Raw genomic sequence first — 72,089 nt, 5'->3', positions numbered from 1 at the left:
TGTAAATATTTATCTTATTATTAACATATATTGATTCCTAAATAAACTGTTTGACAAATAATGGAGGACCCTCATAAAGTTTATTTCACAATTTATTTCTGTTGGTTTTAGTGGTACCACCATAGAGATTTAGTATATTATATTTAGTAGAAAGTAAAGATATTTTAAATTAATAGATAACCACATTTTGGCGGCCATGAAGTTGTAGACGAATCCATATGCCATTTAGTTTTGCAGGAATCAAATGAATGTTGATTTATTTTAAATTTAACTGCAGTAAATGTAGATTTGGTGTTTTATAGCAAAGTTTTGTATGTAGAACTTTATTTAAAAAAGCGCAAATAGTGGTTGGTTTCAAAGGCCTGTTGTATGTTTCTCAAGAAAAGCATGGCTTTAAAAAAAACCTGTATTTCTGGTCTGTATAAATTTGCATTTGCATAGGGGAAGGCCTGTTTTGTAGCCTGCTAAATCTTAAATAATCTCCACAGTGTCTCTTTGTGTTGAAAAGAGATTTTTAAAAAAAGCATGTGATAAGAGGCAACCCTAAAAGGCTTAGAAATCAGCATATGAGCCTACCTATGTTTGGCTTCAACTTAGAATACCAAGAGAAAAAAAAGCAAGTTTGATGATGGAAGTAAATTGTGAAGTTGATTATACTAGACTGTCCCTTTAACTCTTGTATTTTTCTTGTTTTTGGAAACTGGATACTTTTATTGTTGAGCCAGTTTTCTATCAGTTTTCTAATGAATTTTAGAGACATGTGTTGTGTTGGTCCCATCTAAGTGTTTTTACAAACAAAAGCTTTACAGTACTATTTAATATCTGACACAGTAAGGTTAAAGTGATTGAATATAATGTCTATTTTTATAAAGATTGTAATATTCTTGCACATTTTTATTTATTTCTTTTTACAAAGGATTCCTTTCTGTGAATGTGTTACACCCAGAGCTGTAGCTTGCCCTATACATAAATTTAATTCTGAATTGTATGGGAAATTGTGTAGAATTTAAAGTTAAGAAAATTAAGCTTTGTTTTGGGTAACAACGTTAAAAAATTTGCATTTCCTGTGTTTGGAGCAGATCCTGGAACCAAAACTACAGTTGAAATTAGCATTTAGAAGTTCTATAGAATCTTCCTGTACTTAAAATATTTTTATAATTTTTCCTTAATTTGGGAAAATATCAGTAAAAAGGATTCTTTGCTTTGTTCATTTATTTTATTTAGGTTAGTATTATTATTGATGGTTCACACCTTTTAAAAGAGAACAATATTTAATTTTTTAATTTTGTTCTGCTTAATTTCTGTTTAGTGTGTTTCATTGCCCTATAGAGATGATAATTCCTTGCATTTGGGGCAGTTAAAATAGTCTGGCAAACTATGCTGTGAGAGACACACAATAGTCTGTTCCCCAGATTTAAAATAAAGAATAATCAGCAGTGGTTAGAAAACCTAAATTTAACTATATTACCACCTCTGCTGGAATGCATTTCTACATGGCTTAACTGCTATGTCCTTTGTTGTGTAAAATTAGCATCTCAATGGTATCTTGTACATCCTGTGTTAACATTTAAAAAAAAAACAAAAAAAAACTACTATGCTGTGAGAGACACACTATTCTAGTATATATATATATATATATATATATATATATATATATATATATATATATATATATATATATATATAAATATTTTTTTTTATTATTTTAGTTCTAACGGCTATCTGTTAAAAATGTCTGGAAAAAACTATATTTCACAGGAAATCTGTGATTACTTTAACAATTACATTCATAAATATAATGGTCCATTCCTCATCCCAGAAGCTAAAAACAACAAGTGTGAAAGTGTTTTAGATATACTAACACAGGTATTAAGTCTTAAAAAGATGAATAATAATAAAAGAAAATGTATGATAGCGCAGGCAGTGATTTCAACTATAAAGAGATTAACGGACATTATTGGAGAATTTACAGAGCAAAATAAAGACCTTAAATTAAAGTTAGATAACACACAGACTGGCAGAGATTGTATTAAGCTTTCTGCTTTAACTAACACCATACAGATCAGTAAATTACAACGTAAATTAAAATTAACAGAACACATCAGTAACGAATACTCAAACAAAATTACTGAGTTACAGATGAAAATTGAACAAAAAGAAAAAATAATTAGTGATATTTCTGGGAACAATGCAGATAGTGATAACTTACTGCCACAAAGGAAAGAGCCAAAACAAATAGTAAAACAAGATAAAATGCAAATGGGCCCCACTAAAAACCCAAGTTCTGTTCCAATTGCCCCTGTCATAATTTCTGAGAATTTTAACAACCTGAAAGTTCCTACAGGTTTTTCAAATCAGACTAGGCCAATGACTGTAGCAGATAAAGACATTTTTAAGAAATGGTGGGGCACAATCCCCACAAACAGCTTTAATAACTTTTCACATTGGTTTCACAAGGGAACTGAAAAAGCCATAAAATTAGGTATGAGCATGCCGGAATGGACCAAATTGCTTCAAGATGCCATGGGCCCCTATGCCAACAGGTTATTAGGATTTAATTCAAATATATGTGATCAGGCTGGCAGGATAGCTAAAACCTTTTTCAATTTTACTAGTCTAGAGAAAGAGATTAGTGAAATTACCATGAGACCACTAGATGGGCCATTTGAAGTTGCAAAAAGAGTTTTATTTTGGTGTGTGCTGCGCCAGCCACAGACCCAAATGGTCTGGGGGTCACCAGCTCACATACAGATTGTACTTGAAGCTCTCCCCAGAAAATGTCAGGAGTTTGTAAAGCTGTATGATCCAAACTCCACAAACCTACATATGGTGCTCACTAGAGCTGAGAAGTGGTGGAATTATCACCCATACACCATTAAGGCAAATTCTGCAGTGAAGCAGTCAATGGAGAATAATCTGAATATTCACAGGCAGGAATCAGAGAGGGGTAATAGAAGGAATGTTTGTGGATATCAGAATAGTAGAGCATCAAATACAGAAAACTGGAGAGACAGGAATTTAAATGGCGATATTAACAGAGGAGAAAATTGGAGGCTGAGGTCAAATTAAATAAACAATAAGGCCAACTTAAGTTATTGGGAACTCAAACAAAAAAACAGGAGAATGAGAGATCAAATTGGGTTTCTAAAGAAGCAACTGACAGAGCTGGAGGGCTCAAATTAAATCATTCATTTTTTTTATAAGCATATTTGTTTGCAGTACATTTGTATTGTGTAATGTGTACTTTAGTTTTAAGTTCAATTAATAATTTTAAGTGTTTTTCATTATTAAGTTTTAAACGCCAATATTAAGAATGTATAGTTAATTGATGCATTCTCTTTCTAAAAAAAACAATAACAGATACCTCCATTGTGATTAGTTTTGGGAGGCCACATGTAATACCATTTCTATGTAAACTGTCTGAAGTCTTATCTTGCAGGAAGAAAACCAATGAAGATAGAAGGCTTCTCACCTTTCCTTCCAGTTTTTCCCCAATAACACATATTATAGATTGTTGTTTTTCAGGTGTCTTCAGGACTGATCTTACCATGAAGCTATGATGGTGGCGTTGGACAAATTAAATAAGTATAATGTATCACAATGGAGATGTAAAATGGTGCATTAGGCCAAAATAATTTTATATATATATATATATATATATATATATATATATAGCATAAAGGGGTAAATAATCATATAAATCAAGCAACATAAGTTAAGTAAGGGTGCGAGTGGGATGATGCAATAACAGAGGCACTTTCCAACTTGAAGTTAATAACTGTGAATGTGGTTTCTACTGCAGATGGAGTGTTGTAGTGTGAAGTAAATATATGCCTGGTTTTAATTTTTTTTTCATTCCTTTGAGGGTCTTGGAAAAAACAAAATGGTTCAAAGAGAGAGATTTGGTAAAGCAAAAGCAAGGACCAGATGCCAAAAGCAAGGACCAGATGCCAAAAGATGACAACAAAGAACTTCAGTGAACCATTATAACTTTTGTTTTACAGGCACAATTCACACTTTCTTAATAAAGATTTTACTACACACATACCCATCTAGTGTACCCACACTCACACACTCATACATGAACTTTTCCCAATATTTAAGACCATTGTATAAATGTTGCTAATGGGGTTTAGCATAGGATTTTGTGTTTCTATGTATAATTTTAAATTAATTTTTCTAATGAATTGTATAAAGTTAGATTAGGAATTGACAGTCCTAGGAAAGTACAGAAGAGCTCATATCGCCGAGGGAATTATTCCGAAGGGATGGTGGGAGAATTTCTCCTGTAAGGTTTTCGCTCCCACTGTGTTCTTCTGTACTAGTGGGTATAACTAGAAAACGGGGCAACATAGGAGAAGAAAAAGTGAGGGAATGTGGTGACATTTTATCACTGGAATATTCACTTAGCTGTTATTGGGATCCCTTCCCCCAGGTACACCTTTCTCTCTGAACTATAGACACTCCCATTGGTCTTTTTGAGTGACATTTGATAAGCCACTCCCTTTTGAATTGGGTTATAAAATACTGTAACACCAGAGCCTCTGTCTCTTCTATTGTATCCTGCTCCTGCTAAAAGATGGATGATGTTGGACACAGAGAATCTGGCTAAGTATTTCTGGGATAATATTCTGTGTAGCACAATTGGGGTTAGTTTAGAAAAGTTGCCCTGTATCTTAAAATGTGGACTGTATCTGTAAAATAGATTGATATATATATACCTGTAAATATTTATCTTATTATTAACATATATTGATTCCTAAATAAACTGTTTGACAAATAATGGAGGACCCTCATAAAGTTTATTTCACAATTTATTTGTGTTGGTTTTAGTGGTACCACCATAGAGATTTAGTATATTATATTTAGTAGAAAGTAAAGATATTTTAAATTAATAGATAACCACAGGCGGTAGAGTAGAGAACCCCTCCGGGCAAATACTTAGCCTCTGTTGTTTATGCGGCAGATGTACCTCGACAGGGGCCGTGAGGAGACTCAGTTCCCGTGAGTCGGCTGATCTGAGATGGCGCCGCCTCACGGGTAAGCAGAGGTAGCCCGGCGGTGTCCCTTGGCTCCCGACAACAGGAGAGAGGCACTTTTGGGGCAGTAGTCCTGTCCTTAGCTGTTTGTGGGGGAGTTGTAGAGTGGTAGGAGCCACAGGAAGGATGTGATAAGCGGCTCAGTAGGGCAGCTATGGCGCCGTTTCTGTATGTGTCCAACAAGTCGGGCTGCTTCCTCAGGTCACTCGCAGCAAATCGAGGCAGCAGTGTTGGTAGCCTGTTAGTGGATCATTCTCCAGAGCTAATCCTGGCTATCTGAGCTTATGTCCTGATCGGATATTAAGAGCTAATAGTGTAAGCTGATATGGAGCTCTTTTACTGTGCGGCCATGTCCCTGCACGGCTTGGCTCTGCCCCAGAAAACTTTTTTTAACATTGTATTTGTAAAGCTACTTCAAATTCACTCTGTACTTAATGTGTTTATTTTTTATATTGCAATTGCACTGTACCAAACTGTGGAGATAGAACATGCTTAGTAGTGCACTTGCAATATTAAAATTAAACACATTTAGTACAGTATAAACAGTGATTTCATACCTTTAGAACATTTCAGCTGCAATTGTGATGTGGATAGTTTTATAACATTGCTCTATTGTGACGATTCATTTAGCTTCAGGCCCATAATTAGCTTGTGGTTATGTCTTGGCTTTCTGTCCTTGTTTATTTCTCAAGAGTCTGATGACTGCTATCTCTGTAGATGTTATTAAAATCAAGTAGTCCTCTACAAGGGTAAGTTATTACGCAGTATGCAAAACTAAGGGGCCTATTTATCAAGGGCCAAATAGCCCTTGATGCCCCTGTTTCCGCGCAAGCCTTCAGGCTCGCCGGAAACAACAGTTATGAAGCAGCGGTCTTAAGACCGCAGCTCCTTAACTGGTCCGCTGCCTCTGAGGCTGCGGACATCAATTCGTCAGATCCTATACGATCGGGTTGATTGACACCACCTGCTATCTGCAGGGGGCGGCATTGCACAAGCGTATGCTGTCGGCATTCAGCGATGTTTAGCAGACAGGATACACTACAGCGTATCATGTACGCCAGACTCGGACAGACTCGCCAGAAACAGCAGTTATGAAGCAGCGGTCACAAAGACCGCTGCTCCATAACCTGTCCACCTGCTCTGAGCAGGCGGACAGACATCGCCGGAAATCAACCCGATCGAGTACGATCGGGTTGATTGACACCCCCCTGCTGGCGGCGTTGCACCAGCAGCTCTTGTGATCTGCTGGTGCAATGCTGAATACGGCGAGCATATTGCTTGCCGTATTCAGCGAGGTCTGTCGGACCTGATCCACACTGTCGGATCAAGTCCGACAGACCTTGATAAATATGGGCCAAAGTCTTGTTGTGGGATTCATATTATGAAGGTAGACCGTCCTATAGTTCTTCACTTCTCCTCAGTCAAGGCTGTACTTCAAGGGGGGGGGGGTCTAATTTAATTTTTCTCCATATACAGGGAGTGCAGAATTATTAGGCAAATGAGTATTTTGACCACATCATCCTCTTTATGCATGTTGTCTTACTCCAAGCTGTATAGGCTCGAAAGCCTACTACCAATTAAGCATATTAGGTGATGTGCATCTCTGTAATGAGAAGGGGTGTGGTCTAATGACATCAACACCCTATATCAGGTGTGCATAATTATTAGGCAACTTCCTTTCCTTTGGCAAAATGGGTCAAAAGAAGGACTTGACAGGCTCAGAAAAGTCAAAAATAGTGAGATATCTTGCAGAGGGATGCAGCACTCTTAAAATTGCAAAGCTTCTGAAGCGTGATCATCGAACAATCAAGCGTTTCATTCAAAATAGTCAACAGGGTCGCAAGAAGCGTGTGGAAAAAACAAGGCGCAAAATAACTGCCCATGAACTGAGAAAAGTCAAGCGTGCAGCTGCCAAGATGCCATATTTCAGAGCTGCAACATCACTGGAGTACCCAAAAGCACAAGGTGTGCAATACTCAGAGACATGGCCAAGGTAAGAAAGGCTGAAAGACGACCACCACTGAACAAGACACACAAGCTGAAACGTCAAGACTGGGCCAAGAAATATCTCAAGACTGATTTTTCTAAGGTTTTATGGACTGATGAAATGAGAGTGAGTCTTGATGGGCCAGATGGATGGGCCCGTGGCTGGATTGGTAAAGGGCAGAGAGCTCCAGTCTGACTCAGACGCCAGCAAGGTGGAGGTGGAGTACTGGTTTGGGCTGGTATCATCAAAGATGAGCTTGTGGGGCCTTTTCGGGTTGAGGATGGAGTCAAGCTCAACTCCCAGTCCTACTGCCAGTTTCTGGAAGACACCTTCTTCAAGCAGTGGTACAGGAAGAAGTCTGCATCCTTCAAGAAAAACATGATTTTCATGCAGGACAATGCTCCATCACACGCGTCCAAGTACTCCACAGCGTGGCTGGCAAGAAAGGGTATAAAAGAAGAAAATCTAATGACATGGCCTCCTTGTTCACCTGATCTGAACCCCATTGAGAACCTGTGGTCCATCATCAAATGTGAGATTTACAAGGAGGGAAAACAGTACACCTCTCTGAACAGTGTCTGGGAGGCTGTGGTTGCTGCTGCACGCAATGTTGATGGTGAACAGATCAAAACACTGACAGAATCCATGGATGGCAGGCTTTTGAGTGTCCTTGCAAAGAAAGGTGGCTATATTGGTCACTGATTTGTTTTTGTTTTGTTTTTGAATGTCAGAAATGTATATTTGTGAATGTTGAGATGTTATATTGGTTTCACTGGTAAAAATAAATAATTGAAATGGGTATATATATTTGTTTTTTGTTAAGTTGCCTAATAATTATGCACAGTAATAGTCACCTGCACACACAGATATCCCCCTAAAATAGCTATAACTAAAAACAAACTAAAAACTACTTCCAAAACTATTCAGCTTTGATATTAATTTGTTTTTTGGGTTAATTGAGAACATGGTTGTTGTTCAATAATAAAATTAATCCTCAAAAATACAACTTGCCTAATAATTCTGCACTCCCTGTATATGAACATATGATGCCTTGAATTGAGTCACTCTTTTAATATCATTGACCAACAATTTTTTTAAAAGATTTACAGCTCACATGTACAACAAACAACCTTCTCCTGCTGCTCATATTTCTACTGACATCATTATGCTCAGAGGATTTTAAAACACCACTAAATACAGTAGAATTTCATAATTAAAAGTGCATCATAAAAAGACAATGCAAGGGCACTTACTCTTTTTCTGGCAAATGTATTTTTTTCTCCCATTTTCCAGCCCTCTGTATCATGTGACAGACATCAGCCAAGCAAAGACTAGTGTACGTATACCCTGTGAACTTGTGCAATTGCTCAGTTGGAACTAGTGCTTCAGAAAGTGCTTCAGAAAGTGTGAATATAAAAAGATTGAACATTTTTAAAATGGGAGTAATTTTTAAAGTGTCTGAAAACTGCATGTTCTTTCGATATCATAAAAGTGTATTTTGACTGTAGTGTCCCTTTAAAGCTATGTTTTTAACACCCATGCTCTGAGCACTCTTGTCCCTATAAGATTAGACTGAAGAACTGTAATGCCTTTTTGCCTGTTTCTAACAAAATGGCACCTCTTTTAGGCTTTTCAAGTTAAAGTTGGAATTAAGTTAGGTAAGGTAGTTTTATTATAAGAAAATGGTATATGTTTTTCATCCTTTGTTTGTAAAATATTTTTAATTTTTTTCAGGTATCTGTAAGTTTATAACAGCTATATGGATATACAAGAACAGATGCAGACTGGGCAAGATAGACAGTTTTATAATTTGGAAGGAGACTGTTCAGACATGTGGAAGCATAACTGGACTTGATAATCTTATAGTACAGAACAGGTTGGCAATGTGGAAGCAGATCTGGACTTGACAGTCTTACAGTCTGAAACAGACTGGATAAGCAATTTCTTGTCAGAACAGAACAGGCTATAATACCTTGTAAAGTAGGAGCCAGGTACAGGTAGATAACCTAGGAATAGTTACATGTGGCAGGTACTAATACAGGTGAATTGGGTTTGATGACACTCCTCCCTCTTTGGCACATCTATATGTTAAAATCTACCACTGAAATCTAGTGTGAGCTGCACATAAACAAGGAAGAGCAGCTTGGGGACAAGTGGGCAGTGTGGTTTTCCGCTAAAACCCTGTTAAGATTAATTGCTACACAACCATATCAATTATCCTAGAAAGGTAATGTCAGGATTATGTGTTCATGAAATAAATGTGTAAGAGCAGAGGCTGGAATCCATTCTATTTTCTTAGGCCCTCATCCACACCTGTCAAACAGATAAGAGAACTCTAGGGGGGCCGCTTTATCAAGGGCCAAATGGCCCCTGATGCCCCTGTTTCCGTGCGAGCCTTCAGGCTCGCTGGAAACAGCAGTTAAGAAGCAGCAGTCTTAAGAGCGCTGCTCCTTAACTGGTCCGCCTCCTCTGAGATCGGCGGACATCAATCCGCCCAATCGTATACGATTGGGTTGATTGACACCCCATGCTAGCGGCCAGTTTGGGCAAATCTACAGGGGGCAGCATTGAACAAGCAGTTCACCAGAACTGCTTGTGCAATGTTAAATGCTGACAGTGTATGCTGTCGGCATTCAGTGATGTCTGTCAGACATAATCCGCTGAGCGGGTCATGTCGGACAGACATTTTATAAATCGGCCCCATGGTATCCACTGACAGTCCATAATCATAAGTATATAAGTATTGGATATATAAATTAAAATGTAGATATTCTTGCTTGATACATTTATTATTGTAAATATAAATATATTTTTAATATAGATATTTATGTTATAAAAGACAGTTGCATTATTCTTATAGCATTACATAACTGCATGCTTGTTATGTAATAAAACAAATGTAATACTAATGCATTTTGTAACATGAATATACATTTTAAAATATATATCTTTAAAACACAAGAAATAATAAATACATATTAATTTATATACAATAGTTAAAAGAATATACATCATACATAAATATGCATAATATTTTCAAAATTGTAGATAAATGCACAATTAACCCCTAAGCTGATAATAGTGGTAGGTATAATCACCTAATCAACCCCCATACAGGAATGGGAGGTGGTTAATTGATTGAGGCCTAATAAATGGTAACCATCAATAGTCACCTAATTAACCCCAATACCTGTATCCCCATACCTATGGGGGTGGTTAGTTGATTAAGGCCTACAAAATACTAACTAACAATAATCTAACCCCCCCTCTAAACTAACCCCACTAAGTTGCAAAAATAAAAAAAAATCTAAGTCACAAAAAAAATAAAAAAAGGGTTACATAAATAAATGAAAAAAAATTCTCTAGAAAAAAGGACCTGAGAGGTGACATGATTACTTTATATAAATATATTCAAGGCCCATATACAGAGATGGCAGAAGCTACAAGCAATTTTCTTGGAATAAACAGTTATTCCAAGAAAATTGCTTGTGACAAGAGGTCACAATTTAGGCTGGAGGAAAGAGATTTAATCTCCTGCAACGGAAACGTTTTTTCAGTGTAAGAGCAATAAAATTGTGTAATTCATTACCAAAGGAGGTAGTGAATGCCAATACCTTAGATACATTTAAAATTATTTGGATACATTTCATTTTTTTTTTGATACCTTAGATTATTATTTTTTAGTGGGGTTAGTGTAGAGGGGGGTTTAGTTTAGAGAGTGGGTTAGGTGTTAGGTAGAGTAGGGTTAGAGTGCATTTGTTTGACAGTTTAGATTTATTTAATTTTTTTACTTAGATTTTTTTTATTTCTAACTTAGAGGGTTTAATTTAGAGGGTGTTTGGTGTTTGGGGTATATGCCGGCATAAGGGTTAATAGTAAGATAATAGCGGTTGGTATAAGGCGACATAGGGGTTAATAGTAAGAAAATAGCAGTGCTGCATAGGGGTTTATAGTTAGCGACATAGGGGTTTATAGTTAGTGACATAGAAATTAATAGTTAGATAATAGTGGTAGGTATATGGTGGCAGAGGAGTTAATAGTTAAATAATAGCAGTGGGTGTATGGCGGCATAGGGGTTTATAGTTAGCGACATAGAGGTTAATAGTTTATGGTGGGGGATATATGCCAGAATAGGATAGTTCTTGCGGTGGGTTAGTGGCGGTTTAGAGGTAAATAGTTATCGACTTGCGGTGGGTATGTTGCAGTTTAGATGTTTGTTAGTGTAATGTTAGTTTGCGATCGTGGGGTACTTTGGTTTAGGAGTATTAGGATTAGCGGTTAGGCAGAAGGAAGTTTTATTCTAGGGATCCTTTTACTATACACCTACAACCTAGCCCTTAGTGTGTAAGTAAACACTTCTCGGCGATGCCGCTATGGCGAGATCTTGGAATATTCCGACAAGCTCACTCGACACAGTGGCGGATCCCTTTGAATATTTCACCGCCTCATAGCATTTTCGATCATCGGAGCCTAAGTATTGGTCTTTGGGATAAGAAAGCAAGTGTGTGCGCTCTAAGTAATCACATAATGAGATCTAATATTACCTGCAAGCTCAACCCATTTTAATAGGTTGTTTTAAAAGCACAAAATCAGCTCATTCATATACATAAATAAACCTGAAAATGCAATTTCTCATACATTTTATACTCTGTGGCTGGTATAACAAGCCATTGAAATTACATTAAGTGAAAAACTATTTTACAGTGTACTGTCCCTTTAAACAATATCTCAGCTGGAAAACCACTTCCTGTTTTCTTATCAAGTAAAGCTACCAACCCCATTTTACAATCTACTGCTGTATTGATGTTTGATACACTTTATTGATCTTTTAGTTGAGCTGACACTACATAACAATAGCCCTAATTTACTGCATGTAGGCAGTTTTGGAAATTTTCTTTATTATTACCCTTTTCATTATCAGGGAAAATTGGGCCAAACCTATCTTTTATTTATACTACTTAATTTCAGGAACTATATCTGTTTCTTAATCTACTTATTTAGCTTTGTCCTGCCACATGTACCCCTCCTTCCTGTCATCATTGTATCACTCCTCTCTCTTTACTCTCACTCTCCTCCCACTCTTTTCTCACCATAGTATCATCTGACTCACCCATCTCTCTTACTCCCCTACACTCCCTGGAACTACCTCTCACTCTACCAATAATTCACTTTGTTTCTCTATTATTTTCATTCAACACAGCCTATGTCTAGTTTACTTTCTCTACCTATCTACCTCCCCTTGCCTCTCTCCCTCTCACTAACTCTCCTTACTGACTTCCCTCTTGCTCATAAAAAAGTTATAAGGGCTCATAGATATGAGGTCTCAGGTGTTAGAAACAAAACACATGCAAAGGGCTTTAACATAGAGACACATACAATATACATGTCTAAAGATCAGGGCCAAATTTACTATTAGGCAGAGTAGGCATGTGCATACAGGTGCCTTCCATAGAGGGGCGCCTGTTTCTCTGCTCCATGTGCCTTTTCTCCACTGAAGTCTATACAGCTACCCAACAAGCGGAACAACCTTACTTCTAGTTAACACTTGAGAGGGAGCATGAACTACCGCTCCACTCGTAATCTAGCCCTTAGTGTTTGGAGTATTTTGAAAATACTTTTAAAATTTTGAGAAAAAACAACGAGAACTGTAGTGTGAAAATGTTTATAAAATGACGCTGGAATTCCAGAGACTATTTCATATACGCCCATGTAACGCCCCTGTTCAGCTCATTTTACAAAAAAAACAACCAATTATGCTTTGTATTTTGTATGTTTAAGTACGAATTTCTTGCTTTTTTTTGCACATCCAGTGTACTCAAATTGCGATTTATGCTGTGCATAGTTAATACGATTTATCTCTGTGTAATTTATCTACAAATTTTATGTTTTTGATAAAATACTATTTTTTGGAAACCGTTTCATTACAAATTTTGATGCACCTTTTTTCCCTGCATATTTTTGTGTGAATGGTTCAATTATTTATTTTGTAAGATTTTTAAATTCCAAATTTTATTGTGTACTTTAGTAATGTATGCATCTCCTTCCCATATGAAAAGGTAGTATACGCCCCTGTTTTCAGGGTAAAAAAGGTGCTTAAAGGGACACTGAACCCAATTTTTTTCTTTCATGATTCAGATAGAACATGCAATTTTAAGCAGCTTTCTAACTTACTTCTATTATCAATTTTTCTTCGTTCTCTTGCTATCTGTATTTGAAAAAGAAGGCATCTAAGCTAAGGAGACAGCAAATTTCTGGTTCAGAACCATGGGCAGCACTTGTTTATTGGTGCTGTCCAATCAGCAAGGACAACCCAGGTTGTTCACCAAAAATGGGCTGGCATCAAAACTTGCATTCTTGCTTTTCAAATAAACATACCAAGAGAATGAAGAAAATTTGATAAAAGTAGTAAATTAGAAAGCTGCTTAAAATTGCATGCTCTATCTGAATCACGAAAGAAAAAAATTGGGTTCAGTGTCCCTTTAATATAATTCCACCAGGGAAATAGAAGGACTGACGAGCATTCTTATAAAATCTCACCAGCCCAGGGATCTTTTTAGAATCGGGGCATAAATATCAGGTGAATATTGGTACATTTTTGTAATAAGAAGTAATAGAATGTATTGATTAATAAAATAAAGTTTATTGTAGTTTATTAATACAAGTAATATTACATATAATGTAATTCATGCTATTGTAAAAAATATGTAACAAAAGAAAATGATACTATACAACACCGTGCACTATTGTGAAAGTAGATGGGTTGTTCAAAGAAAAATCTGAGATCTTCTTAGTACCTCAAAGAGAGTGGAAAGAAACTTTCATAGTGTTAAACTGTATATAAATGTCCCTTTAAGAACATAGGAGAATTACTCACTTGGTATAGAGCTAATATAGATCTAAGTAGGACTGATCACAATAGAATATTTTTCTAGAAAAATAATAAAAGTTAATTTTTAATAGAATGGTAAAATAGATTTTTCTTTTGAATCATGTTGTGATAAGGGCTTCTTTACTTAAATGTTATTACTTTTAACTTAATATATCTAAATGTCTATTGTGCTGCCTTTACACACCTATAAATTATAAATTTGTAATCCACAGGCAATATTCTATTTTATTCCTTCTAAAAAAAAGTTTGTACTTATAACCCTCCCAATAGCAAGAATGTATCCTTAAAGGGACATGAAACCCAAAACTTTTCTTTCATGATTCAGATATCTCTATACGATTTTAAACAACTTTTCAATTTACTTCTATTATTTAATTTGCTTTATTCTCTTGTTATTCTTTGCTAAAAGGTTTATCTATGAAAGCTCAGGAGCAGCAGAGAATCTAGGTTCTAGCTGCTGATTGGTTGCTGCATATATATACCGTATGTCATTGGCTCACCCATGTGTTTAGTTAGAAACCAGTAGTGCATTGCTGCTTCTTCAATACCAATAGAATAACACAAATTAAATAATAGAAATAATAGAAGTAAATTACAAAGTTGTTTAAAATTGTATTCTCTATGTGAATCATGAAATAATTTTTTTGGTTTCATGTCCCTTTAAATAGATCCTGTTTTGGTTCTCCCTCATTTTCCATAAAGGAAATTAAACAGAAATAAGAGTAACAGCTGGACTTACTTCCTGATTCTGGATTCCCTTGCAAATTACAGGTCAATTAATATATTTTTATCTCAAATTAATTTCTTATTGTTTAACCCGGCAACACAAACCTCTGCTTCAAGGTGTCTGGCAGCTACAACAGAAACATCAGTATGTAATGTAGCTTTACAATCAATACTCAAATGGAGGCCAACGGTGCAAACCTTGGTGAGCACAGATGTCCTGGAAACCAACAAAGCGGTGGGCAAACTTGACAATAAGCTTGTGGTGTGGCAGCTATACTACACTTAGGGCTCGATGATTAAAGGGACACTGTACCCAAATTTTTTCTTTTGCAATTCAGAAAGAGCATGCAATTTTAAGCAACTTTCTACTTTACTCCTATTATCAATTTTTCTTCGTTCTCTTGCTATCATTATTTGAAAAAGAAGGCATCTAAGCTTTTTTTTGGTTTCAGTACTCTGGACAGCACTTTTTTATTGGTGGATGAATTTATCCACCAATCAGCAAGGACAACCCAGGTTGTTCACCAAAAATGGACCGGCATCTAAACTTACATTCTTGCATTTCAAATAAAGATACAAAGAGAATGAAGAAAATTTGATAATAGGAGTAAATTAGAAAGTTGCTTAAAATTTCATGCTCAATGTGAATCACAAAAGAAAAATTTTGGGTACAGTGTCCCTTTAAAAGCTCTCTGGGCTGGCGAGATTATTAATGAATGCTCGCCAGTCCTTCTATTTCCCTGGTGGGGTGATCCAAATCCATTTTTTACCCTGAAAACACTAAGGGGCGTATACTGCATTTTCATATGAAATGTGCACAACAAAATTCGTATTTTAAACATCATACAAAACAAATATTTGAACCATTCACACAAAAATCAGCAGGGAAAATTGTATTGTTAAGATGCATCAAAAATCGTAACAAAATTCTTCACCAAAATCACCAAAAATCGTATGTTAAGAAAAAAGTAAAATTAGTATGTAATTTACACAGGAATAAATTAAATTAAATATGCACAGCGTAAATCGTAATTGTAGTACACTGGATGTGCAAAAATCACACAAAAATTTGAATTTATAAATACAAAATGCAAAGCGTAATTGTTGTTTTTTCGTAAAATGGGCTGAACATGGGCGTTCCATGGGCGTATATGACAATATCTCACTAATCCCAGCGTAATTCTATAAAGATTTTCGCACTGCAGATATCACAGTTTTTTCTCGCCATCTAAAAGTTGGCGAGCTTTTCTCAAAACAGTACGAACACTTATAACCCCAATAGAAAAAAAAGTGCATACTAAAATATAGGCGAATGTAAGATGCTATAAGCAGAAAGCAGCGTAATGTGAGTTATATTGTCTGCAGGATTTTAATTTTAAAGTGCTCCCCCTTCTCCCTGATAACTTCGCACTAAGGAGCGAAGTTTCCCTAACCAGCGAGCTCAAATACTTTTAATAGGAGCCATCTTGCAACTCGCAGGGACTGCCCCTTTTTTACGATCATTGCACCGGGGCAGCCCTGCGAGTGTCAGCGAGAAAAAACATAATTTATGTAAGAACTTACCTGATAAATTAATTTCTTTCATATTGGCAAGAGTCCATGAGCTAGTGACATATGGGATATACAATCCTACCAGGAGGGGCAAAGTTTCCCAAACCTCAAAATGCCTATAAATACACCCCTCACCACACCCACAATTCAGTTTAACGAATAGCCAAGCAGTGAGGTGATAAAGAAAGGAGTAGAAAGCATCAACAAGGAAATTTGGAAATAATTGTGCTTTATACAAAAAATCATAACCACCATAAAAGGGTGGGCCTCATGGACTCTTGCCAATATGAAAGAAATTAATTTATCAGGTAAGTTCTTACATAAATTATGTTTTCTTTCATGTAATTGGCAAGAGTCCATGAGCTAGTGACATATGGGATATCAATACCCAAGATGTGGAGTCTTCTACTCAAGAGTCACTAGAGAGGGAGGGAATAAAACAAAAACAGCCATATTCCGCTGAGAAAATAATCCACAACCCAAAAATAAGTTTATTTTCACTTTTGAAAGAAAAAAACTTAAATCAAAAAGCAGAAGAATCAAACTGAAACAGCTGCCTGAAGAACTTTTCTACCAAAAACTGCTTCCACAGAAGCAAATACATCAAAATGGTAGAATTTAGTAAATGTATGCAAAGAGGACCAAGTGGCTGCTTTGCAAATCTGATCAACTGAAGCCTCATTCTTAAAAGCCCACGAAGTGGAGACTGATCTAGTAGAATGAGCTGTAATTCTCTGAGGCGGGGTTTGACCCGACTCCAAATAAGCTTGATGAATCAAAAGTTTCAACCAAGAAGCCAAGGAAACAGCAGAAGCTTTCTGACCTTTCCTAGGACCAGAAAATAAAACAAATAGACTAGAAGTCTTCCTGACATTTTTAGTAGCTTCCACATAATATTTCAAAGCTCTTACCACATCCAAAGAATGTAAGGATCTCTCCAAAGAATTCTTAGGATTAGGACATAAAGAAGGGACAACAATTTCTCTACTAATGTTGTTAGAATTCACAACTTTAGGTAAGAATTGAAAAGAAGTCCGCAAAACTGCCTTATCCTGATGTAAAATCAGAAAAGGAGACTCACAAGAAAGAGCAGATAGCTCAGAAACTCTTCTAGCAGAAGAGATAGCCAAAAGGAACAACACTTTCCAAGAAAGTAGTTTAATGTCCAAAGAATGCATAGGTTCAAATGGAGGAGCCTGTAAAGCCCTCAGAACTAAATTAAGACTCCAAGGAGGAGAAATTGACTTAATGACAGGCTTAATACCAACTAAAGCCTGTACAAAACAGTGTATATCAGGAATTATAGCAATCTTTCTGTGAAATAAAACAGAAAGAGCGGAGATTTGTCCTTTCAAGGAACTTGCAGACAAACCCTTATCCAGACCATCCTGAAGAAACTGCAAAATTCTAGGAATTCTAAAAGAATGCCAGGAGAATTTATGAGAAGAACACCATGAAATGTAAGTCTTCCAAACTCTATAATAAATCTTTCTAGATACAGATTTACGATCTTGTAACATAGTATTAATCACTGAATCAGAATTTAATGATTTGAGATCCTGATGGAAAAACGGACCTTGAGATAGTAGGTCCGGCCGTAACGGAAGTGGCCAAGGCGGGCAACTGGACATCCAAACCAGATCCGCATACCAAAACCTGTGTGGCCATGCTGGAGCCACCAGCAACACAAAAGACTGTTCCATGATAATTTTGGAAATCACTCTTGGAAGGAGAACTAGAGGCGGGAAGATGTAAGCAGGTTGATAACACCAAGGAAGTGTCAGCGCATCCACTGCTTCCGCCTGAACATCCCTGGACCTGGACAGGTATCTGGGAAGTTTCTTGTTTAGATGAGAGGCCATGAGATCTATCTCTGGAAGCCCCCACATCTGAACAATCTGAGAAAACACATCTGGATGGAGAGACCACTCCCCTGGATGTAAAGTCTGGCGGCTGAGATAATCCGCCTCCCAATTGTCTACACCTGGGATATGCACCGCAGAGATTAGACAGGAGCTGGATTCCGCCCAAGCAAGTATCCGAGATACTTCTTTCATAGCTTGGGGACTGTGAGTCCCACCCTGATGATTGACATAAGCCACAGTTGATATTGTCTGTCTGAAAACAAATGAACGGTTCTCTCTTTAGTAGAGGCCAGAACTGAAGAGCCCTGAGAATTGCACGGAGTTCTAAAATATTTATTGGTAATTTCGCCTCTTGAGATTTCCAAACCCCTTGTGCTGTCAGAGACCCCCAAACAGCTCCCCAACCTGAAAGACTCGCATCTGTTGTGATCACAGTCCAGGTTGAGCGAACAAAAGAAGCCCCTTGAACCAAATGATGGTGATCTATCCACCATGTCGTACATTGGGATTCAAGGATATTAATTGTGATATCTTTGTATAATCCCTGCACCATTGATTCAGCATACAAAGCCGTAGAGGTCTCATGTGAAAATGAGCAAAGGGGATTGCGTCCGATGCTGCAGTCATGAGACCTAAAACTTCCATGCACATAGCCACTGAAGGGAATGACTGAGACTGAAGGAGCCGACATGCTGCAACCAATTTTAAATGTCTCTTGTCTGTTAGAGACAGAGTCATGGACACTGAATCTATCTGGAAGCCTAAAAAGGTGACCCTTGTCTGAGGAATCAAGAAACTTTTTGGTAAATTGATCCTCCAACCATGTTTCCGAAGAAACAACACTAGTTGATTCGTGTGAGATTCTGCAGTATGTAAAGACTGAGCTAGTACCAAGATATCGTCTAAATAAGGAAACACCGCAATACCCTGTTCTCTTATTACAGATAGCAGGGCACCCAGAACCTTTGAAAAGATTCTTGGAGCTGTTGCTAGGCCAAATGGAAGAGCAACAAATTGGTAATGCTTGTCTAGAAAAGAGAATCTCAGAAACTGATAGTGTTCTGGATGAATCGGAATATGAAGGTATGCATCCTGCAAGTCTATTGTGGACATATAATGTCCTTGCTGAACAAAAGGCAGAATAGTCCTTATAGTCACCATCTTGAAAGTTGGTACTCTTACATAACGATTCAAAATTTTCAGATCCAGAACTGGTCTGAACAAATTTTCTTTCTTTGGTACAATGAATAGGATTGAATAAAACCCCAAACCTTGTTCCTGAGGAGGAACTGGCATGATTACCCCTGAAGACTCCAGGTCTGAAACACACTTCAGAAAAGCCTGAGCTTTTACTGGATTTACAGGAATGTGTGAGAGAACAAATCTTCTCACAGGAGGTCTTACTTTGAATCCTATTCGATACCCTTGAGAGATAATGCTCTGAATCCAATGATTTTGGACAGATTTTATCCAAAAATCCTTGAAAAACCTTAATCTGCCCCCTACCAGCTGAGCTGAAATGAGGGCCGTACCTTCATGCAGACTTAGGGGCAGACTTTGGTTTCCTAAATGGCTTGGATTTATTCCAATTTGAGAAAGGCTTCCAACTGGAAGCAGATTCCTTGGGAGGAGGATTGAGTTTTTGTTCCTTATTCTGACGAAAGGAACGAAAACGGTTAGAAGCCTTAGATTTACCCTTAGGTTTTTTATCCTGAGGCAAAAAAACTCCTTTTCCTCCAGTGATAGTTGAAATAATAGAATCCAACTGAGAACCAAATAAATTATTACCTTGGAAAGAAAGAGATAGCAATCTAGATTTAGATGTCATATCAGCATTCCAAGATTTAAGCCATAAAGCTCTTCTAGCTAATACAGCTAAAGACATGGATCTAATATCAAATTTGATAATATCAAAAATGGCATCACAAATAAAATGATTAGCATGTTGCAGTATGCGAACAATGCTAGATATGTCAGAATCCAATTCATGTTGCGCTAAATTTTCCAACCAGAAAGTTGATGCAGCCGCAACATCACCTAAAGAAATAGCAGGTCTGAGAAGATGACCTGAATATAAATAGGCCTTCCTTAGCTAAGATTCAAGCTTCCTATCTAAAGGATCCTTAAAGGAAGTACTATCTTCCATAGGAATAGTGGTACGTTTAGCAAGAGTAGAAATAGCCTCATCAACTTTGGGGATCTTTTCCCAAAACTCTATAGATTTTGCTGGTAAAGGATACAATCTCTTAAACCCTGAAGAAGGAATAAAGGAAGTACCTGGCTTATTCCATTCCCTAGAAATCATATCAGAAATAGCCTCAGGAATGGGAAAAACACCTGGGGAAACCACAGGAGGTTTAAAAACAGCATTTAAATGTTTATTAGACTGAACGTTAATAGGACTGGTTACCTCAATATCCAAAGTAATTAACACTTCTTTTAATAAATAACGCATATACTCTATTTTAAATAAATAAGTAGATTTGTCAGTGTCAATATCTGATGAAGGATCTTCTGTTTCAGATAGATCCTCAGCAGAAGAGGATGAATTATTATGTTGTTGGTCATTTGAAATTTTATCAGCTAAATGAGAAGTTTTAAAAGACCTTTTACGTTTATTAGAAGGTGGAAATGCAGACAAAGCCTTCATAATAGATTCAGAAACAAATTCTTTAAAATTTACAGGTATATCATGCACATTAGAAGTTGAAGGAACTGCAACTGGCAATGTACTATTACTGATAGAAACACTATCTGCATGTAAAAGTTTATCATGACAACTATTACAAATGACATTCGGTGGAATAATTTCTACAATTTTACAACAAATGCACTTAGCTTTGGTAGAACCGATGTCAGGCAGCAATGTTCCAGCAGAAACTTCAGAGACAGGATCGGATTGGGACATCTTGCTCAATGTAAAAGAAAAAACAACATATAAAGCAAAATTATCTATTTCCTTAAATGACAGTTTCAGGAATGGGAAAAAATGCAAAAGCATAGGCCTCTTGATAGAGAAGAAAGCAGGAAGCAAACATCAATGGGGTATTGAAATAATGAAAAAATTTGGCGCCAAAAATGACCAGAAATTACACACTTGCGTCACTAATGATGCCGCCGTGTGAAAGGTCTCGGCGTCACGTATGACGCCGGAAATGACGAAGTTGCGTCATAAACGTATTTTTTCGCGCCAAAAAAAGTTTGCGCCAAAAATGACGCAATAAAGTCTAGCATTTGACGCACCCGCGGGCCTAACACCCGCAATTGCAAAAAGTAGTCAAATTGAAAAAAAGACTAAACCCCAGGTAAGAAAATACATTTCTTAAAGTGTTTACATTCCCAAATATGAAACTGACAGCCTGCAGAAGGAAACACATGAACCTGACTCATGGCAAATATAAGTACAATACATATATTTAGAACTTTATATAATTGCATAAAGTGCCAAACCATAGCTGAGAGTGTCTTAAGTAATAAAAAACATACTTACCCAAAGACACCCATCCACATATAGCAGATAGCCAAACCAGTACTGAAACAGTTATCAGTAGAGGTAATGGTAAATTGAGAGTATATATTGTCGATCTGAAAAGGGAGGTAGGAGATGAATCTCTACGACCGATAACAGAGAACCTATGAAATAGACCCCCGTTAGGGAAATCATTGTATTCAAATAAGTGATACTCCCTTCACGTCCCTCTGACATTTGCTGTACTCTGAGAGGAATCGGGCTTCAACAATGCTGAGAAGCACATATCAACGTAGAAATCTTAGCACAAACTTACTTCACCACCTCCATAGGAGGCAAAGTTTGTAAAACTGAATTGTGGGTGGGGTGAGGGGTGTATTTATAGGCATTTTGAGGTTTGGGAAACTTTGCCCCTCCTGGTAGGATTGTATATCCCATATGTCACTAGCTCATGGACTCTTGCCAATTACATGAAAGAAAGAAGGTTTGAGCTGGCAAATAATATATCATCGAGCCCTTAGAGTAGGTATCAAATATAGTCAATCCTAACCAGCTATATAACAATATTGAAAGTACATGAAACCATACGCAATTATTATTATATCATCATCATTTATTTTATACTTTATAGTTAGTGATCTTATTACACTTTATACTTAAAGTGCCATAAAACATGTTGAGATCTGTGCATATCCTAAAAGGGCTAATTAAGTAATATTGTTTGCATAAAAAAATTGTTTAAAAATTGCTGGCAAGTATTATAAAATCATTTTTAAAAATAAGCAAAATTACTTACATAGCTATGCTGTCTGAAGTAGTCCTATCCACCCCCTTATCAGTGTTTAGCTTCAGTAACACAGGCATTGTATTTCACAGCTGCTTATTTGCTTATAGGCATGCTCCAGCAGATAATGACTGTGCAGTAGGGACATGTTTTCAAGGACACTTATGGGTTACACATGCTTGAGGGTATACAGGGAGGAATATGAATAGTGCTGTCCACGGTCACTATTCATGTGTTGTTTAGGTGCACAATGCATGTTTCTCCTTGCAGCATGTGTAACTCATAAGTGTCCAGGAAAACATGGCTGAGGTGGCAACCCTACTGTGTAGGTCTGCATTCTACCAAAGCAAAGGTAGATATAGATACAGCCATAGAAAAAAATGTGTGGGGGGAGTTAGAGCTATACAATTTGGAAACTTAACAGAAAGGGTTAATGGAAAGGCACTGCAGTATATATTTGCAGGTAAAGTAATTAAAGGGACACTGAACCCAATTTTTTTCTTTCGTGATTCACATAGAGCATGCAATTTTAAGCAACTTTCTAATTTACTCCTATTATCAAATTTTCTTCATTCTCTTGGTATGTTTATTTGAAAAGCAAGAATGTAAGTTTAGATGCCGGCCCATTTTTGGTGAACAACCAAGTTGTCCTTGCTGATTGGACAGCACCAATAAACAAGTGCTGTCCATGGTACTGAACCAATAATTTGCTGGCTCCTTAGCTTAGATGCCTTCTTTTTCAAATAAAAATAGCAAGAGAACAAAGAAGAAATGATAATAGAAGTAAATTAGAAAGTTGTTTAACATTGCATGTTCTATCTGAATCATGAAATTAAATTAAAGGGACATAAAACAAGTTGGGATAGAGACAAAATATAATAATAGGTACTTTAAAGGGTTACTGAACCCAATTTTTTTCTAAGACAGCACGGCTTCAGTTAGTAATGCTGTGTACTCTAAAGGATGAGGAGGTACAAGATAGTGAGGAGCCTACTACACTTATGGTCAATCATTCCAGTGTTCTCAAAAGGAAAAATGGCTTCTTATTCTTTGTGTTCATCTACTGACTTTTATAGATATTTCTAGACAGAAATGTATTCAATGCCCTCTTGTGATCCTCATTTTCGATTACAGTAATTGTGACTATAGAAGAAATTAAATTGTTGCTCAAAATTCCACTGTCAAGGGAACCACATATTCCTTGTATCTAGTACAAAGATTCATGTTAACTCCTTACTATCACTTAATGAAGGGCTGTTGGTAGAGTCTGAGTGGTTCCTTGTTTAAGTTTTGGACACTTGGACATTTACATTAAAGGGAGTGCTGTGGTGGAAGAATGGGACCGTGGTAGGAGATTACAAAACAACAAAAAATATTGGTGCACATCTAACCACTTAAAGGGACAGTCTACACCAAAAAATTTCTTATTTAAAAAGATAGATAATCCCTTTATTACCCATTCCCCGTTTTTGCATAACCAACACAGTTATATTAATACACTTTTTACCTCTGTGATTACCTTGTATCTAAGCCTTTGCAGACAGACTCCTTATCTAAGTGCCTTTGACTGACATGCAGTGTAATCAATCAGTGAAGACTCCTAAATAACTTCACGGGAGTGAGCACAATGTTATCTATATGACACATGTGAACTAGCACAGTCTAACTGTGAAAAACTTTCAAAATGCTCTGAGCTAGGAGGCGGTTTTCAACTGTTTAGAAATCAGTTTGAGCCTAGCTAGGTTTAGCTTTTCAAAAATACCACCAAGGGAACAAAGCAAATTTGATGATAAAAGTAAATTGGAAAGTTGTTTAAAATTGCATGCCCTATCTGAATCATGAAAGTCTAGTTTTGACTAGACTGTCCCTTTAAGTCCACTCTTTCATGGCATATTTGTATATGCTTCTGTCTGCCAAATATACTTACATAGCTTTTAATAAGATTGGGATAAACATCTCGCAATAATATGAGCTTATATTTGTGCTGCAAAAACAAATATACTTCTATCTGCTAAATATACTTACTTAGTTCAAATAGAATTGGGATTAACATCTCGCAATAATATTGACTTATATTTATGCTGCAAAAAAAGTTTTGTTTTTTTTTTTGCTTTAAAAAAATGCCTTTAAATGAAATGGGATCTTAGTCACACAATATGATCATATTCTGCTAAGCCAGTCACCACTTACAAGGTGTCCCATAAAGACTGGTCCTATACTAACCAGTTTCCACACTGCAGCAAGTCATGTCTACACAGTGTGAAGCTTTCTAGCTTATTGAGTATATTTATCAGGAACACACCTGGGCTGGGTGGCTCTAGGAGATTACACATTTATGCAGACAGGCCTACTGGAGACTGCAGAAATGTTATTAAGTTATTATCATCAAACTATAGCAGAGCACCACCCAAATGTAGGACTCAAACTGTGAGTTCCAATTAAAAATCATTCAATACATAGATATGCTGCAGAGTAGAAGGTTTATTTCATGTTAACTAAAAAGGTTCAGTCTACTCCATACTTTTTATTGTTTAAAAAGATAGATAATCCCTTTATAACCCATTCCCCAGTTTTGCATATCCAACACTGTTATATTAATACACTTTTTACCTCTGCAATGACCTTATTTCTAAGCCTCTGCAGACTGCCCCCTATCTTAATTATTTTGACAGACATGCTGACTCTTAAATAACTCCACAGGAGTGAGCACAATGTTATCTATATGACAGACATGAACAAGCAGTGTCTAACTGTCAAAAACTGTCAAAATGCTAGGTTTAGCTTTCCACAAAAAATACCAAGAGAGCAAAGCAAATTTGATGATAAAGTAAATTGTAAAGTTATTTAAAATTGCATGCCCTATCTGAATCATGACATTTTCATTTTGACTGGACTGTCTCTTTAAAGGGACATGAAACCCATACATTTTCTTCCATGATTTAGGTAGAACATAACATTTTAACCCCTTAGTGACCAGAGCACTTTTCCATTTTCTGTCCGTTTGGGACCAAGGCTATTTTTACATTTCTGCGGTGTTTGTGTTTAGCTGAAATTTTCCTCTTACTCATTTACTGTACCCACACATATTATATACCGTTTTTCTCGCCATTAAATGGACTTTCTAAAAATACCATTATTTTCATCATATCTTATCATTTACTATAAAAAAAATTATAAAATATGAGGAAAAATGGAAAAAAACACACTTTTTCTAACTTTGAACCCCAAAATCTGTTACATATCTACAACCACCAAAAAACACCCATGCTAAATTGTTTCTAAATTTTGTCCTGAGTTTAGAAATACCCAATGTTTACATGTTCTTTGCTTTTTTTGTAACTTATAGGGCCATAAATACAAGTAGCACTTTGCTATTTTCAAACCATTTTTTTTCAAAATTAACGCTAGTTACATTAGAACACTAATATCTTTCAGGAATCCCTGAATATCCATTGACATGTATATATTTTTTTTTAGAAGACATCCCAAATTATTGATCTAGGCCCATTTTGGTATATTTCATGCCACCATTTCACCGCCAAATGCGATCAAATACAAAAAATTGTTCACTTTTTCACAAATTTTTTCACAAACTTTCAGTTTCTCACTGAAATTATTTACATACTGCTTGTGCAATTATGGCATAAATGGTTGTAAATTCTTCTCTGGGATCCCCTTTGTTCAGAAATAGCAGACATATATGGCTTTGGCATTGCTTTTTGGTAATTAGAAGGCCGCTAAATGCCACTGCGCACCACACGTGTATTATGCCCAGTAGTGAAGGGGTTAATTAGGGAGCATGTAAGGAGCTTTTTGGGGTAATTTTAGCTTTAGTGTAGTGTAGTAGACAACCCCAAGTATTGATCTAGGCCCATTTTGGTATATTTCATGCCACCATTTCACCGCCAAATGCGATCAAATTAAAAAAAACGTAAAATTTTTCACAATTTTAGGTTTCTCACTGAAATAATTTACAAACAGCTTGTGCAATTATGGCACAAATGGTTGTAAATGCTTCTCTGGGATCCCCTTTGTTCAGAAATAGCAGACATATATGACTTTGGAGTTGCTTTTTGGTAATTAGAATGCTGCTAAATGGCGCTGCGCATCACACGTGTATTATGGCTAGCAGTGAAGGGGTTAATTAGGTAGCTTGTAGGGAGCTTGCAGGGTTAATTTTAGCTTTAGTGTAAAGATCAGCCTCCCACCTGAAACATCAGACCCCCTGATCCCTCCCAAACATCTCTCTTCCCTCCCCTACCCCACAAATGTCCCCGCCATCTTAAGTACTGGCAGAAACTCTGCCAGTACTAAAATAAAAGGTATATTTGGGCTTTTTTGTGCATTTTTTGTTAGCATATTTACATATGCTTCTGTGTAGGGATCCCCCTTAGCCCCCAACCTCACTGATCCCCCACTAAACAGCTCTCTAACCCTCCCCCTCTGACTTAATGTGCGCCATCTTGGGTACTGGCAGCTGTCTGCCAGTACCCAGTTTAGTGAAAAAAAATGCTTTTTTTAAATAAAAAATGTCCCTTTTCTGTAGTGTAGCTTCCCCCCCCCCCCCAAGACCAACCCCCCACCCCTTCCAGATCCCTTAGATGGTTAGAAAAAAAAGTTTATTTAATTTTTTTTTTACTTTTTTACTTTTCTGTAGTGTAGCGGTTCCCACCCGCTCCCGCCCCGTGCACGCGCCCGCCCGCCACCCCCCGTGCACGCGCGCGCGCCCGTGCGCGCCCCGTCGGCTCCGCTTCCGATCCCGCCCCCCTCCACCTTACGCAACTCACCGATGGCCGCCCACCCGCCTCCCAAGTCGGCTCCCACCCACCAACGATACCGGCCATCAATGTCCGGTGCAGAGAGGGCCACAGAGTGGCTCTCTCTGCATTGGATGGCCAGACAGTGTTATTGCAGGATGCCTCGATATCGAGGCATCGCTGCAATAACCGGAAAGCAGCTGGAAGCGAGCAGGATCGCTTCCAGCTGCTTTCCACACCGAGGACGTGCAGGGTACGTCCTTGGTCGTTAACTGACATCCTTTAGAGGACGTACCCTGCACGTCCTCGGGCGTTAAGGGGGTTAAACAACTTTCCAGTTTACTTCTATTATCAAATTTGCTTCATTCTCTTGGTATCATTTGTTGAAGGAGCAGCAATGCACTACTGGCTTCTAATTGAACACATGGGTGAGCCAATGACAATCAGTATATATATATGCAGCCACCAATCAGCAGCTAGAACCTAGGTTCTTTTTTGCTCCTGAGCTTACCTAGAGAAACCTTGCAGCAAATGGTAAGAGAAGGAAGCAAATTAAATAATATAAGTAAATTGGAAAGTTGTTTAAAATTGTATGATCTGTCTAAATCATGCATGTGGCTTTACTGTCCCTTTAAGTCAGGACTAAAAAAATCGAAATACTATTTAAAGTAATGACTAAAGATGATTAAATTAAGGGGTTTAGGATATCTTTATAAGCTAAAATAATGCTTCTTCAAGTTAGTTTATATTCACTTGTATTGAAGAACCAGTAAGAGAGGTCAAGCAATCTTTTTCTCCACTTAAACATTTCAGTGTACAGGAAGCCATAATTTACAAATTTATCAGGAATCTCAGTTGAACTCAACTGACTTGGTTTTGAATGCCAGTCAACTGTTAAAGAGATGTTAAAGATGAAATATTATGTTCTGTGTTTTCCTAGAGTAAGAACAATTGTTTATCCTTTCATAACTCTTTAGCCAGGGCCGCAAAAATCCATACTTAAAGGGACATTGAACCCAATTTTTTTCTATTGTGATTCAGATAGAGCATGCAATTTTAAGCAACTTTCTAATTTACTCCTATTATCAAATTCTTTTCATTCTCTTGGTATCTTTATTTGAAATGCAAGAATGTAAGTTTAGATGCTGGCCCATTTTTGGTGAACACACTGTGTTGTTCTTGCTGATTGGTGGGTAAATTCACCTACCAATAAACAAGTGCTTTCCATGGTACTGAACAAAAAAAATAGCTTAGATGCCTTCTTTTTCAAATAAAGAAAGCAAGAGAACGAAGAAAAATTGATAATAGGAGTAAATTAGAAAGTTGTTTAAAATTGCATGCTCTATCTGAATCACCAAAGGAAAAAAAAATTGGGTCATGTTCCAATTATATATATATATATATATATATATATATATATATATATATATATATATATATATATATATATATATATATACATATAAATAAATATCAATGTTCCCTTTCCATCTAATTTTTTTGAGCAGTGGTGGGCAATTTTTTTTTACCTGTTTTACGCACTTGAAAACATAACACACATACTGAAAACATAACACACATACACAAACCCACTCATAGATATTCACATACACCCTCTCCCTCACATTCTCAAGCACACTCACACCCTCACATTCTCAAGCACTCTCACACCCTCACATTCTCAAGCACTGTCACACCCTCACATTCTCAAGCACTCACACCCTCACATTCTCAAGCACTCTCACAAACCCTCACATTCTCAAGCACTCTCACACACCCTCACATTCTCAAACACTCACACACACCCTTACATTCTCAAACACTCACACACCCTCACACAGTCACACACACACTCAGAGCCACACTCACACAGACACACACACACACAGCCCCCCCACACACATCACCACACACAAACACAGTGCCACACACAGCTCCACACACACACATAGTGCCACACACACACACTGAGCCACACACACAGCCACACTCACAGAGCCACAAACACACAGCCACACACACACACAGCCACACACACAAAACCTTCTCTTATGTGCTAAACCTAAACCAGGCTATTGTTTCATACATTTATAAGCACCTGAATATATCTGGACTGGATTCAAAGTTAAGAAACCACTCAAATTGAAGCGAGATAATTCAGGGACCTTGACTGACATATATTATTAAACATATGATAAGCAGATACAATAAACAAAGACACTGAGCCCTGCTGTACCTCCCCCTTGCTTCAGAATCAGCGGTGTTAGAAATGTACATAAACTGAATCCCCTCTCGCTCTAATTGGCTCCATAAGTTCCAAATGTTCTGTGCTATTGCTAAGTTCAGAATAACACCCTTACTACTGACATATTGCCTGTCCCACAAATTCACAACGGGCAGGGGGGGGGGCGGACAGGCGGGAACACTGAGCTAGTACTCAAACTTACACCAGTGACCAATGCTAGTGTACTGTGCCCTGCCCAAAGAAAGATAAGTGCAGACTGATGCCACTTACCGGACCTCTGAAGTGGTGTTACTGGGGTTTCCCGACACTGACAGTCATGCCGCATCCTCATTTACCGCTGCTGCGATCATCACCCGGTCCCAGTTCCGGCCACGCTCTTACAAAACTAGGCTACTGCTGAGGCTTTTGCCGCGCTGAGGGCTCCAAGATGCACGGTCTTAATTGACACATGTGCAGAGCCTACCAAATCACTGTGCTCGATAGAGGAATAGGAAACATTGGTCTAATGTTGACCATGGTGTCACCCCTTGGAGGGTGTCACCCGGGTGCGCTCCGCACCCCCCTAGTGACGCCATTCCAACAAAGGGCCACACAAATCATCAGCCAATTCACACACTCCATTAGTTAACAACCAACCTTCCCAATCACCCCACACTTTAGCATAATAAGCCCAAGTACCTGGGGCCAAAGAATCTTTTACCATTCCAGCCAATCCTCCATTCCAAGCCTCAAGAGGTGGACTGGACACTGAAGCCCTACGGCATCAACCTTTGGCGTCAAGACTGGAAACCGCTGCCACTGGAAACGAGACAAAGCATCGACTATAGAATTACACACTCCAGGAATATGTTTGGCCCTAACCAGCACATTCATATGCAAGCATTTTAGCACTAACAGTCTCAGCAATCTCAGGACAGGCAGCGAGGATGCCGACAGCCCGTTTAACGCAACCACCACCCCCATGTTGTCGGTGTAGAACAGGACAGCTATGTTTACAAGTTCCTTTTCCCAAATAAACAAAGCCACCACAATCGGGAATAATTCCAAGAATACAAGATTCCAGGCAAGGTCACTCCCACTCCATGAGTCTGGCCATGCGGCCGCACACCAATACCCCTGAAAATACGCCCCAAGCTTCGGGCTTAGTAGGAGCCCGAAGCATCAGTACCCAAACCCAGTTCCTCATTTGACAAGGGAACATGATATGGAACACCCCATAGGGAGGCAAAGATTCACGTAATAGGTGCCTTCAAAGAAGCATCCCAACAGGTGATGAGACTTAGGGTTCACTGGTAAAAGCCAAAAGGCCCCGCCTCCCTAACCAGCTGTATAGCCTGATCGAATGACGTATATTATACAGATGTCATGTCTTCCGGAATACCGTCATTTACCGAACGATCCTTAGGGAATGATAAATGGTGTATCATCCTTTTGGGGACAACCACTAAAGGAGAAACCTTCAAGTTAGGTATGGGAGGAGACCGGAAGGCCCCGCCATCCTCCCCAATGACACCTCTTTTTCATTTTGTTTCCTCACCATCCCAGGCAATTGCCTAGCAGATTTAAAATTCCCTTTAAATTGCTCTCCCCCAACCTCGGAAGGAATCAAAAAGCCTAATTCAAAATCATGCAAAAGCAAGATCGCCTTCTCTCTACAACCCCTCTTCCTAGCGTACTTGACAAGCCACCGCTCCATCACCCTTACTTTCACTGGGGACGCCCACTTTGTCAAAGGGGACACTGTTGCCACCAGTCTTGCCCCTAAGGAAGCATTTTTAGTGTAAGGGTGGGAACCTCCAAGCCCAAAGCAATCTTGCCAGAATTTACATGTGGCTCCCCACTTACACACCTTCTCGTTGAATGCAAAACAAAATCCCTTTCTAGCCAATGCACCCCCCAGAGGATTGGCCGCTGGTGCCAGCTCGAAAGGGCTGTGAGGACCTAAGTGGTGTCATCATCTTAAGCCAGAGACCCATGTCCTTATCATCCCACTTCATATCCGGCTTAACCGCTAACCTTTGCCTGAACTGTTCATCATAGGCCCACCAGGCCATACCCCCATATGTCCTCTGGGCCGCCGCTATCTCATCCAAGTAGGAAAAAAGTGCCGCCCCCTGTTCAGGAAACTTGCCCGCAAATACACTGGCGTATATCACAAATGCCTGAAACCAGTTTGTGAAAGTTTTAGGCAGTTTCCTGTAACGTTTCTTCCTCTCCTCCTCTTTTTTTTTTTGAAGTATCCTTTTTAGAATCCTCAGGAACTTCAAAAGACTGTTCCAAAGGAAGGAGGGAAAAAAGTTCTAAAAATTCCCTTTTGTATATTTTGTCCCTCAATTCATTAGTCAAGTGCAAGCCTAAGGGGCCAATGGATCAAAGGCACGACCTGGCCATGGCAGAGTCAGCCACCTTAAACTCCGCCCTCCCATCGTCTTGGCTGGACTACCTACAGCTGTCCCAACCACATTAAGGTACTAGTTACAAAAGCTGCTGTCAAACCAAATTCCGCAATTACCAGCAGCTAACGACCAAGTGAGAGGCAGTCTCCCACTGATGACATTATCCAGAGCGCCGGACACGGGCGCCTGAGAATAGACTCATCAGGCTTAGTAGGATGCTCGTGAGTCAAGCAGTGAGGTGCAGGATTTCCGAAATACCAGAGGCAATATACCTGGGTTCTGGGAGGATCATCTCCCAGGTGGCGTGAGTAAAGCGTTTTCCAATTTTTTGGCGATAATGTTGCTTTGAGAGTTAATTTCAAACTATTCTGAGAGGAGGTAATCCTCTCGCTTTGTCATTAGCTGCTGATCTCTCAGGGTGGTCGTGAGCATGAAAGCAGGGTCCTTCTGTGGATGATAACTCTCCCAAGGCGAAAAAGAGAAAAGAGAGGAAAATCAAGGTACTATGGCATATGCAATACCTGGCCAATTGCAACTGACTCCCTCAGGTCAGGTGTCCATATAATCCATTGCAAGAAAAAATGGAGCTCAGGCAAATTGCGCTAAATTAGCATTTTATTTGCAGCAGGATAAAACAAAAGTAAAAATTACTAAGTACAGAAAGAAAGGTTTGACGCGTTTTGGCTTTATGCCGTCATCAGAAACTTAAACACTGTCTCACATTTATTAATCTTTATAGGCACTAGTTCATACTGATAGGATTACACTGGCTAATCAAATATTAACATACACCCTCCTGCTAAGTAACCCCTTGCTGTCCTAGATCCAATATTAGATATCTGGAATGTAAATGAAACACAATATGTGCCAGTGCTTACACACATATATGAAATAAGGCTTATTGTTATTATCCATTATAGTTATAATATGCTAACAGAACCCCTGAACCCCATGTCCTTTATTGTTTAATAAGTATTTGCACCTTTAATTATCCTCACTGCATATACCTCTGCTAAAAATAAACATATGGGTAATAAACCTCATTATGACTACTTATACAGCAGAGTGTGAAAGAACAATATAACTTAAATTCAAAATTTAAGGTTCCCTACTTAACATATATTAACTATTCCACAGATATTCATAATTCCATTGACACGCCATAGGATTAGAGTAGAACAAAACAGAAAAATTAGTATAATGGGAAAGGTATTTTCCCTCAAAATCTGATAGTATCTATTTTCAAACATTGATAATATCTGCCTCTGTATTAAACCCATGAGGCAGTCTGGCATGTAGTACAAAAATCCAGAATGCTTTTCTTCTGGGTAAGAGGCTATAAAATTTTCCACCTCTTTCTGGAGTCCTGACCTTGTCTATAATCAGCTACTTGAAAATATCAACATGGCCATTATGCTTTTCTATAAAGTGTTCTGCAAGGGCAGAACAGGGAATCGACAAATAAATGTCATTCAATTGCTCCCTTATTCTCAGCCTCGCCTCCCTGGTCGTCATCCCCACGTACTGCATCTTACATTCAATACACTGGGCCAAATAGACCACATACTTAGTCCTTCAGTTAGTAAAGCTTGAAACATCATATACCTTTTATGTTGTACAAGACTGATATTGCTTTGTCACCCATGCGTGAGCACACGCTTTGCAACTCAGGTTACCACATTTGTAGTGGCCTTTACAAGTGAGCCAATTGCTTTTGTTCATATTTTTCCCTTTAACCATACTAAGGGAAAGATTATTCCCCAAAGTACGGTTTTGTTTGGAAACAAAGCAACACCTCTTCTTGAAAACATTATATAGGGACTTATCACCTTTTAAAATTGGTAAAGGTTTCTTAACAATATTCTTTATTTGGTGATACTGGCTACGGAATGTTGTGATAAAAGTTAGTTTCTCTGTATCGTGAGTGAGTACTTTTCCGTTATTCTGACAGTAAATTATTCCTGTCTATCTCCAAAACTTGAGTAAAGGCATTATCTTTCAATTACTGGTTATAACCTCTTTGAACAAATCTGTCTTTTAATCTCTGGCTTTCTTTCAAGAAGACATCATGTTCCGACAATTACATTTAAGCCTCATATATTCACCTTTGATAATCCCAAAGCCTGTATGCTTTGGATGTGCACTTTTTGCATGCAGCATGGTATTCGATTGAAGCGGCTTACGATACAGCTCACTTTCAATTCTGCGTTGTTCCAAGTTGCCCTTAAGTAACACATCCAAATAGGCAATCTCTTTGGGACTAGGAGGGTGTGTCCCAGTAGATAATTAGCCGGTGTAATCCTATCAGTATGAAATAGTGCCTATAAAGGTTAATAAATGTGAGACAGTGTTTAGGTTTCTGATGACGGCATAAAGCCAAAATGCGTCAATCCTTTCTTTCTTTACTTGCAAGTAATTTTTACTTTTGTTGTATCCTGCTGCAAATAAAATGCTAATTTAGTGCAATTTGCCTGAGCTCCGTTTTTTCTTGCAATGTCCCAGCCACACTAACCCCCTGCTTACTCACAGCTTGCCCAAGAGGAACAGCTAAGAGGGGACTCTTATCCTGCAATATGGCTCCATCCGCCATCACACTCCCTACAACCCCTACACCTTAAACCTTGGCTACTGCCCCCGCAGGAGCCCCCAAAGACCTAGCGCTGTCAATCTTGGCTAACAATTCCAGTAAACCTGTTACTAAAGTCTGCAACATAGGATCCCTATACACACCACCACCACACACTGCACTAACCTCACGTCCCACAACATTAAAACAGTTCTCACCTGTCCATGAGTGCACTGCCTGATGACCCTGAGCCATGACCTCCATGGTATGCGACTGGTCAGGAATCCTAGACCTTCTGACCTACCAGGCCATCCCCCCAAAAAGTTAATGCCCCTTGCCCCACCACCCTCCTTGTATTCTGTGGCCAGCTGACTCCTGCAAAAACCTTGGTCCATACTCACCATTGCCCCCCGACTTCCATTCCCTGAACGCTCCCCGTGGAAAGCGCTGTCTTTGGGATCCAGCCATATGGACTCCGTCCAATAGTTTTGCATCCCAAAGAAGTCCCCTTCTCTGCCATCAGTTCTCTCCTCATGTCCTTGTGGCCCCAGTGTTTCTGCAGGTCATGACACAGTGGCCCTTAACTCTGTAATAGACAATCCCACACATGAGGTACCAACAAAAGCACCATCAACCCTATGGGATGAAACAGGGGCCCTAAGCTGAACTGAGGTGCCCAACCCTGTGCTCGTGGAGGGAATATCCCTAGGAACCCCAGAAAATACCAACCTAGCGGATGGCCCATCCACCGTAGGAGTAGGAGGAACAAATTCATTGTTAGATGGGGCTAAATATAGGGACATGTCCCCCAAATCCTTACCCATGACCACCTCCCCAATTTCCTCTTCATCCACTTGGATACAGTCCCCCTCACTCAAGCCAAACCCCAAGATTCCACTGCTCCCATGGTCATACCTCACTTCCTCCTCCACCAAGGACCCACCCTCCCCAGTATGATGGGCTACTTCAAAAACATTGCCCTCAGATGTGCGCCTAAACTGCCTGCCCATTGATAAAGAAACCTCATGCCCCTCCAGGCTATCATCCTACTCCAGACTCCTCTGCGGCATGGCTCCTCACCTCTGACCCTCGGGTCCAGCCAGGCCTTGGATTGCGACCTGTACCACCACCTTACCCCTCTTTGCTTGTACAGGGGCAGCCTCCACCTCTGAATCCCTACTGATGTCCTGCTGCGACCTCCAGTCCTCCACCGAAGCCACGTAACCTGTCCCTAGACAAACGCATTCTAAGTGTAGCACCCAAGCCACAATTTGTAGCTATAGTAACCATAATACAAATAAGTACATACATACAAATCATTAAACAATCCAATATACATAAACATAAGAGTTCCATTGACACATGATGATAAATAAGAACAAAACCCAATATAAATACAAATACAAATACAAATCCCTGATGAAACAGCCCATAGGAGGCCACAGTCAGACCAGAAGGTTGTGATCTGTGAGTATAGTGAAGGCTTGACCGTACAGATAAGGTTGCAGTTTCTTTAGGGCCAAGACCATTGCCAAACATCCTTTTACTACGGTCACATAGCTGACTTCCTGCTGCAAGAGCTTCCAACTAATGTAGGTGACCTGATTTTTCCCACTGTCCTTCCCAACCTGGCTCAAAACCGCTCCTAGTCCAAACATGGAGGCATCTGTGTGGACAAAAAATAGTTTAGATGGATCAGGGGCAGACAGGACTGAGGCGAATGTTGAGCTATCTTCAGTTGCTGGAAGGTCATCTTACAGTCAGGGAACCTGATTCTTGGTCTGAGGAATCGGCCCGTTGGCTATAGCCTCTATTTTATCTGGATGCCCATGGACTAATGGAATGTTCAATAACTCCCAAGTCCAACATTTCCTGTATCTCCTTCATCATACTTTCTCTTACGGCATCAGGGATCTGATAAGAGGCTTGCCGAAAGGTGACCTGACCTGGTGTTTGTACATGGTGTACCTTTAATATAGTATACACTGGCCTGGCCAGAAATGGAGTTGATCTGCTCCCGTTCTCGAGCTCCTAGACCCTCACCTCACCTTACTTTCTTTACTCAACTGCTCTAAGAGATCAGAGAGATTGGGCTATCTACATCCTTGGTGGCAGGTGCGCATGCCCTTCTGGATGGGGATGAGGGATTGAGAGATATTTTGAGGATAGGTGTGATTAGTGCATATTTAAAGTAGGAAGGAAATATACCAGTGCTGAGGGAGAGATAAAAATATGTGTGAGGAGAGAAGTAGTCATGAAGGGATGGGAACCAAGGGGAAAGGTAGTGAGGTAAGAGGAGGGCATAAGGGCAGAAACTTTTCCTCACTAGCAGAAGCAAAAAAGCTGAATCTGTGGCTTTGTGGATTTTGGACATCAATGATTGGATGAAGGGGTTGGAGACTGGTAGATAGTGTGTTTAGAGATGATTTAATTTCTGATGGAATCTATTTTGTTGGTGAAGTGGTTGGTAAAATTTTGAGGTGAGAGAGAAGTGGAAGTAGGAGGTGGGGGTGGGTGAAGAATGGTGTTAAAAATGGAGAACAGAGGGGCAGAGCTTGCAGCTGTGCAAGTAAAACACACTTCAGCTCAGTTCCAGCTAAAGCATTAAAGTTTCAGTCTTTTAGGGCTTACAAACCCTTCAAAACCCATCATAACCTGGGCATCTTATGAGCAGAAACCCAACAATACTAATAGGCATTCAAACTCCAGAGAAATCATCCCTCGAGACATCAAACCTGACAGAGTGCCGCCAAGGCGTTGCGACCATGACTACGGAAAACCTAGCTGACATAGGAATCGGCACAACCGCTTCACCTAAAGCCGGAACAGCAACATGGTGTTAGTAATACAGGGCAACCTGGGAGATCATAGCCGGCGAGCTATATAGGCCACATCCGAACCAAGGCCTAACACGCCTAGCAGCGCATTGACGCCTGCGACCTATGCATCACAAAAAGCCTGTGAGAGCTAAAGTACTGCTAGCAAGTTGACCAACATACCGGCAAACAGATCTGGCCGTGACAACTATAACGAAGATCCGGCTGCACTAGCTAACGCCAGTGACACGCTGCACCTCTTGTCTTTAACGGAGGAGGACTACATAGGCCACTTGGATACTAGTGGCCCACTGCATCTGACAGACAAATGGCTCATCATAATTCAGGTACTACCTGAGATCGATATAAAATTCCCGTGGGACACAAACACAGTCACTCTTAGAAAATAGGCCTTAATCCTTGACAAAATATAGTGGCGTGAACCGCCATCTTTACTCCTAGCCACGGACTGACTATGCAGCCTGCTTCATTTTCGAAGTGCCTATAACATTAATATCCACAATCTTTACCATACTCCTCATTTACGTATTTACATACAATTTAAGCCTACTCAGTAACCAGCTTTCCTTCTCTGCACAGTCCAGACAGATACCACCCCAGGTCTGCTCTCTTGGGAGGGAGAGACTAAACCACATCAACAGTCTTGACCTCTACTACTTTAGTAGGCTCCCCAGGTAAAAAAGACACAGAACTCTCTCACCCCTCACGTTTTGCATGTCCCTATTGGATAAACACCAACTACCCTCTCCTTTTGCTGCCCTGCATGTGTACGTCCCTCTGAGAGAAGCATCTGCCCTGGGATATTTAATGTAACACACCATCACTGAAACCAGTATGTAATAAACACCTTGAAGCTCTGTCAGTCGACTAAATAATCTCAACATACCCTACTTTACATCTGATATCTGAATGTCGTATACCCAACATAGGAACAAAATGTCTCAAGCGTTCAAGAGGAAGCAAAAGATTCATTCTACTCCTAAACACACAGTAGCAGACCACTTTAATCAATCGAGCACAACGGCCCTAACATGCTTTGATGAGGAGGACTCAGATAGTGGTAGCCTAGCTGAAGCACAGATTGGTGCGGCACTGACACATGTCTCCAACCACCTACCACTGTCCGATAACCTCGCCAATAACTTGGTGGACTCTATTAAGACACTGTTAGCCTCACATCATGACTCACTTTCTAAAAAATTTGACAGAGCTCATGCTGATCTGAAGAGAGATATTGCCTTGATTAGTGAATGCACAGATGCACTCAAGCATAAGCAAGAGGATCTGATTGTTGACCTTTTGAGTTACTCACAGAGCTTGGCCGAACAACTCACAGATCTGGAATTAAAGATGGCTGACCTAGAGGACAGGACACACTGCAACAATATTCATATAAAAGGCATTCCAGAAACAGTGTTACCTCAAAAATTGGAAGGTTACCTACCAAGACCTGTTTGCGGCTGTGATAGGCCCCACTCTAGACAAAGAGTCTTTAATAGAAGAAGTACACCGGGCCTTAAGACCAAGAGCTGCAGAAGGAGATAGGCCCAGAGATGTCATAGCCCAACTCCACTATTATACCTTCCGAGAAAAACTTCTTAGAGCTTTGGCCAAAGACTGCCAGACAAATTTGCAGATTTGCAGATCTTCCCGGATCTCTCACCCACACCCTCCAGTTGCGCAGACACTTACCAACCCTGCACCAGAATATTAAGAGATAAAGCCATCAAATACACATGGGGGTTTCCTGTAAGGCTGTTCATCACAAACGATGGACAACAACATATAGCATCTTCTCCACAACAGGCTTGGTAACTATGACAAAGATGGGGACTTTTACCACCTACTGCCGATGAGGCCTATATATATATATATATGTGTATACACCCAAATATAGGGAATATACAATATAATATAAAATAGGGGCGCTATCTAGATATGCAATGTAACTAAAAATACAAAGTTAAAGATAATCACAATTCTTAGTATATTATACTATATAGTTTCAGAATGTAATATCACTTTGTGTATAAACATACAAGCATATGGAATATCCAGGAATAAGCCTGTATAGATAATAATGTCCCAATAAGCATATAATAGTCCAAAAAAATCCAAGAAAATCCCCAATGATTATAGGGATGTAAGGCAGCTGTCCTCGAAGTATAAGGCCTTCCACAACAAATTAATCTATAAAGAAGCAGAGAAGGCGCCACATAGCATAATTCCGTATGGTATACCAAATATAAAATTGTAGCTCAAATGCACTCACGTGTAAGAAAGCACCAAGATGTGGTGCTGACTGGGCAGACCGGAACCTCAGAGTTGTCCGGTAAACTCTCCTCTCAGGCTAAGACTCCCAGAAGCCAAAATGGTGGTCACCAAAAAGGCTATGATGTTTAGATGTCAGGTAAGGCACTGTTCCACTTCCAGCAGTTGGGGAGTTACTCCAAACAGGGATATCCAAAGAGAAGCAATGTAGCAAGTTTGTATAAATAAAAGTGTTTATTTAAACACATTAAAAACACAGCTAATGCCAATGAGGCCTAACTGGACCCCAGTGGCCCCTTGAACTGGGAGTGTCAGCCCCAGAGTGGCGGCCTCTACCTCAGAGATCTGTGTTGAACATGAAGAGACTCTACCAGCTGACAGACTCAAACCCCTCTTTACAGAAATTCCAGTCCCAATCATAAATTGACTTGCTCATAAGGGGGATCATGACACTCTTAGTACTTTCACATAGGACTCAGTGCCTTACCCCCCAACAAAAAGAGGACTGTCACTAACTAAGATGGGTGAGAAACCAAGATTTCAATTTGTGTCTTTGATTGTAATACTGTTGTGATAAGATAGATAGACAAATGTGCCTGTGATTAAGCTCTCGGGTAGATGCTATTATTTTGTTTGTTTGTATGTTATCTTCTGCTACTTACCAATTAACGCTTTAAGTGAGCCACAGATAGCAAAGTTTAGTGAAGCTAATACAAAACCTTTACTTCTCACTTCTCATGACTCACTACCACCACTAGCTTATCTTCACTCATTCCCTCCCTCTTCCTCTCCCCCTTCCCCCTGTGTATATCTTTGTCTTATCTCTCACCCATCCCCGCTTCCCTGGTACAACTCTTGGTCCAGGCTAAGCTTATCCATGACCCCAATCACAGTAGCCAGTAGCGCAGGGTCTCAATTCTCCTACCAAGTGTAGCCTCCTTTACCGCTATCTCCTGGCCCATAAACTCCACCTGGTCTTCCTGCAGGAGACTCATTGGGAGAGGGATTCCTGGTTCCTCCAAAACTCTACCTATTACCCAATTTGTGAAACAGACTCATTTTCTGAAAAAAGAGGGGTAGCCATTCTGGTCAATACAGAGATTAAATGTGCTGTTGACTACATTGAACGTGATCCAGATGGCAGCTGCATAAATATAGTTTGCACCCTAAATGAGATCCTGTGCTCTCAACAGTTACCCTTTCTACTGATCCTACACTTGATAAAAAAACTATTGGAATTCACCAAGTAGACTGTAACCTAACTTCTCAATCAAATGCATTCCGTAAACTGATGTACCAACACAACCTATACGATGTATGGAGGTGCTGGTCACCGATGGAGAAAGATTACACACACTTCTCTAAATCCCACAATTCCTATGCACACATAGATTACCTCCTCTGTGACTTGTGGACCTTAGATAAATTCCATACTCCGCACATTAGAATATGTCCCTGGTCAGATCATGACATGGTCAGTGCCAATCTCTCTTTATTGCAACCATCCGAAAACTGACCATCTTGGAGACTTCCAGACCACTGCCTGTCGGACACTGAAATCCCTGAACTTGTTAGAATCATTCAGGACTTTCTGATGCTCAATGACACAGGAGATACCAGTCTAGAAATGGTCTGGGTGGCCTTTAAGGCCTACCTCCGGGGTCATTTCTTGAAAAATATAGCTCAAACGCATGCAAAAAACAAATATCCCTTAGCTAAACTTTATGGGGAACTCCGCACATTAGAAACTACAAACAAAAAAGACCCCAAAGTCCATTGATTACCCAGCAGATAGGAACTATCAGGGAGGAAATTAACAAGCGATAAACTTTGAGGCTACAAGATAACCTCCTTAAGCTCAAGTAATAATACTACTATAAAGAAAACAGAGCAGATAGGCTATTAGCACATAAACTTAGGATGCAAACTCAGCAAAGTCGAATTCCCATGATTCGGACAGCCTTGGGTGCAGTACACTCTCCGAAAGCCATAGGACAAGCATTTGCCGAATATTACAAATCTCTGTATAACCTTGAGGACACATCAGAGTTCTTAGGACTAGCAGCACAACTGTCCAGCAGTTTCTAAAAGACCTTCACCTACTCACTCTTACTTCAGAATCTGTAGCGGATTAACAGGCCCTTTATGACAGATGAAGACAAATCTGCTATAAAAAATCTTGAAGATCTATAAGGCCCCAGGTCTGGATGGCTTTACTGTAACATTTTACCAAACTTTTGTAATGATACTGACCCCTCTATTACTCAGACTCTATAGCGGGGCTGCTGAAAAAGGAAGCTTCTTAGGCGAATTTTTAGATGCTAACTTACTTACCATCCCTAAGGTAAAGACCCATCACTCTGTGCAAGCTACAGGACCATTTCTCTCATTAACAGTAACATTGACGCTGTATGAACTCTACTTTAAACACTTGACCAGATGGCACCTAGTACCAACTAAATTGCAAAACATCTTTCCTACGCACTCCCCTAAATGCTGGAGGGACTGTGGGGAGCCAGGAATCCCTCTCCACTTATGGTGGTCATGCCCTAAGATTTTTTCAAATTCTTTTTTTTTTTGACGAAACAAGGGGTACTCAACCCTCTTGCCCATCAAAGTTGATATTTCATATGTACCCATTGAAGATTTTTTTTTTTTTATAATATTTTAGACAATAACAACATATACAAAAAACAAAGCAAGCAACCTCAACAGCAACAACAATAGACACAAAAAAAGAAAAGAGACCAGATTATAATTAAACTAATATAATATAATATGATCTCTCTCCTCTTCTTACCCTCCTCCCCTTTCGTGTTCCTCTCTCACTTAACGTACATTTTCCATGTCTCTGGGTACTAAGACGTTGTAAAAAACTTTTGCATGAAATCCATGGAGTGTCGAATAGGGTGAAGGGTTTTTGTTAAGAATTTTTCAACTTTGTTCTCAGCAATACCCAGAGTGTCGTATTGTTCTACAGCAATTTTAAACCTGACCTCTTTTAGAAACCGAGAGAAGCTAGGGCTAGTTTTATCTTTCCAGGTTTTAAGAATCAGTTGTCTAGAGATGAGGATGGCGGTGTTAATTTACTCCATATTCTGTATATTTAGATCATTACACAAAAAAAATCTGTTCATCCAAAAACCAATTCGAGCCTTCAGTTTTTGGATCTTAGGGGACTGCCAAAAACAGTGCACTTAAAGCTGCCTCTCGTGAATTGGATCTGAAGCAAGAAATTTGAGTACTAGTGTTCCATTTTGATCTCATTAGGGGAGTAATATAGGATCTATTCAATAATTTTATTTGTGATTCCTTCCACGTTATTGAAGATGTGTAGTGATTTATTCTAGTAAAACAGCCTTTGAAGTCTTCAAATTGGAGATTTTCTATGTCGACTGCCCACTTAGCATAGAGTTTTCTTAGATCTTTTTTACCGTGGCTTGAGATAAAAGTTCGGTACAAGAAAGATGTAGAATGGAAACCCACTTGATATAGTTTAATTGCTGTGTCTAAGACATCCAAAGACCAGTTCTCTTTATCGAGAAACTTTTTTGTTAAAAGAAAATGTCTCGCTTGAAGATAAGTGTAAAAGTCCTTGTTGTCCAAACCAAATTCTAGGACTGGGTGTTCATTTGGTTTCATAGAGTTTGTTAGGCTACCTCTAAATTGTTTTATCAGTTTAATGCCCTTCTAGGCCCACTTTTTGAAAACCTTACAGTCTATCCCCGGTTTAAACTCAGGATGCCCTTAGAGCGGTAAGAAATTGGAAACTGAATTCTCTATATTCTGGCCTTTGCATATTTTGTTCCATGCCTTGATTATATTATGAATGGTGTACTTAGCAATATTGATCTTTATGTTTTCTAATTTAGGGATAGGTAAAAGGACTCTAAGTGAGAAGGGATGAATCATACTTTCTTCAGCTTGGAAACTAGATACAGTATATAGGGGCATATTTATCAAGCACTGTATGGAGCTTGATGCCCTGTGTTTCTGGCGAGCCTTCAGGCTCACCAGAAACACAAGTTATGAAGCAGCTCTGAGGCAGCGGACCGACATCGCCGGAAATCAACCCTATCCAATACGATCGGGTTGATTGACATCCCCTGCTAACGGCCGATTGGCCGCAAATCTGCAGGGGGCGGTATTGCACCAGCAGTTCACAAGAACTGCTGGTGCAATGATACATGGGCAGACAATTGAAGTGACAGCAGATAACCTTTATTACAAAGTTACAGAGACAAACAGAACGGCAACGTTTCGGGATGCTATCCCTTATTCATGCCATGCCATAAGGGATAGCATCCCGAAACGTTACCGTTCTCTTTGTCTCTGTAACTTTGTAATAAAAGTTATCTGCTGTCACTTCAATTGTCTGTCTTTTGATACTTTTCTAAGGGCCCTGGGTGGTGGCCCTGAAGTGACGTGCAGTCTCTCTGTTGAGTGCTGGGATTTTTTGGATTTTTAATTTTGCAATGATACATGGGACCAGGGAATCTGGTCTGGCCCTGGAGCTTTTAAATTGGCAGAGCTTTTGATTACCTGTAAGATTTCCTCCTGTTGTATCTCTTTATTCAGTTCAAATAGATGGTCTGTTGAAATCTTTGGCAGATTTAACCTTCCCCAAAAAATGTCTTTAGTAGCATCACAAATCTGGTCCTCAAAGTATATCTTCTGAAAATATTTAAAAAATTGATTCTGTATATCTTTGGGGTTAGTCAACCGCATACCATCTACTTTGATAGCTTCAATAAGATTCTTTTTCTTTCTTCTCTTTACCATATTGACCATAAATTTTGCTGACATAGGCCCAAATTTGTTAAAGGTTGCTATATTTCTTATCTCTGATTGAACCAATTGTTGATTGAGAAAAGTTTCTCTTTCAAGTTTGTCTTTTTGATATTCATCCCAGTTCTCCTTACTCTGATATTCTATATAAATTGCATAATTGTTTTTAAGTTGATTGGACAATTGCACATCTCTTGCTTTCCATTATTTCTTTTTTTTCACTAAATATGCTTTTATCTCGCTTCTAAAAACTGCTTTAGCCGTTTCCCAGAATGTCTCAATTTTAGTTAAAAATTCCTTATTAAAATGTTTGAACTCAGTCCATTACTCAATTAACCAATTCTTAAACCTGATATCATTCAATAAAAATGTCGGAAGGAAAAAATTCCCAGGGTCTCTTACACCACCTTGCTTAGCCTTGATTGACAAAGTTATAACTGCATGGTCCGAGATCAAGACCTCCTTGATTCTGGCCCTGGTCTCGGAGCATGGCAGACCATCCCCAGTCAAGAACATGTCAATTCTTGAGAGGGTGCGATGAGATTTTGATTTACATGTGTATAATTTAGAATCCGGATCCTGTAGATGCGAGTTGTCTTTAAGTTTTAATTTTTAATAACATTTGAAAATGTTTTGCTTCTCTATTATATCTAGAGAGATTTTTCTTGTGGAGTCTATCCAATATAGGTTGGACTGTTAAATTAAAATCTCCTGCTAGGATAAGGTTAGAATCTACATATTGTAAGAGTTTCATATACAATATATTCCAAAAATCTAATTGAAATACATTAGGAGCATATATATTGCAGATAACAAAGCATATTCCCTGAATTAAGACCTCTAATATTAAAAATCTGCCATTCTTATCAATGTCTTTTAAAAGAATTTGATACTTTAGCTAAACAGACATGCCACTCCTCTTTTTCCTCTTACATGCGGGGTAGCAATCACCTCCCCAATCCAGCCAATCTTAAATTTTTCTATTTCAGTTAGATTAAGATGAGTCTCCTGTATTATCGCTATATCTGGGGTGAATTGCTTTAAGTAATTAATGATTCTTTTACTTTTGATTAAGGAGGTGATACCCCCCACATTCCAAAAGGTTAACTTAAAAAATTCCTTTATCTCTTAGAACGGTGAGAGGGGAGAGAGAGATAAGAATAAGTAAAAAAAAAAAACCAAGTTAAAAAGACACCAATACAGACCAACCTACTGCTCTATCCTACCTAATTTAGGAGTATATGGGAGTCTCATTTCTCTGTTGCTCTCTCTTTTAATATGTTTCTTTACTTCCATTCTAATCTCTATTGTGATACTGGGGCTTTATTATCTAGACATGCCAGAAAGTCTCTGGCTTCCTGGGGATTTTGCATAACTGTCATCTTAGAATCGTGCCATGTTTTAAGTTAAATAAATTAGTGACACTTGTATTCCCCGCTTTATGAGTTAGGGGGTATATGGGGCCATCTCTTTCCTTCTATTTAAGGTTTCTGCTGAGTAGACTTGGAATATTAATAACCGGTGACCATTGATTGAAAAGGGATTTGTATTACGATACATGTTCAGAATCTGGACTTTATCCTGAAAGTTCAGGCATTTAAATATTACTGGATCTTTTGTAATTATCAATATCGCCTTGAGATCTGAAATGACCCATTCTATCTGAAATGACACATCCTCTCCCATACTCAGAGAAAATACACAGCCTTTTCCACTCAGCTGCAACAACTGCCATCTAACTTACTACAGTTTGATTTCCAACACATCCTCTCCCATACTCAGAGAAAATACACAGCCTTTTCCACTCAGCTGCAACAACTGCCATCTAACTTACTACAGGTAGCCTTCTGGAAAACAGCTTCCCTCCCACCCTACCCCTCACCCCAAGCTCATTTCCTCATTTATAGATAGTCTCCCACACAACTTCCACTCTCCTGAAATGACAAACACTGTGCAAACACTGATCAGCACATCCTTCCATTCCCTTAACCCCATAGAATACACAGTACTTTTATTATATTATGTTTCACATACCTTTTGTTCCCTTATGCAACTGTTACAGTAATTCTGTGTCTTATGTTTTTAACTGGTTCCCAATTCTGTAAAAATGCTCAATATATTCATATTCCTTTTTGCTACCCTTTGTCTCTATAACAAACTACACTATTCAATTACTCCTTCTCCCTCCCCACCTGCACTGTTCATTAGCCCATCTCTCTTAAACTCACCTTACTTTTCTACTCATGAACTTTACCTGTTCCTAAACACTCTCTCTACCCCCTGCAGCTCATCTCAAAAGCAGTCTCACTACTGCAAATCTGTATCTCATCTCATGTCACTCTCCCTCTTGCTTTTACTTACTGCTGGTGACATCTCCCCTAATCCTGGTCGCCAACCACTGACAAGCCGTGCACACCCATGTGTACCATCCCATAGACTCAGAAAACAAAACTTTGCAAACCTTACTCACATTCCTCTTGCATCTAAAGCCACTACCCCTTTCACTTGTGCACTCTGGAACTCTCGCTCTGTTTGCAACAAGCTCACTTCTATACATGACCTCTTCATCTCCCGCTCCCTCAACCTTCTGGCCCTAACAGAAACCTGGCTCTCTCCCCTAGACACAGCATCCACTGCTGCTCTGTCACATGGGGGTCTCCACTTCAGCCACACTCCTAGGTCTGGTAACAGACAAGGAGGTGGTGTAGGTATTTTACTCTCCTCTCGTTGCACCTTCCAACAAATACATCCTATCTCTTCCCTCACTTTTCCCTCATTCGAAACCCACATGATTCGCTTATTCTCCCCTCTCTCTGTACATGTTGCAGTCATATACCGACCCCCTGGCTCCGCAACTCAATTTCTAGATCACTTGGCTGCCTGGCTACCCTATTTCCTTTCCTCAGACACCCCTGCCCTCATTCTTGGCGACTTCAACATCCCCCTTAACAATCCCACTGCCTCATCTGCTAAACAACTTCTGCAACTCACTTCTTCTTTTGGTCTGTCACAATGGACTGATTCTCCCACTCACAAAGACGGTCACTCTCTTGACCTGATCTTTAGCTATCGATGCACTCTCTCAAACTTCTCAAACTCCCCTTTTCCTCTTTCTGACCACCATCTCCTTACCTGCAACATATCATCCCTTCCTACAACTCTCCCACCTTCTACTCCTCACACCAAACTTCACAGAAGCATTAGGTCTTTAGATCAGCAACAACTTGCTAATTCCCTTAAACCGCTCCTCTCATCCTTCTCCTCCTTTTCCTGCCCTGAACAATCTATCTGTCACTATAATTCCACCCTTATATCCATCCTTGACAATCTCGCCCCTCTTACACCTGCTCGGAAATCACACACTCATCCCCAGCCCTGGCATACTCCTCTGACACGGTACCTACGCAGATGTTCCCGTACTGCTGAACGGCATTGGAGAAAATCACGGAGTTCAGCTGATTTTCTTCATTACAAATTCATCTTGAACTCCTACTACTCTGCCCTTAATCTCCACAAGCAACACTACTTCTCTACTCTTATCTCTAATCTTTCTTCAAACCCTAAACGTCTGTTCTCCACTTTCAATACTCTCCTCCACCCTCCCCCACTTCCTAATACAATTTCTCTGTCAGCTCAAGACTTTGCCAGTCACTTCATTAACAAAATTGACTCCATCAGACTTGAAATCAGCTCTCAACACAATTCCATTCTCTCCCCCCCTCAAACACTCTCACTCAACCACAACCCTCATAACCTGAAACTTAGTTCATTCTCCCCTGTTACTGAGGAAGAAGTTTCAGCACTTATACTGCGCTCTCACCTCACTACCTGTCCCCTTGACCCTATCCCCTCACAGCTGCTCCCATCTCTCTCTGCTACCCTTACCCCTATACTAACACACATTTTCAACCTCTCCCTCAGCACTGGTACATTTCCCTCATCGATGAAACATGCACTGGTCACACCTATCCTCAAAAAACCTTCCCTTGATCCTACCTCCCCATCCAACTAACGCCCTATTTCCCTCCTCCCTCTTGCTTCAAAGCTTCTCGAAAAACTAGTATATGTACGCCTATCCCATTTCCTTACGTTAAACTCCCTTCTTGACCCGCTGCAATCTGGATTTCGTCCCTATCACTCCACAGAGACAGCTATTGTTAAGGTCACCAACGACCTACTTACAGCTAAATCAAAAGGCCACTTCTCTCTGCTTATCCTCCTTGATCTGTCCGCAGCTTTGACACTGTCGACCACCCTCTTTTGCTCCAAACCCTCCAATCCTTCGGCATCTGTGACACAGCCCTTTCGTGGCTCTCTTCCTACCTGTCAAACCGTACCTTCAGTGTAGCCTTCTCTGGGGCCTCCTCTGCCCCGTCACCACTTTCTGTCGGAGTACCGCAAGGCTCTGTCCTCGGTCCCCTTCTCTTCTCAATCTATACGTCATCACTAGGTTCCCTAATTAAGTCCCACGGTTTCCAATATCATTTGTATGCCGATGACACCCAAATCTACTTCTCTGCACCAGAACTATCTCCTTCCGTGCTAACCCGTGTCACTAACTGTCTTTCTCACATCTCTTCCTGGATGTCCTCTCACTACCTCAAGCTAAATCTCTCCAAAACTGAGCTTCTCATTTTCCCCCCTTCTTCCAAAATCTCCACCCCCAATATCTCTATAACTGTCGACAACTCCATCATTACCCCTACCCCGCATGCCCGATGTCTCGGGGTCACATTTGACTCAGATCTTTCCTTCACTCCTCACATTCAGTCCTTGGCTTCAGCCTGCCGCTTCCACCTTAAAAACATCTCTAAAATTAGACACTTCCTTACACAAGACACAACTAAGATTTTAATCCACTCTCTCATTCTTTCCCACCTTGATTACTGCAACTCTGTCCTCTCTGGTCTCCCCACCTGCCGCCTAGCTCCTTTACAATCCATAATGAATGCCTCTGCCAGACTCATCTTCCTTACACGTCGCTCTTCATCTGCTGCGCCTCTCTGCCAATCCCTTCACTGGCTTCCTCTTGCCTCTAGGATCAAACACAAAACTCTCACTCTTACATACAAAGCCCTCAACTGCACTGCTCCCCCCTACATCTCAGACCTTGTCTCCAGATATTCTCCCTCCCGTCCCCTTCGTTCTGCTCATGACCTCCTACTCTCCTCCTCTCTTGTCACCTCATCACACTCCCGTTTACAGGACTTCTCCAGACTGGCTCCCATCTTGTGGAACTCTCTGCCTCACTCCACAAGACTCTCTTCTAGTTTTAAAAGCTTCAAGTGCTCCCTAAAGACTCTACTGTTCAGGGACGCATACAACCTACGCTAACCTTTCCTAATACCAGTTCCTCTCCTCCACTGCAATCCCCTGAACCCTCTTAGCATGTAAGCCTAAAAGTCCAGCTGTTTGTAGATCATCTTCTTAAGAGATGACTACAACAGTGCAACTCTTGGCAGGGCCCTCTACCCTATAATTGTTTTGTTGTACTCCCCCTTTGTTTATAGCGCTGCGGAATCTGTTGGCGCTCTACAAATAACCGATAATAATAATAATAATAATTCTATGTGCCCTTTCTATAGAAATAGGGATCTTATCTGCTGGTAGTCCTAGGGCCTGTGGAAGGGTATGTGAAGTTAAATGGAGTAAGTCATTATATTCTGCAGATTCTGGCAAACCAATAACTTTAAGATTATTCCTGTGTGATCTATCTATCTTACAGGAGCATAACTTACAGCTATACAATATACAGCCTTGGATGTAGCTATAGCAACAGATCTAATCTTAGCATATAAGTACAATAGAGTGCTTTCATAAATATCACTAGCACATAGTTTTGTGATTTTTCTTAATGCCATAAAAAACAATTGCATTGTGCTATACAGAAGGTTGAGGGAGTGGGAGACGAAGAGGTCATGGACACAGAGCGAGCGTTCCAGAGTGCACAAGTGAAAGGGGGAATTGGTTTTAGTTCCAAAAGGAACATATTGGTTTTAGTTACAAAAGGAACTTGGATAAGGTTTCCAAAGTTTTGGTGTTTAGGTTGAAGGCAAAACTTACATGGGTGAGTTTAGGAAGTTGTGGGCGACCAAGATTAGGGGACATATAACCAGCAATTAGTATGAGTAAGAGGGAAAGTGACATAAGATGAAATGCAGATTTGCAGGTCGTTATCCAACAATACTTCAGCCGGCAGATCTTTCAGGATCCTGGCATCTATAGTATGGATTCCAACGCCCTAATCCAAACGCACACAAGTGGTGAGCAACCTATGTATTGCCCCTCTGCCACTTGGACAGCAACAGTGTTTCCAGTCCTCCCCTTTGACTGAGCTTCTTGAGGCTGTATTAGAGTTAGTTTGGCTCCAGTATCCCTTAACCCCTGGGCTGGTTGACCATCCCATAGTTCTAGTTGCCAGTTGTCCTGGGCTGCTGCTTGGATGGAGTACACTTCATGGAGGACCCCCCAAACTTCCTCAGTAACAAGAGGATCTGCTCCTAAATTGAGCAGTGACTGCTGTTTTCATTCCACAAATGAACTCACTGCATCTGGATTTTCGGCCACCAGATGCACGGCCTCCCAGACAGGTCCTGGTTACTGGGTCCATGTCTCCCGGGGCTTCCTTTGTGGGCAGTTGCTCCTAATGTGGCTGACCTGATTGCACCCATAGCACTGGCGTCCAGTTTGCTGTGAGCCTATTGGGGACTACAGTCCAGTGCAGAAGTGGTGGTGTTGGTTGAAGAGCCATGGGCCGGGGTAATCCTCAGAGGGCAGACCGCTCCACCCACCCGGTGTGCTGCCAAGGGAGCAGCATCCCCCACCTTTAGAGGTAGCCAGTCCCGGACCCAGTCTCTAACCTCTGTAGCTGTGTAGTTGTAAAATTGCTCCAGAAGTAACAGCTGTAGTGCATCATCCAAGGTAGTTGCCTGGCTTCCCTGCATCCACTTGGATGCAGCCTGGTGCATTCAGTAGGCCCACTCCATGTGAGTGTCTTGCTCCTTTTTCCCCAGGTCTCTGAATTTCCAGTGGTTTTTACCAGGGTATTCTCTCTTCATTTGGGACTGCCCGGTAAATTTATGGGGGTTGCCCCATCAATTTACTGGCCAAAATTGTAACCCAGTCTATAGAGGCCACACCTTGTAGGGTACACTGCCACTCAAACACTTACAGGTATCCGTTAATGTCCCCCTTGGCCTAATTGAAAACTTTAAATGCAACAAAGGGCAGCTTCTTCCTTCCTTTGTTGCCCTCCCTGCAAGTAGTGGCCATGTTTCCTGGCCAATGCTGTATTTAGGCCGTACGGAGCTGGTACTCCTTCTCTGGCTGCTGCATGATGGTCACATTGGAAATAATGTGTTGAATGATCTGCTGGGAGGGCTCAGGGTCCAAGAGAGACACTTGTCCCTGCACTTATTGCGGAAAATATGACTTACCAGGAGTGTCCAAGGGTAGGCGGCATGACCAGTCGCCTTCCATGAGTTCAGCGATTAGGGTAGCTTTGGATTTATTCATGGCTGCTTTTTCCCTGCCTTCCAACAATTCTTTAAGGGTGCTCCTCCTCAGGACCCTGCACAGCTTGTGCCATCCACTGTTCACCTGACGCTTGCAAAGGATCTCCTAATGGAGATTGGATCCTGGTAGTGGTTTGGACTTTCCCTGAGCAGAATTAATGATCCCACCGATGCCACCAGATTTAGCGGATCTCTGGTACTGCATTCCCCAAGACCTGAGTGAATATGGCAGTATCTCTGCTAGGGGGTCTCCTTTCCTCAGTCCTAACCCCAGGACAGCACCTGAATAGTAAGTCTGCCACAAGAACTATCATTGCTGAAACTGGAGTAAAGGCAACAGCTATATCGGTATGGTCTCAGTGGGTTCCCAGGCAGGTATCAGTCACACTGCCTATGCCATTCCTTCTACCAGGCAGGTATTGGTTGCTCTGCCACACTTTTTCTTCCAGACAGGTAATAACTTCTTTGCCTGTACATTCCTTAAAAAGACACTTGGAGCTATTGTTGCTGTGATTGGGGTCAAGCCAGCAGCTATATCTCCCATAGCTGGACTGGTCTTAGTGAGCGCTAACTCCGCTAAAAGTAAGGTTTTCACATGTGTCATATTACAAGTTGAAGTTGAAGGTAAAAAGTTTTTGCTTGCACGCTAAACCAATGCGCTCAAAAATCAGAAGTCATTGCGATCTCGTTAATGTATTCCCCCATACAAGTCAACGGAGCAAATAAAGTGAAAAAAAACTTACACCTTACTCGTGCGTAATCCCGATCACATATTCTCAAATGCGCTAACCTGACATGAAAATATGTATATATATATATATATATATATACAGTATATATATATAGATATAGATATATATATGCATATATATTTAGAAATACATAAAACATATTCCCTTATGGGCAGAACATTGGCATGTGAAATATTTACAGTAAATACAAACTATGGGGCATATCTTTCAAGCTCTGTATGGAGCTTGAAGCCCCGTGTTTCGGCTCACCAGAAACACCAGTTATGAAGCAGCGGTATAAAGACCGCTGCTCCATAACCTGTCCGCCTGCTCTGAGCAGGTGGACAGACATCCCCGCAATTCAACCCAATTGAGTACGATCGTAGTGATTGACACCCCCTGCTGGGGGTGGCATTGCACCAGCAGCTCACAAGAGCTGCTGGTGCAATGCTGAATACGGAGAGCGTATTGCTCTCCACATTCAGCGAGGTCTGTCGGACCTGATCCGCACTGTCGGATCAGATCCGAAAGACCTTTGGTAAATAGGCCCCCATAACACTGTATTAAATATGAATATTGCATAAATATACTTTTACATGTTTTCATCTACTTACTTAACTTCAAAGGGCTCCAATGCCAATTCATGTGTTACACACATCAACATATATTTATACATACTTACATCTTGTGTTCAAATAAAAACTAAATAGCCTAGTAGAGTCAGTGGTTGAACAGGGACATATGGACACTGAACTCACCAACTATTTACAAGTAAAAGAACCTATGATACCAGTTTTCCGCATAGCTCCTAAGATTCATAAAAGTCTCACCAAACTCCCAGTTAGGCCCATTGTGGCCAGTAATGGTTCACTATGTGAAAAACTGGGAGGATGGCTGGACCACATACTACAACCCATCATGCAGACTTTACCTGGCTATTTATTTATTTATAACATATTTTACCAGGAAGGATACATTGAGATTTCTCTTATTTTCAAGTATGTCCTGAGTCCACAAAACATTGCATTGATACAATAGGGTACAATAATATAGATCAGGTAGCAAATATATAATCATCCATGACAGGTGCATTCTGTTTTGAGGTATGTAGAGAGGGATCTTTTAAAGGATTTTAGGCTTGGGGGAGGTTTAAAAGTGTGCAGGAGGTTGTTACATAATTGAGGTGCTCTGTAGGAAAATGAGGATTGAGCTGCTTTCTTTTTGTATTGAGGCAAGCTAAATAATGTGCTGGTACTGGATCAGAGGTTATAGGAGGTGGGAATAGCCAGGGAGAGCATTCGGCTCAGGTAGGGTGGAAGCTTCCCAGGAAAGCTCTTAAACACAAGGCTGGAAAGATGGAGGGTGGGTCTGGATTCCAGCGACAGACAGTTTTGTTCTTTTAGCATGTCACAATGGTGGGTCCTGTAATTACATTGTAGCACAAAGTGGCAGAACGAGTTATACAATTTATTAAGTATATTAAGGTGAGTTTGCGATGCAGGTGCATATACTACATCCCCATAATCAATGATTGGCATCAGGATTTGCTGTACAATCTTTTCCTTTAATGTAGGACTGAGGCAGGATTTGTTTCTGTACAGGGCACCTAGTTTTGGATACAGTTTAGATGCAAGTTTTTCTATGTGGAGGCCAAAAGATAGCTTGGGGTCTAACAACATACCCAAGTATTTGAAAGAGTGGACTGCGGTCAGTGTGCAATTTGATTTTGTTTTGATGCATTGATGGGAATTTTGTAGTTTGTGTAATTTAGGTTCCCTTCCAAAGATCATTGTGTCAGTTTTGTCAGTGTTTAGGAAGAGTTTGTTTTTTGAGATCCACTTTTCTACCTCTGTGAACTGGTCTTGGAGCACTACTTTAAGCTGCGGTAGATCGGATTTGCTTGCATAGATTACTGTGTCATCTGCGTACATTGAGACATTAGGCAGATCATTTATAAATAATGTAAATAGTAGGGGGCCGAGAATGGAACCTTGGGGAACACCACACGTGACTGGGAGAGGGAGGGAGTCGCTGTCAGAAATGGAGACATATTGTTATCCACCCAATACATATGATCGAAACCAGGTTAGCGGACGATCACCAATACCTGAGTTTTTTAGTTTGAGCAGTAGAATGTTGTGGTCTACTGTGTCAAAGGCCTTTGCAAAATCAAGGAAAATAGCTCCAGTTAGGTCTCCTTGTTCCATGCCAGTTTGGATGTAGTTGAAAACTTTTAGGAGGGCAGTTGTAGTGGAGTGATTCGGGTGAAAACCTGATTGAACAGGAGTCGGATATTTAGATTGTTGGTAATACTCACATAATTGCGTATGGACGAATTGTTCGAAGATTTTTGACAATACTGGAAGCAATGATATTGGACGATAGTTAGAAACCCAGGTTATCTCACCACTTTTATTAATAGGCACTACTCTTGCAGTCTTCCAAAGTTTGGGTATGTATCCAGACACCAAGGATTTGTTAATTAGGGTTGTGACAGATTTAGCAATTGCCGGCGCACTGAGCTTCAACAGCATTGCTGGGATTTGATCAGGTCCAGACTGTTTTTTCATTTTTAAATTATTAAGGTGTTTCTTAATGACATTGATGGGTACAGGTCTAAAAATTGAACTTCCCTATATTGGGTCTTTGCAGATTTAGTGGGGTCTGATCCACATTTGTAGTTTCAGGATAATAGGGAAACCAGACGTGGACTCCATGCACACTTGCCCTTAGAGAGATACAACTGCACCTCACACAGGCCGAAACCATCGTCTGGGGTTGTTGCTTCCCTTGTTCAGAGAGGAATTGCCTGGTATTTTGGCGCTGGACTGTCATTGGGCAGGGTCAGACTGATATGCTTCAGGATATTTTTTCTCTGTGAAGGGGCATAGTGTGCTAAAAGACTGTGCACCCTGAGGAGTTATTATAAAAATGGACATGCATGGAAGGTTTTTTCCAGCTTCTGTTCTATCTCATGGAGTGCTGTTCTTTAATTGTATTTTATGTAGTTTCAGGATGTGTTTCATTTATTAGTTTGTCAATTAGGATGGTGGAGCATCTGACAAATTAATTGTTAGAGGCATTTGCTACTTTTAAGGGAAGTTGCAGGGTTTGGTTGTCCACTTTGACAGTGGAGGGTTGGGAGTGGATTGGTGGAGTTTGTAAGTTATTTATGACTTTCCAAAACTTTCTAGGGTTTGATATGTTATTGCTCAGATTTTTCACAGAAATATTGGACCTTGGCCAATTTTGTTTGTTTAGTGCATATATTTCACCATTGTCTATATACACAGTGATCGTTTATAGAGCCAGTATGCTTGAACTTTGATCACAATGAATCCCGAAACTGGTACATTTGAAAGAGGTTAGCTGTGATCCAGTTCAAATGTGCTCCTTTTACTCTCACCTTATGCCGCGGGGCATGCAAATTCCAAACTTGTAGGAGTTCGGACTGAAAGAATTCAACTGCAGAGTCTAAATCTGGGATTAGGTTTAATCTGTGCCAGGGGAGGTTCTTGATGTCATTTAGAAATGATTGAAGATTACATTTTTTTGAAGGACCTGGTGATTTTAACCTTGGGGGAGGATTTAGTAGCCTTTATTTTGCGCACGCAGTACACTAAGCAGTGGTCACTGAAACTAATAGGGAGTACACCTGTGTCCTGGATTCTGTCAGGAGAAGTGAAGAGAATCCAATCGAGCAGGGTGTGATTATGGCTTTTGATATTTATGCGAGTTGGGGAGGAGATCAATTGCGTTAGCTGCAAAGTCTTAAACAGCGAGCAAGAACTATTATTTTTAGGATTCAACCAATCAATATTAAAATCTCCAAAATACAACTTCAATCTTCCACAGGCTACCTGTTTACAGAGAGCAGTGGGACAGCTCAAATTGAAGTCTGTGTATTGCTTGTAAGTCTTGGGCAGATATACTTTAAATCAAGCTGTTTGCAGAGAGCAGTGGGGCAGCTGAAATTGAGGTCTGTGTATTGCTTGCAAGTCTTGGGCAGATATACTTTAAATCAGGTTGTTTGCAGAGAGCAGTGGGACAGCTGAAATTGAGGTCTGTGTATTGCTTGCAAGTCTTGGGCAGATATACTTTAAATCAGGCTGTTTGCAGAGAGCAGTGGGACAGCTGAAATTGAGGTACAGACCTCAATTTCAGCTTGTATTGCTTGCAAGTCTTGGGCAGATACACTTTAAATCAAGCTGTTTGCAGAGAGCAGTGGGACAGCTGAAATTGAAGTCTGTGTATTGCTTTCAAGTCTTGGACAGACATACTTTAAATCAGGCTGTTTGCAGAGAGCAGTGGAACAGCTGAAATTAGCTCACACTTGTTAACATAATTAAAGGATTACTTTCTGTTATAATTTTTAAGCTAAACAACTAACATATTAAAGTTAATAAACATTAATTAAAACCTACTGACCTATATTTTCTCCAAAACGAAGTTTCATAACGTTCTAAAAGTTATATCTTTTATTCGCCGATGATGTCACGTTATCCTGCCCACTATTTTCAGCACTGTGTGTTCAAAATACTTAAACCAATAACTTTGTGTTTAAAGCGCCATTTTGAAACCTAGGTATTGTAAACGGATTGGTACAGAGCAAAGGATACCCATGGAGTGGGTTTGGAAAACAATTAAATTTGCAGACAAGATTTCTGATATACGGTAGAGATATGTTAATGAAATGCTATTGATAAAAAGCGTATTTGGGGTAGTTAGTTAGTAACAGGCATAGAAAATATTTACTTACAGTGGCCCTTTAAGAGATATCAAGGGGAAATCAAACTACCAATGGTTAACCATTGATGTTACTGCACCCTACTCAAACATACCTCACAATCTGGGCTTACAAGCACTAGACCTTATGCTACATATACATATTGATTATGATGATTAATTCATCCTGTTCATTATTCAAGTTGCAGAATTCTTATTGAACCACAATTGTTTTGTGCATCAGGGAGTATATTATCTGCAAAGGTGTGGTACAGCCATGAAGGCTACATTTGCCTCCCGCATACGCTAATATTTATATGGGCTGGATGGAACTCAACCGAATATTTGCAGATAACTTCCTTTTTGCACAAAATATTATACTATATGGGTGTTTTATCGATGATTTAATTGTAATCTGGCAGAACAAAGACAACAATTACAACTTATCTTTTTACAAGCCAACATGACCCTACAACCATTGACTATCTAGACCTGAGACTTAGCACAGATCTAGCACACAATATTGGGACCTCTACCATCAGAAAAAACACAACCAAGAACCTGATTTTAAGAGCTGATTCATGCCACATATAGAAGGCAATATGAAAAGGTATGTAACATAGTTAAACATAATTTAACCATTCTGAAGGGTGAAGATACACTTAGAAACATAGTATTGAAGGGAATCAAGTGTGTAGCTTTAAGAGGTCCCTCTATAGGTGATATGACCAGAAAGAATTTTGCAGAACTTTAGATAATGGGCACCGTTTATAAAGACACTTCCGCAGAAAGAAATAGATTATTTGATCTTTCCCTTTCGAAACTCTGAGATCGTTCTATTAAACATCTGGTGAAAATCTGGCAATAAGACTTAAAGGGAGAGGGGAGGGGAGGAGAGAGAGAGAGATACCCCCCTCTTTTTTTTTCTCACGCCCTCTTGAATTATGTTTTTTTGCACTGTTTTATGTAATAGAAGGTATGAATCTGTTGTTAAGCAGTAAGGTGATGTATCTGTTTATATATAGGCCAAATGGTTTGAGCAGCTCAAACTTTTATTTTTATGTGAATACGATTTCTATTGTCCTCAATAGAAAAAAACATGGGGAAAAAAACAAAAAACAGAATAACAAACAGATCCGAATTAACGATTTAACTTAACATGACTAATTTGCTGAAACGGCACACAGTGAGCCTTTTAGTGGTATTTGTGCTCAAGGTCACCCGGTTTTTGTTGACTCATAATTTTTTTCAATTTGAAAATGTGTTCTATCTGCAGAGATGTGGGACAGCAATGGGTGCTAAATTTGCACCCACCTACGCCAACCTATACATGGGTTGGTGGGAGCTGTACCACATCTATGCGGACAGCAACAGATTCAGGTCTGCTATTAAGATGTACCGTCGTTTTATAGATGACCTGTTGTTTATGTGGGAAGGAAGCAAAGATGTGGCCCAGGAGTTCGTCAAGTTTATAGATTTGAATGATTTGGACTGTTTTACCTTTGAATTTGATAGGTCTATGACACACTATTTGAACCTGCAACTAGTGGGCCAACCAACAGGCCACATTACTTCTGAGGTATATAGAAAGCCTATCTCCAGAAACAGCCTTCTCCACGCTGATAGCTGCCATCCATATCATGTACCTTACTCAATAGGAATAGGGACAGCTAGTCAGATTGAAGTGAAACTGTACCACACCAATCAGCTTTGACAAACATGCAAATGACCTTCACAAAAAATTTCATGAGAGAGGCTACAAGAGCAACACAATCAATAGGGCACAGAGAGAGGTTGATAATATTGATAGAGATACCCTCTTACAGGATAGACCGAGATACATGGAGGAATTCTGACAGGGCCACCTTTGTAACGGACTACTCTGCCCAATATCAGGATATTTGTGGAATAATACAAGAGCATTTCCACTTACTGGCAGCTGAGGATGGTCTTGTAGAAATGGTTAAGAAAGGTTATAGATTCTCCTATAGGAGTAACAAGACCATTGGGAGTTTGGTTTCTCCTTCTCAATTAAGAAAACCAGTGTCGGCTATACCACCCTCTTCTTGGCTGAGACACAAAGGGACCTTTAGGTGTGGCTACACACAATGTAAAGCCTTTGAACATATACACATTGATTCAACCTTTCAATCATTTGTAACAGGAGAAAATTTCACTGTTAACTTCTGTCTAAACTGTCGATCAAAATATTCCATCTACCTACTGTGGTGCTCCTCTTGTAAACTTCAGTATGTTGGATTAACGACAAGGGAAGTACGTTCCCGTATACGTGAACATCTGTCGACTATCAATGTGAGCAGGAGCAGTACTCAAGTGGTGGATCACTTTGTCACTAAGCACAATAAAAATAAAAAGCACAATAAAAATTGTAACACTTTGAAATGGATGGTCATAGAGAAGGTGTGGGGACAAAAAAGAGGAGGTGATAAGTTTCAAGCACTTTCCTGACAAGAGATGTACTGGATTTTTAGGCTCCAGACCAAGATTCCTTTTGGTCTGAACTCTGAATATGATTTCATTAATTATTGGTGCTAAGCTTTGATTGTTATCATCTCTCTCCCCTTTTTTGTAAATGTTACGATTGTTTCTATTTTCTATTTTGCATCTTAGAATGGAATATATGACCCGCACTGCTTTTGTACATTTTTTGATTAATTACTATTCATTTAGTACATTTCACCTTCACATTTAACATTTCAGTATTTTATTTTTAACTATTGCCCCATAACTCATAACTACATTGTTTCTGTCTTACAATAATATTACAGATTACATTTATATACCTATTGTCCAGCAAGTTTTCCAGGCTCCCACCATAGGACATCATATCCCTAATGTACCTAATATAAGCTGGATATTCATAGCTAAAATAAGTTGTTGTGTATTTCTTTATGTGGATATGCTCGTTTGACTTTTAGGCATTTTTAAATATTATCATATGGTTTTGATTTACACACATATGTTTATGAGGATTGTTTATAAATAGCTATTGTCACAATGGAAAATTGTATAGCATATTATCGAAACTATATATATGTGCACCATGTATGTATATATCATTCAGCCTATTATGAATGTGGCTGCCCCCTCAATTGTTTGTTAATTGATCCATACTCTCTTTGTACGCTCCTGTTCCTTTAAATTTTTGGTTAAATGTTTTTAGCCAATCAGGGCCCAGAGAGGGGTTTTTAAAGTCTAGTAGATCATTCTGTTTTAAGAGACTATGAGTACGGCACCCTGCTGAAATGTGTCAGTCTTTTCTTTCTAAGGGGCACTGTCCCTCTGTGTTTTACTTATGGAATCTAATAAAAGTTAATTTTTATTTTATATTCACTGGCAATTTTTCTTTTTTTATCTTTTTTATACATATATTAACACATAACTGTATATGTATATAATTATATATATTTAAAAATGCTACCCATCGATACTTGACTTACCCCCTTTGCTGGCGCAGAAGTTCTGATGCTGTCTGTGACTGCATTAGAACAAGGCTCCCATAGGAACCTATGAAAGCAGGCTCTCGTCAGCATGATGATTCCTAGCAATGCGAACGCGAGCTTGTGTTCAACTTGAGTTTAACTTGTAATACCAGCGCACATTATTGTGCACTGGTATTACAAAGTAGAGCGCTAATATTACTTGCTCGCAAGCGATATTTAGCTCTCCACTTGTAATCTGGCCCTAAGTGTCTAATTAAACTAATATAGAAACTTAATAACAGAATAGTTCACTTTCGATCTTATTTTGCATGTTGTATATTAAAGTCATGTACACTTTAGTTTTGAAACATAGAAGACAGCATGGCCATATATGCTAATCTGTATTATACTATCCAAGTAACAGCTTTGACGAGAGGGTAGGCGGACTCATATAATCATACAGTAGGATATATCAAGTAGGATATATCTAGTGGCCGTGGATAAACCTCTGACGAATGGATGTTAACCGTGAAACGCGTAAGGCCACACACACCATACATCATCGAACATGACAGAGTACCTGTAATGGCAAGCCAATCGTCTATCAAACCAATGGTGAGAAGTACTCCAGAGCAGTGAATTGAATCGCTCCCCATCTTCAAATGTCAAAAAAGGCCTGGAAAAAGACTTTGCAGCTCACATTGGTGCATCAAGGGGCACTAGACAAGTACGCTAACAAAGGACTTTGATTATTTCATGCATAACACGCTGTACATAATGCATATCTGTTGTAGTTGGAAAGAGTGAGTAGAAAACCCTGCAGCATATTTGTTTACTTGTTTTTAATATGTTGAATAATGAAAACATGCTGCACTATGTGGAGTTGCCTTGTGCGCTTCTTTCTTCTACTATATATACAGGGAGTGCAGAATTCTTAGGCAAATGAGTATTTTGACCACATCATCCTCTTTATGCATGTTATCTTACTCCAAGCTGTATAGGCTCGAAAGCCTACTACCAATTAAGCATATTAGGTGACGTGCATCTCTGTAATGAGAAGGGGTGTGGTCTAATGACATCAACACCCTATATCAGGTGTGCATAATTATTAGGCAACTTCCTTTCCTTTGGCAAAATGGGTCAAAAGAAGGACTTGACAGGCTCAGAAAAGTCAAAAATAGTGAGATATCTTGCAGAGGGATGCAGCACTCTTAAAATTGCAAAGCTTCTGAAGCGTGATCATCGAACAATCAAGCGTTTCATTCAAAATAGTCAACAGGGTCGCAAGAAGCGTGTGGAAAAACCAAGGCGCAAAATAACTGCCCATGAACTGAGAAAAGTCAAGCGTGCAGCTGCCAAGATGCCACTTGCCACCAGTTTGGCCATATTTCAGAGCTGCAACATCACTGGAGTGCCCAAAAGCACAAGGTGTGCAATACTCAGAGACATGGCCAAGGTAAGAAAGGCTGAAAGACGACCACCACTGAACAAGACACACAAGCTGAAACGTCAAGACTGGGACAAGAAATATCTCAAGACTGATTTTTCGAAGGTTTTATGGACTGATGAAATGAGAGTGAGTCTTGATGGGCCAGATGGATGGGCCCGTGGCTGGATTGGTAAAGGGCAGAGAGCTCCAGTCCGACTCAGACGCCAGCAAGGTGGAGGTGGAGTACTGGTTTGGGCTGGTATCATCAAAGATGAGCTTGTGGGGCCTTTTCGGGTTGAGGATGGAGTCAAGCTCAACTCCCAGTCCTACTGCCAGTTTCTGGAAGACACCTTCTTCAAGCAGTGGTACAGGAAGAAGTCTGCATCCTTCAAGAAAAACATGATTTTCATGCAGGACAATGCTCCATCACACGCGTCCAAGTACTCCACAGCGTGGCTGGCAAGAAAGGGTATAAAAGAAGAAAATCTAATGACATGGCCTCCTTGTTCACCTGATCTGAACCCCATTGAGAACCTGTGGTCCATTATCAAATGTGAGATTTACAAGGAGGGAAAACAGTACACCTCTCTGAACAGTGTCTGGGAGGCTGTGGTTGCTGCTGCACGCAATGTTGATGGTGAACAGATCAAAACACTGACAGAATCCATGGATGGCAGGCTTTTGAGTGTCCTTGCAAAGAAAGGTGGCTATATTGGTCACTGATTTGTTTTTGTTTTGTTTTTGAATGTCAGAAATGTATATTTGTGAATGTTGAGATGTTATATTGGTTTCACTGGTAAAAATAAATAATTGAAATGGGTATATATTTGTTTTTTGTTAAGTTGCCTAATAATTATGCACAGTAATAGTCACCTGCACACACAGATATCCCCCTAAAATAGCTATAACTAAAAACAAACTAAAAACTACTTCCAAAACTATTCAGCTTTGATGTTAATGAGTTTTTTGGGTTCATTGAGAACATGGTTGTTGTTCAATAATAAAATTAATCCTCAAAAATACAACTTGCCTAATAATTCTGCACTCCCTGTATATATATATATATATATATATATATATATATATATATATATATATATATATATATAGAGAGAGAGAGAGAGAGAAAATAACTCATTGTGTAAACCATTTACAAATCTAGACAAGTCAGAAGACTTGCTTTTACCACAGAAACTCTCTGATTACACTGTTTCCAATGCAGCAAAGGATTCTGGGCGAGATATGCAAATGAGGTTCACAATGACTCACTTTTTTACTTCTAGCCTGCTTTTTAAGGCAGATTTCCCTTTACGCCATCCCAGGACAATCCCAGGACAGCTGTTTCGTGGTTATTGCCACTCATCAGCTGGGAGTAGGTTGAATCACTGCTTGGTAAAGTGGTTTTCTGGGGGAAATACAACAGCAATTTAAAATATGGGGAGGCGAAAAGTGAGTTTAAAATCCTCCACTAAATCCAAAATGTAGAGAAAATAACTCATTGTGTAAACCATTTACAAATCTAGACAAGTTAGAAGACTTGCTTTTACCACAGAAACTCCCTGATTACACTGTTTCCAATGCAGCAAAGGATTTTGGGTGAGATATGCAAATGAGGTTCACAATGACTCACTTTTTTACTTCTAGCCTGCTTTTTAAGGCAGAATTCCCTTTACGCCATAGCATCACCGCATTACACAGCTTCTAAGCTTCTAACGACAAGGTAGACCAAATATTAACTTGCATGGTCTTATCAAGGCTAGCTCAATTAAACCTACCCTCGCCATGCTGCTGCAGCAATCCCAAGGAAGTTATACATCTCAAGCCAACTATTACAATAGGGAGGGAGGGTGGGAAACTTCATGGATCCTCACAGGAAGCAGGAAGAGAACTGAAACCTTCCTGCATTGCCTTTTAACCGTCTGGTAAGACCATCCTCCATAACTGCAACATTGTTGCTCTCTTACATAGTCTTCATTCCCATTCCCTCCAAGCCTTATCCCTTAGTAGCATTCCAAACCAATTCAGGGCTTTCCACTATCATTTCAGAGTTAGAAAAAGTTCAGAGAAGGGCCACAAAACTAATTGGGGAATGGAGAATTTTCACTACAATGAGAGTTTGGCCAAATTGGGTCTCTTTTCTCTAGAAAAAATGGCGCTTGAGAGGTGATATAATTATTTTATAAAAAATATATTCAAGGCCCATATACAGTGTAAGCTATGTTTATTCCAAGGAAAATGTTTGTGTCAAGAGGTCACAATTTAAGGCTGGAGGAATGGAGCCCACGACGTATCATGTTTTTCACTGTTAGAGCAATCAAATTGTGGAACTCATTGGCTAAAGAGGTAGTGAATGCCAATACCTTAGACACATTTGAAAATGGCTTGGATACATTTTTGGATACATCTTGAATTCAAGATATAGGGCCGGATTACGAGTGGAGCACTATTTAGCACTTTTGCTAGAGCGCTAATTGCGCTAGAAATAAACTTTTTGTGGGTGTTGGGTTGTGCTGGTTATATAAGTTAAAAGCAAATAGCTTACTTCTAGCGGAATTAGAATATTGTGCACGCGATAACCTATTCCCTCATAGAAGTCAACACGGGCACTAACCGAAACGCATATTCTCAAGTGCACTAACCTGACATGAAAATATAAATATTTCAGATTCCAATGTTCTTCACTTAGCAGAATATGTTCTATTTATTAAAGAATACATATTTATACATATATCTGTTTTTAAAAAAAAAAAAAATATATATATATATATATATATATTTACACACATATATATATAGTTTTATATATATATATATATATATATATATATATATACTGTATATACAGATATATATAGGAATACAAATTCTGCTATGGGCAGAACATTGGAATGTAAAATATTTACTGTAAATACGCACTATAACACTTTATAAAATATGAATACTGCATAAATATGAATTTTCATGTTTTCATCTATTTAAAGTGTCAGTAAATCTCAAAAATAATGTTATATAAATCTGCACATAGTGCAGAATTATATAACATTATATTAGCCTTATCTTTATAAAACCTAATTTTCCCTTTGATTTTTTTTTTAAAACTGACTGTTTTTCAGACCCGCTCTCTGTGCTCTTCTGAGCGGGTCTGTTTTTATAACACAGCGCATCAGGCCAGCTGTATAGTCACAGCCCGGCCCGACCGCGCCATTATACTCAGTGCAGCTCGCTCCTGCTCTGTCTGTGCAGCTCGCTCCTGCTCTGTTTTTTGTATATGTCTATTTTCACATAGAAAAAAATGTTCCAATAATATTACTGAACTCGAGGCCAATGCTCATGAGCAATGGGCTAAGATTGCACAGGAATGCTGCCAGAAGCTGGTGTCTGGCTATGCATCTTGTTTGCTGCAGTGCTCTACTAAGTACTAAAGATGCTTGCTATTAAGGGGTTGAATAGTTTTGAGACTGCAGAATTCATTAAAAGTTGCATTTTCAGTTGAATTTGAGGAAAACCACTTGAAGCATTCATTGTGTTGAGCTATTTCAATTGCTTTTGTTTTTGTTTGATTTGTTCATTGCAAACAACTGTAAATGTTGACAATAAAACTGATTTGCAATGGGGGTTGAATCATTTTTATTACAACTGTATATACAGTATATGATTATAAATAGATATGGATATATACAGATATTTAAAAATACACTAATTGCAGAAAACTGGAATGTATAATATTTACAGTAAATACATACTTAAACACTTTGGACTAGATTACAAGTGGAGCGCTAATTTATCACGCACCCATAAACGGGCATTACAAATGGCTGGTTATTGCCACCGCGATTAACGCTCCAAAGGTCAGATTTCTGGTTATATTTCTAAATGTGCCTCAATTGTCCCCAAATTTAAGTGAGGTGTTTGTATTAATAAAAAATAAATCTAGCTTTTTTTTTTTTTAAAGAAAACGGCACAAAACTGTTTTTAAGGGTTAAAGGTGGTGGGAAAAAAAACGGCAGTGAAAAACTCCTTTACATTTGTGGTCTATGGGAAACTGTGTGTTCCCTGTAAATATATAGGTATATACACATATAAACACATACATATATATGCATATATTTAAATCTGCTGCCCATTGAGGCGCGACTTACCTCTTCACTGTGCTAGGTCTCACAGCATGAGAACAAGGCTCCCAATAGCGCTTCCCTATCTGAATCATTGACTTTTGACTAGACTGTCCCTTTTTTAAGGGGTTAAAGTTAACACTGAAAAGTGACTTTACATCACAGCGGTCTACGGGAACTGTATGTTGCCTGTAAATATATATGTATATGCTTATATACATATATATTTATGTTAATATGTGTCTATTATTATTGATGTATTTATGTATATATATATTTACAATCTGCTGCCCAACGTACCCCCTTCGCTGCGCTATTTCTCGTCCTGTGTCTCACGGCATGAGAACGAGGTTCCCATTGGAGCTTATGGAAGCATGCTCTATTGAGTGCAAATCTTCCATGCAAGGCCACTTCAAATACCAGCACACAATTGCGCTGGTATTACAATTGGAACGCAAATATTGCGCTCGCCAAATCGCAATTTTGCGCTCTACTCCTAATCTGGTCCAGTATGTCAGTGACAATGGTTTGGATGCATTAACACCTTGTTTGCTGCAATTGATTTCAATGAACAAAGACCAACTACAACTTACCTTATTTGGAGGAACTTATTGCTGGAGTAGACACAGTTTGCCACTGTCATTTTGTTAGGAGACTATAAATTACTTTGCATTTCCTTATTTTATAATCCTTTCAGAATTAGGCTTTTAGAGGCTGCAGTGGGTACTTTCAGTTCTCAGAAGTAGAGAAGCCAACATTTTCAGACTTAAATGACACTAAAGCCCTGATATTCAAACATGGCCTCATCAGCACCGCAGACCAATGGTCCATCGGAATGTTCTAAATTATAATAAAGAGGCGTGCCCGAGAGATGCCAACAAGCGGCAATGTCGCTCCCATAGAAGATAATGGGAGTGTGACGTCACTACCCACATCGCCAACATTGCTGCATTTTACTGGGGAGGGGGGCCCTATTTGAAGTGGGCATACAATGTGCAAACAATGCGGTCACTGAAACTAAAATTAGTTTCCGTGTAGGCACACTTTAAATATTACCGTGGGTACCTAGGTTATAAAACACCTACTCTAACTAGCTCAGGCGATGTTGTCTCGGCAGTTGATATCTGAAACATGGCCTCTTCCTCGCAACCTGCACTTCGCTGCTTTGAACATATTGATCTTGTGTCAATGTTTTCAAAGCAAAGTGTAGGCTACTCCCACTAGCACACACATTATAGGAGTGTTGGGTGATTTCAACCAATGGGAATAGCCAACAGACTGTATAAGCTCCGTCTTATAAGGTCCTCAATTATCCCTTGACAAAGTCCGGACGATACCGGATGAAACGCGTAGGGTGTGTTTTGGCCAAGCAGTGTATCCGTAGCGTGATTGTAGAAGGAAAGTGGGGGGTTTGAACATTCGGATACTTCACATCGAGATGCAGGCAGCGTGTTCTAACTGGGAGTCGACTATCCCAGATCACACTAAGTGCTACGGCTTTGGACTCCTGTACAGTGGATATTTCAGTGCTGTTTTAACACATACTTTTTGTAAGTATGTTTTTATGTATGCGTGTGTTGTTGATTGAATAACTACACTTGAATTGTGGGTTGCGCTGTTTTCTTCTTTCACTCACTACTCCCACTAGTACACCTCACTAACTCCCTATAAATGCATATAACTGCATCATGCCTAAGCTACACCCCCTGTTCTGCCTCCCACCGACCGCCTAGACCTAAGTCAGCGCTGAACTATACCCCCTCTACACTGCCCAGCTAGCTTACCCTGACTGCCCACACCTATGTCACGCCTAAGCTACACCCCCCCGGAATGCCCAGATAAGTCCCTAATACCACCTACACTGACGTAATGTCTAAACAACACTCCCCTGTAATGCCCATCTAACTGTCTACCGTAAAAAAAACTAACTTTAATAAACTATACTATAAGTAATAAACCTCCTTGTTATAACTGTGAAGCTATTTCGCTAAAGTAATAATTAATATTTAAATAATGTCACATAGATGCGCTAAAATGCAGGCGGCTGACAGCTGGAGGTGGTTAGGAGATTTAGGCCTAATAAATAGTAACCATCATTAATCACTAAATCAACCCCCATACAGGTATGAGGGGTGGTTAGTTGATTAAGGCCTAATAAATGGTAACCATCATTAATCATCTAAACCCATTAAGTTACAAAAAAAAAGCTGGTACCAAAAAAAGGTGTTACAAAAAATAATAATACATTATCCAAAATAAAAAATAATTATACCTAACAATAAACTACATGCCCCATAACCCCCCCCCAAAAAAAAGAAACCCTAACTCTAACATAAATTACAATAGCCTTTTAAGGGGCCTTTAGTAGGGCATTGCCCTAAAAGGATCTTAGCTCATTTGCATAAAAAATAAAAAAGTTACAAACCCCCCCACCTACATTAAAGTAAACCCCCACCCCCAAAATAAAAAACTGTGAAAACCTAACCTACAAAATAAAATTTAAAAATTACAAAGCCTATTCTTAAAAATAAAAAACCCACCCCAAAGAAAACCCTAACCCCAAAAATGATACTCACAGTTGATGGGGACTCCGGTTCCTCTTGATCTGATGTTGGGCCCATCTTCAGCAAGGTGCTGGGGGCCCATCTTCACGTCGGCAGAGGCTGACTTCAGTGGTCTCTTTCACCGACTCTACAATCTTCTTTTCTTAGGCTGCGATCTCCGCCACAAACTATAAAACCGGAAGCGTGGAGCCCCAATATATAATTCCGATTGGCTGATCAAATCATTTACTCCCTATTGGGTCAATTGAATCAACCAATAGCAAGAATTTTTTTAAATTTAAATTCGAATCATCCAAAGAAAAGTCTGCCTGACGTCCTTTTCCCCGCCAGAAAGATGGGCCCCTAGCTCCTGGATGAAGATTGAAGAAGAAGCAGCAGAAGAGGCCACCGAAGTCCGCCTCCGCCACCACGAAGATGGGCCCCCAGTGCCTGGACCTTGGATGAAGATGGGCCCAACGTCAGATCAAGAGGAGCCGGTGTCCCCATCAGATGTGAGTAACACTTTTGGGGTTTTTTGGGGGTGTTTTTTTTTTATTTTTATGAATAGACTTTGTTACTTTTAATTTTATTTCTTAGGCTAGGTTTTTAAAGTTAGATTTTGTTATTTTGGAGGGTGGGGATTACTTTAATGTAGGTGGGGGGTTTTGTAACTTTTTAATTTTTTATGCAATAGAGCTCTGATCATTTTGGGGAAATGCCCTACAATGGGCCCTTTTTTAGTGTAATATTTTAGAGTTATTGTTTAGTTGTTTTTTCTTTAATTTTTACATTTTTTTTATGGGGCATGTAGTGTTAGGTATAATTATTTTTTATTTTGGATAATGAAGTTGATTATTTTTTTGAAACTTACCTTTTTTTATTTTTTGTAATTTAGCTTTCCTTTTTTTGTGGTAATTTAGTTGGGTTAGTTTTAAGGGGGGTTTAGTTTAAAGGGAGTTAGGTAGAGTAGTGTTAAATTTATTTTTTTTATTTTCAGTTTTGGCTTTTATTAATGTCATTTTTTTAGTTACATTTTTTAAAAATATTTTTAACTTAGGGGGTTTAGTTTAGAGAGGGGTTAGGTGTTAGTTTGCGTTTGTGGTTTATGGGGGCATAGGGGGTTAATAGCTAGGGCTTGCGGTGGGTTTATGGCGGCATAGGGGTTTAATAGTTAGGATTTCGGTAGGTTTATTGTTACATAGTGGGTTAATAGTTAAATAGTATCAGTGGGTTTATGGTGGGATAGGGGTTAATAGTAAGGACTTGGGGTAGGATTATAGTGGCATAAGGAGGTAATAGTTAGATAGTGGCGGATGGTTTATGGTGGCATAGAAGGTAAATACTTAGGACTTGCGGGGGGTATGTGGCGCCATAGGGGTAAATAGTTAGATAGTAGTGGTGGGTATGTGGCGGCAGAGGGGATTAATAGATAGTACTTGCGGTGGGTTTGTAGCAGTTTAGAGGTTAATTATTAGGGACTTGCAGTGGATATGAGGCAGTTTAGATGTTTATTAGTGATAGTGGGGTACATTGGTTTAGGGATATTAGGATTAGTGTTTTAGCAGATGGCAGTAATATTCAAGAGATCCCTTTACTATACATCACCAATATGGGTGTTGTGTAAGCCAGCATTGCCAACCAATAGCGTGTATAGTAAACGTCTCTCGGCAATGCGGGAGCTTCGAATATTCCGACAAGCTCGCTCAACATAGTGGCGGAACCCTTAGAATATTTTGCTGCCTTTTGATCACCAGGGCCCAAAAGAGAGCAAAAAAAATAAAAATAATTGCATTTAATGTGTTTCATGTCTATTTAAACTATATCATTTAACTCTCCTATAAAATATGAAACAATTGAAATTAACTCTTTAATTTTAGGGATGTCAACATTTTTTTGAGAAGAGCCAACGGTCTTTAATGTGTAGTGAGATTTTTTTTCCGATGAAATTGTTTCTGTGTCAAGTAGAATGCGAGTAGGTTTTATATTTGGCAGACAGCATGTTGTGTGTCAGTTATGTATGTAGGCTTTATGTGTGGGTCTTGTGAATGTTTGAACATGTGTGTAGGTATTAAATATGTGACAGTCCTTAGAAATGAAGCCACATACATTTTATTATTCTCTATCTTTTAAATCTTGTGATGGGGCTCCTAGAAGCAAAAATATATTTCTAGTGACTATATCAAAATCATTTGCTGAAAGGAAATTAACAACCCATGTACCTCCTTTGTTTTAAGTATTGGTTAGTGATGCAAACAGAAAATATTAAAGCTTATATTGTCCTGAGAAGCACACATGATCTATTTCTGCATTAACGAAAGTAATATAACTGTTGGCTATTGCTTCAATTGCTGATACCAACCTGATAAGTAATTTATTGTCCTACACATTATTTGGTAAATATATAACATTGTCAATTTATAAAATATAGTTTTATATTGATAAGTATTGTAGCATGTAATTATTTTTGGAGATACATTTAGGGCCAGATTACAAGTGGAGCACTAAATATTGCTTTCATAAAAGTGATATTTGTGCTCCGCTGTGTAATATCAGAGCATGCTAATGTACGCTGGTATTACAAGTTGTCAGCAATGTAAACGCGACCTCCTATGGGAGCCTCATTCTGATGCTGTCAGAGGCGGCATCAGAACTTCAGCACAGTGAAGGGGGTAAGTAGCGCAGCCAGCAATAGCAGCATGTTTAAATATATATGATTATATACATATATAATTATATATGTTTATATATATATATATATATATATATATATACACATATTAGCACATAAATATATATGTATATAATCATATACATATATATTTACTGGGAACACACAGTTCCCATAAACCGCAATGTAAAGTCAATTTTTTCTAACAGCCCACTCCCGCCAACTTTAGCATCAAAATACTGCCTAGTGCAGTTATTTTATTAAAACATAAAGATGCTGCCATCTTTATTTTTTTAATAAAATACACTACACAGTATTTTGGGGGCATTTGGGGCAGATTTATAAAATTAACGAGCGATCTGATCTCTGGTTAATTTTATAATTGATAATTGCTACAGCAAGCTTGCGGTAGCAATAACCAGCCACTTGTAATGGCTGATTAATTATGCAATTTAGCGCTCCAATTGTAATCTATCCTTTAATAAAATCTGGCATTACGTTTAAAAAGAAAATGTGTAGGATTTGTGGAGGGATTGTAATGGTGAGTGCAAACCTTTCTTAAGACCGCTGGAACCTTAAATAAACTACTGATATATATGCAATGTCTGTGGGGGGAAAAAATCTTTCCAAAGGATCAATGTACTACTTGCTGCATGTTCAGTACAGAAACATTGGAGGAAGTATTTTCAATGTGCCTGATTCCTGTAGCAGTACTAGTGAGTGCTGTGTGCAAACAATGTCAGATTATGCGTTT

The sequence above is a fragment of the Bombina bombina genome, chromosome 9 (genome assembly GCF_027579735.1).
Source record: "Bombina bombina isolate aBomBom1 chromosome 9, aBomBom1.pri, whole genome shotgun sequence".
Lineage (NCBI taxonomy): Eukaryota > Metazoa > Chordata > Amphibia > Anura > Bombinatoridae > Bombina > Bombina bombina.
Note: the sequence above shows the minus strand (reverse complement) of the source record.